The 72,089-nt window shown below is 36.1% G+C and overlaps 6 protein-coding genes across 6 annotated transcripts; 5 read left to right on the forward strand and 1 right to left on the reverse strand.

Moving 5' to 3' along the window:
* The first annotated feature begins 1,168 nt into the window (after positions 1-1,168).
* Positions 1,169-2,396, forward strand: LOC135123138 (uncharacterized). The gene is made up of 2 exons (XM_064047644.1): positions 1,169-2,185; positions 2,243-2,396. The coding sequence occupies exons 1-2, from the start codon at positions 1,867-1,869 to the stop codon at positions 2,284-2,286; spliced, it is 363 nt and encodes a 120-aa protein (XP_063903714.1). The 5' UTR covers positions 1,169-1,866; the 3' UTR covers positions 2,287-2,396.
* An 18,564-nt stretch (positions 2,397-20,960) lies between these two features.
* On the forward strand, positions 20,961-22,874 carry LOC135123850 (uncharacterized). Its single transcript, XM_064048726.1, has one exon. It carries the CDS (start codon positions 20,961-20,963, stop codon positions 22,872-22,874), a length of 1,914 nt encoding a protein of 637 aa, XP_063904796.1.
* Positions 22,875-27,963: 5,089 nt separating this feature from the next.
* On the forward strand, positions 27,964-28,865 carry LOC135123139 (uncharacterized). The gene has a single exon (XM_064047646.1). The coding sequence runs from the start codon at positions 28,103-28,105 to the stop codon at positions 28,841-28,843; it is 741 nt and encodes a 246-aa protein (XP_063903716.1). The 5' UTR covers positions 27,964-28,102; the 3' UTR covers positions 28,844-28,865.
* A 7-nt stretch (positions 28,866-28,872) lies between these two features.
* Positions 28,873-29,967, reverse strand: LOC135123851 (putative nuclease HARBI1). The gene has a single exon (XM_064048727.1). It carries the CDS (start codon positions 29,965-29,967, stop codon positions 28,873-28,875), a length of 1,095 nt encoding a protein of 364 aa, XP_063904797.1.
* Positions 29,968-51,531: 21,564 nt separating this feature from the next.
* Positions 51,532-52,250, forward strand: LOC135123852 (activity-regulated cytoskeleton associated protein 1-like). Its single transcript, XM_064048728.1, has 3 exons — positions 51,532-51,766; positions 51,804-52,100; positions 52,168-52,250. Exons 1-3 carry the CDS (start codon positions 51,532-51,534, stop codon positions 52,248-52,250), a joined length of 615 nt encoding a protein of 204 aa, XP_063904798.1.
* Positions 52,251-58,584: 6,334 nt separating this feature from the next.
* LOC135123853 (piggyBac transposable element-derived protein 4-like) lies at positions 58,585-60,412 on the forward strand. The gene is made up of 2 exons (XM_064048730.1): positions 58,585-58,658; positions 58,715-60,412. Exon 2 carries the CDS (start codon positions 58,715-58,717, stop codon positions 60,410-60,412), a length of 1,698 nt encoding a protein of 565 aa, XP_063904800.1. The 5' UTR covers positions 58,585-58,658.
* Positions 60,413-72,089: the final 11,677 nt, after the last annotated feature.

The raw sequence follows: 72,089 nt of genomic DNA on the forward strand, positions 1-72,089 counted from the left end.
AATAAAAACGAAGCTCTGTTCACTGTACACAAGTTGTGGTATGGTATATTCATCGTTGCGGAGGTAGGTAGAGCGAAAAACCTGGTCATCTTAGCAGCAAACACGGCTATAAACTAGTCCACGTGGACTGTTTGTTTCCTGTCATATTTCACTTTGCTTGAACCAAATGCGTTGCACCAAACGGTTATTACTAGAGAGCGGAAAATATGCAGCAAAATTTTGGGAAATATGATCATATGATATGCATCAAATTTATGCAAATATGCAGTAACTTTCTCAATATATGCAGAGATATGCAGTTGGATATGCTCCAAAAATTAAAAAAAAGCGTAATAACCGAACTAAATTTATTTACAAATTACAAAAACAGGTTTCGCAAGCTTAGGTTTTATTACAAAAAATACATAAATCACATTGCAAAGTGTTTAATCTCATTTCACTAACACAAAAATGACATTTTTAAGGATAATATCCTTATGCTAAAAAATAAATATAAATAGAACAAATTAAAAAATGGTAGTAATCGACTATTTAATTACTATTTTGGCAACAATTTATTTTTAAATATTTTTCGAAATATACTAACAAAAAAATTTTTTTTCGGGTGATTCTAAAGTATGTATTTGTTAACAGAAAAACTGGGTATTGGGTCCACAGATGTAAAAATACTTACCGGTTTAGGGCAGGCGCGAAAAAACACAGTTCCTTCTTGAAGAATAAGTTCAGGAAAAGGTTTAATCCATAAATTAATTTGAGTTATCTTCGACATTTTGACACACCTGGATCGCTTTAAATGCTTTTAATGCAAACTCACGATGAAAAATAATAGGATAACGTCCCTTCGACCACCATAAAACATACCATTAATACACTTAAGTAACGAACAAAGATATTGGGAATGAACAGTATTTCCAAGAGTAGCTAATTAGGGCCCGATTTTACCTCCAAACTATCATAAAACCCAAAACTTTCCTAGTTATTTGAAGCTCAGGACAATATTTGTAATAGAAAGATTAATGAAATTTCGTCTTTCTAGACAAATGCCGATAGAATGACAATCATTTTTTTTCAAATTAGCACAAAAATTGATAAAAATGCAAAATATGCACCTGTTACGCGAAATATGCAGCAGAAGGCAAATATATGCAAATATGCATTTTTTTTGTAGCTGTATTCTTTTTTAATTAGCATGATTCGTTTACATATTAAATATCAAGACTTATATGCAAAAAATAACGGATATGCAAATTTCATAAAATCCGCTCTCTAGTTATTACACTTGTTGAAATACATTTTCAAACTTCCATCTTTCTCTAGATCGTCGGTTTCGTAGCTGTGTTTGTTTGTTGTAGACAGAAAATAGTAAGATTACAGTGACCCTAAGATTTTGTGCAATCGGCCTTAAATACACCCCTTTGTGATGCGACGCGCGCCGTAGTGACAGAACTTGCATGCTGTCGTCGGCTCCGTTTGAGCCGGTTTTATTTTATTTTTATTCGCAAATTTCGACTCTATGGACGGCTACAATATCTATGCAGGCTACTATACCTATACTGAGTAAAGCGCGGGGTACTCTCGACGACTGATATCGTGCGATATTTGTATGCCTAGACTGTAATAAAGAAATGTAATTTTACCATCCATAAATGGAATAATTAACCATATTTGTGATTTTTCAATGACATATTCTCTCTTTCCATCAACTCCTCTGAACGTCATATCCCCCCCTACTTTGTCGAAAAGAAAAACCCTTGTTCTCCCCTTCCCTCGTGCGTTTTGATAAGCGGTATCTTGGGCAGGTATAAATTGTTCAGTGGGCCCTTTTCCATTCAGTGTGTATTTTGCGTTTGTGGTGACAATTTCGAAATGGCCAACTGCGAACACAAGAATTTCGAAATCGATGCATCTGTGGATAGGCAAATTCAAAATTGCTTTGAAGAGATGGTGGATTTTGAAATAGTGAAGCTAGATCCACATTTATCAGTGAAGGAAAGACGAAGCATCGTTGTTGGGATGGTACTCGTGAAAAAGGAACAACTCAAGTTAGCCAAGAAGAGGAAGGCAGCCGAAAAATCCACAAGAAAACCCTTGAGTTACCAGAGAAGGCGGCGGAGAACCTCAAAGAGTCTTCTAAAAAAGTGCCTGCTCAAGCAGCACTGGGAGAGAGAAGAACAAATTCAACTAAGTAATTGAAAATCAACTTTTGAAATAGTAATGGTTCTAATGATTTTTATCTTTTCAGAAAATGAAGAAGTGGTGGCCATCCACGAAGAAGCCAAACGTTGAATGGAGTGCCTCGAGAAAATCATCTCAGACAACTTTTAGATTTTTTATATTTTTGTTAAAGTATTATTTATTTTTGTTTACGTTATTAAAAATATAGTATATTGTGTGTATATAGTGTGTTTTGTATTACTCAAATACGATTTAATGTACCTATGACTTCCTGTGTGTGAAATTCAACACAATACTGTGCCAATAAAAGTTGAGCATATTATGTGGCTATTGAGAATAACATTCGCATTTTGCAGCTATAAATGCATATTTATAGGAAATGTGTAGGCACAGTTGTTTAACAAAGTAAAACAAGAATAAGTAAAAAAGAATACGAGCACATATAGAGCAAGTGTTAAAAACAATTGCTAACACATATGTATTAAAAATTTTACAATATTGTTAGCAAATAAATCCATACGCCGCCCCGGTACGACACCTATAATCCGCCGAGAGCTGTCTTGTCTGTACGCCGATGATGACTCATCGACAGTGAGCGGCGGATCGTTAAAAACAGCCTGGAAGCGTAAATCGCGAACGGCAATCCAGAAAGATCCCGATCACCGCACATCTAAAAGGAAGTGTGGGTTTAAATGGACTCCACGAGAACGAGGATATTCATTTAAGAAGAAGAGTCCAGTCAAGCTGCGCCGGAATTATTTTGTGTAATCACTGTAAGCTGAGTTCTGTGTTATCGAACGCCTTTCCAGGGCTAATAAAGTTTTCTTCATCTTCTTATTTGGGTTCTACAAACAATATAAAATAAGTGTTACCATAATTTTTAATTCAGTGCCTTTGTGACCAACAATAATATTTTATCACTGTCAAGGTTTTTCTTTTGCGTTGTGTAACCCCTCTATCATTTTATATTAGATTACATACAACTATTCACATAACAAATGTATAATGTTTGAATTTTTACATTCAGTATAAAAAAACTGTGGAAAATACTTTGTTGCCATGTATTGTTTTCGATTTCAATCTAACTACAAATTCCAACACGTGGTGATTATTTTTATTTTTAGTACAAATACTTTTTTTGTTGCTTAACGAAAAACAGTAGGAGTAATATTTTTTTAGGTAAAATTGAAATTTTGTAATATACCGGCTTGTTACCGGCTCAATCCTAGCGTCATAAATCAAGGATTTGTCTGAGTATCTTGCCACCTCAATATCTGTTGCTGGGTAGTCCGGTTAAATATTTTTGGTACATTAAACCAGCACAAACAATTTATAACTGTGGGTTTGCCTATTAGCTGCTCCATTGTCGTCTTCACAATACCCTAATTTTACAACAACCATATACCCTTGTGCTATCTGGGGTACTGTACCTTTTTACATATAAACAGCACAGTGAATGTCACTTGACCATTAGTGTTATCTTATGAGATTTTCAGTATCCTTTCGCTTGACTCATCTTCAACACGCTTTTGTCAGGTGTTTATTCATAAATAGAAGGTAAGTAAACATTAATTGACAGAAGCTCATACTTGTATGGTAATCAAGTGGCGGACATTAAACGTTAGGTCTGCCACTTGTATTTTCCACTACTGTAAAGAAAAATTGGAAAATGTATTCCTTTATGAAAAAATTGGTCTAAAGAGTTTAGACAGTACTTCCCTCGCTGTCGGAAACTTGACGACTGCATGCCTATTGTGTTTTTTTTCTCATTACATTTTTGTAGTGGGAATTAAAAAAAATTGCGATGACGTCATCAACATTTTTGCAAGGACACGTATATCAGTTGGGATAGATGCAGTGTAATACTAAGAATAAAATTATTGTATTCCCCAATTTTCGGGAAAATGAATTGGGTCGTTTTGAATATTGATTTGTTATAATTAGAGCTGTGCGGTCGAAATTTAAACGCTTCGAATCGACCCCTACTACGGCAGACCAGTGGCTCGCAGCCGATGTTACGTATCGCGAAGAAATTTATGCGAATAATAATGTTCACTGAAAATCAGTTGATGATTTTAAAATCCATATCCACGAAATAATAACAATAATCATTTTAATAATGTTCAAGTGTCGGTCTCGTTGACAATAAAACGATTGATGTGAATTATGAAAAATAATACACAATGAGAAGCGAGAAGCGAGGAAGGCAAGACTGCAGCCGCCGGCACTGCTGGCCTGATGGGACGGATAGTGGGGATACATAAATTTCGACCGCACAGCTCTAGTTATAATCAATAAAACAACGAAACAATTTACTCACGTATACGGCACCGGTGTGTAATATGAGAGGCAAATGAAAAAAAATCGTTTATGTATAAGCATTCTTAATTTAAGACGACAAGCGTAACATAGCATACGTGAGAGTCAAACAGAGAAACTGTAAACAAAACGACCATCGGTTTTATTGCTTCAACTTCCGCTTATTATATAAAACATTGGGTTTTATTTTAATTTTTGACGGTGCAATTCACAACTGGTTGATTATAAACATGTCTATTCCACATTCGCGGAACCTAGTCAGCGCACAAAACAAATGCACGTCTGTAATGTTAAAGTCGATGTAAATAAGCGTGCTACCCTTATGTTTCAACCGAGTTTTTACTTTAAAAAATTTTGTGTCTACCAAATTGGGTTGGTCCAATGTAATACTAGTAATAAGTGTTGCCTTTAATTTAATCAATAAAATAAATTGACTTCATTAATTTTTTTGAGCCACCTCTTAAGAAAATCTAAAAAATATTAATGGAATGATAAATCACAAGTACAAACTCATCATATTTTTTGCATTTTAGATAGGATTTATTCAGCAAAATTTAAGGGTGACGTCATCAATTTTTTTAGGAGGGATGAACAAATACATTTTGAACAAAAGTTTACCATGCTTATAATAACTTTAAAATGCCTCTAAGATTTCAAAGCCTTCGGTTTTGTAATTTCTGATTAAATCGATAAAATAAATTCACGCATTCATTAATTTTTTTGAGTCACCTGTATATGCAAATCCAAAAATATGAATGGAATGATAAATCACAAGTACAGACTCATCATATTTTGTACATTTTAGATAGGAATTATTCAGCAAAATTTTGGCGTGACGTCATCAATTTTTTAGGAGGGATGAGCAAATACATCTTGATAAAAAAATTACCATGCTTTTAATAACTTTAAAACATCTCCAAGATTTCAAAGCATTCGGTTCTGTAAATCCTGATTAAACCAATAAAATAAATTCATGCATTCATTAATTTTTTTGAGTCACCCTGTATATGCAAATAAAAAAAAGATGACATTTAATATTAAATACGTCTCTGTGCAACGCGTGCTCCGTTTGAACCGGTTTTATTTTGATTTTTATTCGCAAATTTCGACTCTATGGACGGCTACAATATCTATGCAAGCTGCTATATCATATACATTTTCGGTCAAAATTACTATATCTGCAAAATCGAAATTACCTTATAGTCAAACTTCCAAAGCTTTTTCAAATTGCTGTACATCACGAAACATTCACGGTATTAATGAAACCCTAATGCTTGCTGATTTTATGGAAAGATTTGAAGTCCAGAAATCTTGTATGGAAAAACAGGTAATAATAATTATGTTTGATTAAAAAGTATTGTAATGGTAATGTAATACTTTCAGCTACATAGTTCGTCGTCATGTTGAAGATCATACAGAACATAATACAATTATGGAAGTTTCTGATAACAATGTAATAGATGCTGTCAGTTCCACTATGTTGCCGCGATTGCACAAGAAAACGCTGAGCGTACAGCTGAAGCAAATGATGAAAATCTAACAATAAATAATTTTGAAATATCTATATTATTTAATGTTTATATTTTGTTCTTGCAGACCAGAAAATAATCCGAGTTCGAATGAAAGCTCCAGCTCCAGCTCCAGCTCAAATCCTACAACTGATTCGGGTTTCGCAGGGGAAGTTCATATAAACCAATAAAATATTATTATAAATAAAATTTAATAAAGAATATTTTGCTAATTTTCAGTGTTTTCAAAGGCGAATTCGCTTCGCTCATGAGGACTTTGTCCGAATTTTGACTTTTTTAAAAAAGGGTACGTTTGGAAAAACCGGTCAAATTCTTTAAAAAATGTTAATTTTTACCTTAAAAACGGGAGTCTTTTCACGATTTTTCTGCTTTTCTGTTAACCCTTGAAAATCGGGGTGTTTTCCTTAAAAAGTAGCTGTGTTCTCAAGGGGCCATATTAGTAGTGACTTATTAAAAGACGACATGCATAGAATCACACGTAACATAATCAAACGTTTATTTGAAGACTGATTTAACAAATCATTTAGAAAAATAAATAGAATCAAAAGTAATATTGACGGAAAAAACGAATAAGATATTTTACACCAATGGAAAAAGAAAAAGAAAAACAGCCACTTACATCCAGCAAAAGAGGAAACAATTACTGCCCCTATAATATATTTAAATTACAATAACTGCCTAATTAAACAATTACGTCTACTCTAGCAAATGACGTCTATCGCACTGTTAGCATAGTTCATTCATAATACTCATACATGAAAAATTAATTAGCATAATAATAAACATTACTCAGTCTACTGTTACATTTATTTACACCATCGGTGGCAGAAAAAATAAAAGATTACGTTGACCCGAATTGTTACTTAGGATATCTTGTTCAAATAGGAATAAAAAAAAAATGGTTGGAAGAGGTTTCAAAGATGAGAGAAATTTGCGCGATAGATGTATTCAATTTTTAGTCACTTTAATAAATGAACTTATAAATAGAGTGCTTTCAAATGTAGAAATTCTAGGACAAATATCCTTGTTCTCGGTACATAGTACATATATTAAAACATAATAAACCTGATAATTAGAGAGCGGATTTCTAGGTTTAATGCTTTTTGTGAAAAATGTAAGCACTTCAAAACTCTTTATATCTGTAACTATGATACAATTTGGAGTCATTTGACAATTTTTTTTTATGGTTATTTGCTTTTTTTTCAATTTTATGCATATTAAAACTTATATGCTTATTTAATGCTTTTTTCGACGAATATGAGTTTTAATGCATATTTTGTTCAAATGCCGGCCTTGTCGGGATGACAAATACTTGTTAGTTAGCCGTATCGTATCGTATGCATTTTACCTGGACTTGACCATTGAAGTACACTTACTCAAGACCTATTCTGTGAATAGGTTCCGGTTGTTTGGGTAATAAAATTTTATTATAGGATTGGAAAAATACTCCATAGATTTTATGACTTTAAATCCTTACTTCCGTTGATAATGAATTAAAGCTTTTAACCATATGTTCTTTTTCGGCATTTTGCGGCAAGACCGTTGAAGATTTTCTAGAAAAAAGGATTATTGTACCCAACTACCTACCTTAAAATTTTTCTAATGGAAACTTTTAAGTAAATGAACCGTTTATTTCATAACCATCAGTCTATCGCATCTGTCGTAGTACAGTGTTATACGTGGTTCTCCCTTGTTACATGTTGAGTTCTTTTTGGTAATATTACTAATATTTTAAAAGAATGCCGAAAGTAAAATCGACGCCGGATGAGTGGATAAGGGATTTTCCAGAATTAAAATTAGAAAACAACAAAATATTTTGCAGAGCTTGTGTGAAAACCGTAAGTCCACTAATTTTTTTTATCTATTTTCCTTTGTTAATCCTGTATATGTACGTTGTTTTAGATTCAAAGTGATAGAAAATATAACGGGACGCAACATGTCAGAACGACTCTTCATGTAGAAAGGAAGAAAATGTTTGAAGTTTCTAAAATTAAACAGCAGACCATACATGAATCTGTTGCATCTACTTCCACAAAAGCTGAGCAGTTTCAGTTTAATTTCGATTTATGTAAAATGATGATCCAGTCCAATATACCTTTAAAAAAATTGGAGAATTGTCCTCTTCAAGAATTTCTTGAAAAACACTGCAATCGACATATTCCGGTTGAAAGTACTCTCCGAAAAAAATATGTAGGCCCAGTGTTTCAGCAAGTTTACAACGAAATTAAACATCGCATTGGAGATAACTATTTATGGTTCGCTGTCGATGAAACAACCGATAGTTGTGGAAGATACGTGGCAAGTTTTATTGTTGGAATCTTAAATGAAAATTTCCCTAGTCGAGGGTATGTAGTAAGTTTGAAAATTTTAGATAAAACAAATGGCAGTACGATTACCAGATTTGTAAATGACAGTCTTCCCTTACTATTTTTGCCAAATGCCGTACCGGCGAATAAATTTTATTGATGATCTCGGATGCAGCTCGTTATATGTTGAAAGCAGGGAATAATCTAAAAATATTGTACCCCAATTTAATTCACTCTACTTGCATTGCCCACGGTTTAAACAGAGTGACTGAAGGAATACGTTTGTAGTTTCCTACTGTTAATAAATTAGTGGCAAATGGTAAAAAGATTTTTGTTAAAGCCCTACTAAGAGTGCAACATTTTAAGCAAAAATTTCCAAACATACCATTGCCCCCAGAGCCGATTATAACAAGGTGGGGAACATGCTTACAGGCCACATTTTATTATGACAAATATATCAAAGAATTTGAGGAAGTAGTTACGGAGTTTAGCGAAGATTCTTCTCAATCGATTAAAGATTGCATAAATATTTTGGAAAACAAAGATTTGCGACAAGATCTAGCTTTTCTAAGAAACAATTATCAATTCGTATGTGAGGTAATAGAAAAGTTAGAAAAACCCAACATGTTGTTGGTAGATGCCATAAACTTAGTGAAAGAATTTAAACAACAAGCAAACGCAGTAAGGGGTGATATTGGTACTAGAGTATCTCAAAAACTTGACGAAGTGTTAAATAAAAATGCAGGTTTCGGTGTTCTTTCCGACGTTGCTCGTGTTTTACAAGGCCAGAAGGTGGAAAATTTGGAGTTAGATTCAACATTAGTTGCAAAATTCAAATTTGTGCCAACGAGTGTGGATGTTGAACGCACATTCTCCAATTTTAAACACATTTTAAATGATCGGCGAAAAAATTTTACAGTGGACAACTTGGAACATATTACAATAATAAATTGTTTTAAAGAAAACTGAAATACGTGTGTAAAATATAAAGTCTAGGATTATTGTAATAATATTTTATCCAAAGTTCTAAGAAGGGTTCTTTGATTTGTAATATGATTATGTTTTTAATGCTTTTTTGCTTAAAATAAAACTTTTTTAATGAAAGTGTTATGCTCATTTAATGCTTTTTTGCTTAAGATAAAACTTTATTATTGAAAATGTTGTGCTTATTTAAGCGCTTATTCTTAATTTTTTTGTGCTTATAAATCCGCTCTCTACTGATAATAAAGCCAGTGCTTCAATTTTTCAAATACAAAGATGATAAAAGAGCTAAAATAGGGTGAATCAGTACTATAATATAAATCTAATTAAATGTAATACAGTTAGACATACCGATGATTTTTGGTGTAATAATTTGTACTTCTATTCGAAGTACCCCAGCGTCACATTTTTTTTTATCGCGGACATGGTAGCCAGCTGGCGGATTCTACCGTTTTTTTGTCGTGACTCTGCTGGGTGCAGATCTCAATTAGTTGGCGACACTGGTTGTGTTCATCAACGTCACTCTGGTGCTGTGCTCTGGTGCGACAGCAAAATTTTATTGCAAATATTAAACTATTAAGGCCTAAAAACCTTAAAGTACGATGAACTCCAAAATCGTAGACAAAATTTAACGACAAAGAAACATTTGCATAAAAATTTTCAGGAGTTTCGTATATTATACATCGACGTGGTTTCAGTCACAATTCAATGTGATAAAAATTTAGGGTAGTGACAAGTAGTCAAGTGAATGTTCATATCAAGGCCTCCTAGATAATCGAAGACTTCGTCAGGCCGCTTGCGTCACAATTTTTTTATTCTGTAGTTAACTTCGGACCATCCCCGTAAAGCGGCCTCATATATTGGATTTACAGATGAGGTAGGTACAACAATTTCATAGTAAGCTTTGGCGGTAATTTTTTAAATTGTACTTCACTAAAAAAAAAATGAGAAAAATAATTTCAGAATGTCTCCGAATAAAAGTGTTGTGTTAATGCATCCGATTCTTGGAAATTGCAAAACGTGAGTTTTCACAGTTTTCTAGCAAGTGCAGAATAAAATTCGCAATAGAAAAATGTGATAAATAACAATACTGGTGTAAAAGAAGCATTTGAGTGTTACAAATAATAAATTCATTCTTGTAGATATTGAGTCATTAAATCTGGTGAATATTACACAGTTTATTTCAAATTCTCTAGATGCTCGTGTTCAGGTTGATGTTGTGTACCTAGATTTGGCTAAAGCTTTCGATAGGGTGAAACATTATTTGTTAGTTGATAAATTGGAATATTTTGGATTTTCAGTTTCACTGGCCAAGTTATTGATGTCATATTTGTCCGGTAGAAAACTTAATGTAGTGGTATCATCGCAATATCTGCAAACTTCTGGTATACCACAGGGTTTCAACTTGGGTCCATTGTTGTTTCAATTATTTATCAATGATTTGCCGGATGCAATTAAAGTTGTTTACTGTTTGCGGATGATGTAAAGCTGTCTAATAGGGAGTCAACTCAGTAACTGATTGCATGGTACTGCAAATGAGCATGAAGGAAATGATGATATAGTGCTCGCTAAATGAAATGGAGCTTAATTATGAGAAATGTAGAATGATTTCGTATACTAGAAACAAAGATGGGATTGCTTTTAACTATGTACTGAGAGGTTATGACGTGAAAAGAGTCTTGTCAATCGCAGATATAGGTATCATATTTGATAGTCAATTGACATTTAATGAACATGTAAAATCTGCAGTAGCAGCGTCGAATAAGACAATGGGGTTTATAAGGCGAAACACCAAAATTTAAAATTAATAAAAATATGTTAAACGTCGAAGATGATATAAGTGACAGTTATAATTCGACTCTTCGTCTCTGACCGACTGAATTGTGACAAATGACATATGACAGTTGTCTGTGATTGACATTGGCAGCACAAAACACTAGTAACAGTGAGAACATCAACATCAACACATAAGACGACTAGGCTTAAATTTCATTGGTTGATTTAGCGGCAGCAAAAAATTTTTGCAGCCTAAGCAGAATCTTTTCTTCTGTCAAGGCAGTGAAGTGGGACTTTGTATTTATCAACTGAGGTATGCAATGACCCGTATTTCTGACGTTTGAAGAAAAAATATATTAGAGATTTTTATAATTTTGACAGGAAATGTCAAAACAGACTTGCTCCAGTTTTAACAGATTCCCATATTGCTCCATCCAATATGGCAAAAATGAAAGTTCACCTTGCCACACAATTTTTAAGTGAAACGGGGACTTTAGGTATGTACCCGTATGTAGCACTTGCTTAGATACAATTTCATTAAAAAAAAGGGGGCAAATGACAATGACATGAACGTCTTATTCTCATAGCTAGCATCCTGTTCATTTTTTTTTAATCAAATCCGGAGACTGTGGGGACGATTAAATTTATTAATGGTTTTGATAAACTTTTCGATATTTTAAATTCATCGAAAATAAACAAAATGATACCAGAAATATAATAGAGCATTTAAGGGAATGGAATATCAAATACATGTTTCAAACGAAACACTGGAATTTTTAGATTCTTTTGAAGTTTCTAATAAGGGGAACCACGTCGCAACGAAAAATATTAGGTTTATACGGTGTCTAAGGGTTTCTATCAATTATCCTTTACTTTAATGGGGACAAATAAAACATCTTGAATTTAACTACATATTAAGAAGACGCCTTTGCCAAGACGCACTAGAAAATTGTTTTTGGTGGATTATAAAACAAAAAAGAAATCCAATTAATGAGTTTCAAATGATCTTTCGAAAATTAATCATACACGATTATTTTGATGAGACAAACACAGGTAATCAAAATTGCAAGCCTGATATGGAAGACATTATAAAGTTAACTGTAGGTCTTCGATTTGATGAAGAAGAATCTGTCAAAATAAAAGCGGCAAAAATCGAATTCCAGGTTAGGATGGAGCAGAGCTGGTTCAGACCATCACAAAATCCCTATTCTCTCTACCAGGTAAAGAAGAAACAACCTGGTGAATGGCGCCCTTACGGGGAATATAGGCGCTTTAATAGTGTGACCGTGCCAAAGGACACCATTGTGGATTGTTTGAGTTCATCGCCATGACGTTCGGGTTCCGAAATGCTGCTCAAACGTCCCAGCGTTATTTAAATTCTGTTTTAAAATTAGAATTATGTATCTTAACGTTTTAATAACGGATCCATTTGTTAAAGAATTTATCGTAAAGGAAAGGTCAAAATGGATCTTTAAAATCTTATTCTCTATTGCACCCGTTGAGGAGAAACTTGTGAGTTAATTGGACTTTATATAACGGAACGAAGGAATGTTTCCATTACGACAGTATACGCTCTTAGCAAAGGAACGCTTGCGTTTACCATTGTGTCAACACAGATGGAATCTATTGTACATAATTTCAAATTTTCACAATAGTTGGTTTTGTACACATCTTCCGTCTTGCTGTAATTGAAAGTGTATTCCATGTTGTGGAGTTTGGAGGTACGCATAAGAACTGTGATTATACCAGCATAATAAACAGTACGCGGGATTTTATCTCACCGCTGCAATCCCCCAGTTGAAGTAAGGTGTGTTTTACGGCGAGTAGCGAGGACGCTTTGATCTGGTCCACAAGGTCGTAGCCAGTGCGTCGCTAGGAGTATTTACAGCTAGTAAAAAACTACTTCTATATTACTATATTACTTCAAATAATAATACTTGACGCCCTTTTTAATTTTTCAACCACAGGACCACAGATTTGTGATCTTGAAATGTTATGTTATGTTGATATAGTCCAAAAGAAAAATATATTTGTAAAAACTATCGCCGCGACAGCACTAGCGTATCAGATACAATTCCGCGCGTTGATAATAAATCACCAATCAATCATTATGTTGTAATTACGTAGAAAAAGAAATGGAAAATAAAGAAGGGAAAAGATATCCAAAAACCACAACTGAACAATTTTCACTCTATACATATCGAAAAACTTGAAAACGATGTTAACTTCCGGGAAAACGCCTTGCATCCTGCAGAAGACAATGATTATATTAAAAGTATTTGGGAAAATGTAACAGAACTGTTAAACAGCAGTGGCGGGCCAAAAAAGAATTACAAAGAGAGGCAAAAGGCAACTTGATTGCTTGTAATGTGATAAACTAATTAAAAATGAAATATATTAAGTACATATTTTTAGCAACTGGAAAACAACTGTCAAGGCAAAAGCTCGAGCAATTAAAGCTATCCAGAAAGAAGCTGGCAAGAAGGGTGAACCTAAAGGGCCACTTACAAAATTGGGGGTCTGGAGCACACCTGCTAACTGCGCGAACTGCGGCGGAGGTCACACCGCCAGCTACCAAGGGTGCCCTAAGTTCACGAAATCGAAAAAGGCGACGAAAAACCCCTCCTTTCCAAGTAAGAACGCCGCTCCCAAAAAGGGTGCGGCCCCCAAGAAAGGCAACAACACCATCCACCAGCAGCTCGATCTGGCATCACAACGGGCGCAGCCTTTCACCACTATCGCCGCCGCCAAGGACAGGAAGCCCATGCAAAGTCACTGATGGCGTTCATTCCACCTTTACTTAACTGATGGGTGATAACTCAGTCATCGCAAATTCCTTGCAGATTGCGTTTTGGAACGCAGGGTTTTCGGCCCGGGGCCCTCTCGAGCTGGAAGAATTCGCCGGGAAATACGAACTGGATCTCATTCTCGTGAGCGAGACATGGCTCCAACACAGGAACCCCCAAATTCAAGGCTTCACTATGTACCGATAGACCGTGCTGACGAACTCATAGGAGGCAAGGCAATCTACGTAAGAAAACAACTTAAATATTCTTCCGCGCATGTTCAAGATTTCCAACACCTGAAGGCGATGCTGATGTAACAGAAATCACGAGAAGGCCCCTGAGCTTAATCTCGTGCTATAACAACGGTAACAACACCTTAGATGCCCCAGACCCATAGAATACCTTCACTTGTAGGGTTTTCTATGGCCAGACCTGGACGTCCTTGTTGACGGCAACATTCCGCTAATCGCCGCGGGTGATTTCAACCGATTTACATAGCCACAACAACAGTACGAACGCGAACACTCTCCGCAGATTTCTCCATTGAAACTTCAACGTCGATGTCATGGAGACGGAAGAACCAGCTTACCACGACAGACGAACCCTGATCGGAGACGTTCTCGACATGGTACTTTAGAAACCATGTGGAACTAGCCGTGATGTTATGCTTAATTTTCAAAACATTTTACTAATGGGAAAATGCATTAAGATTATAAGTTTCTTGGTACAGAAACGATTATGAATTTTCTAAGTAGTTAGCAAACTGACAATTAAGTACCTACCTATTACAGAGAGTATCTACGGTAATGTTAAGGGATTAGTGAATTTGGATTTCTCCTGTGTTATTAGGAGGTTAATGTGCTCTATAAGTATGGGAATATTTGCACCTGTAAGTTTACTTTTTTACAAGTATTCCTTGTGTTTGTTTGTACGTGCTAATTTGTGAGTGACTTGTTGTGCATTGTCAAAATGTTTGACAAAAAATCTCGTCAGTTAATTCAAAATGTGGTCTAATTTATGTAGAACGAAAAAAACAATTTGGGTCCAGGAATACCCATAAAATATCAGAAAAGACCATCCGAAGTATGCTTAAAGAATTTGCAGGAGAAAAAGAACCCGACGCAAAATGAAGAAGAAGTCAGAAGATTTACCAACGGTTTTAAAGGTACAAGTTCGATATAACATCTATGAAATGGTCAAAGAAAAACAATACGTGACACTGGATAGTTTGTTAGTTAGGTTGCAGGAAAAGTACATTTACGACGAAGGTCGCGATTCCTTACATAAATTAGTTTTTTCGTTAGGTAACTATATCAACTGAAATTCATTTCACATAATATTTTAAAATAAATTGCAATTTAATTTCTTGATATTTATACAGGTTTTAATTACAAGAAAGATGACAATAGACGGGCGCTTTGTGAAAAAACAGATGTCGCCAGGAAAAGAATAGCTTTCTTAAGAAAATTTAGGGAGTTAAAAAGACAAAATATCTACAAATTTGTATACTTACGGGCCAATTTCAAGTTGGTTTGCAATTAATTGCAAGCGCCGTTGCTATGGTGATCTCGTAGAACTCTTAATACAAACCATTATATTTTTGCGAGGTTACCATAGCAAGGCAGCTTGCAATTAATTGCAAACCAACTTGAAATTGGCCCGTTAGATGAAAAATGGATATTTCAAAAAGGCAAAACGATTCCGCCGATTCTTGCAGAAAAACTGGAAAAGGAAACTGTTATGTGGTAGCGTGGAAGGATTTTTGTATGACGCAAATTTAATATTTGATTTGAATATTTGAAGCGGTTAAAGTGAATGTTTAATGAGCGGTCAGTTTAAGGTGAGAGCGGCGTATGCCGCGAGCGCCTTAAGACCGCGAGTTACACATTCATTTTAACCGCGAGTGTAATACAAAATTTTATTCAATTTTGACAACCCCAAGTCCCAAATTGTGAAAAAATTGGTGATTCAAAGTTCAGACTCGAGAAACGTCAGAATTGACAGCGACCAAATAAAAGTTTTATATGCGTAGAATTTAGTGTACAATATCAGGTGTGTGTGTGTAGTATGTGACTCTGGCGACGGTGTTTGTTTATTTTAAACAAACTAAAATTATCGAAAAATTGCAAAATCATGCAAGATTCTAACGACAAAACTTGCTCCCAGAAAAGACCAAATCAGAAAGTGTATCAAAAGTTCCTTAGATGGAAAGAGCAGCAAGACACTGGAGAAATTACAGAAATGGTAACCATGGTTTTAAAACAGCAAAATAAAAATTTTATTTCGCTAGCGGTTTAAAAATTTTATGGTGCTACCGGATAAACCAAAGCTTTAGTGGCCTACTGACGGCAAAATAAACGTTTGTTTACATGTCAAAATTGAATAAAAAAATTTATTTTCCAGAAACAGTGCACAAAGAACAGAACATTTTTGTCGTGGAGGAACACGGTCATCAAGTTCTGCGACTTCCACTATACCACTCTCACTACAACCCAGTAGAATTGATATGGTCTAGTGGAAAAAGTACTACGACAAAACATTCAAAGGAACGGGTTTGACGATGCAGCGGTGTTGGCGATGTGAGATGAAGCCTTGCAGACTGCGACACCTGAATTTTGTGAACAATTGGTGCAAAATGATTGGGAAAACAAAATATTTATCGACGACAATCAAGGAGAAATAATTGTTAATCTAAAAAATGAGTCTTCTAATGACGACGATAGATATTTGACTGTTTGTGTTAATTTTCGTCATGGCACCTATTGTAAACAAAACGTTTTTACGCGCAAGTGGATGGTGGAAATTGTTTATTCGATTTGGCATTTTTTATTTTCATGTTTTCAATGTTTTTACACATGTGATAAATGTGTTCTACTTATTTTAGAAACATTTTGCTCACCTTTTTTTTGTTTGTTGGTTTAAGTTTCATGTTGTGTCTACACATATTAAAACAAAAAGGCAATATGATTGAAATGTAGCAAAGGACCAGGAATGTTAGTACATAATAGAGGTGTTAAACATTCAGCGTAATGAAACAAATCTTCTAATTCCTTTATGATGTAAACTGCCAAGAAAGCGACGTAATCATTATGTTTTTGGAAAATGAATCTGCTTGTTCTTTTATAATAATGGGCAGAAAATGTGTAATTTGTGGAAACACAGCTAAACCGTTATTTCAGTTTCCCAACAGTGCCCCAAACCGACCAAAATGGTTTGAAGTTGTTGATAAATTTATTGCTAAATTATTTAATAATTAAAAAACTGTTCCGACATTATAAAACATTTATACATGTTTCTAAAATTAAAGACCACTGGTCTGTTAGTGAACGCTATTTCAACAAAAGCGATATTATTTTCGCCAAGACTTCGCTGCGTTTAGCCGATGACGCTATTCCCTTTCTAACAATCCTTGCTAGTAGAAAACAATTTATAATGTACTTTCTGATTATTTAGAAACCAGTTCGATATCTATTCAACTAAATACCGTATCGTTTAAAGAAATCACAGATCTTTGACATCACGTTAAAGTCCTTACATCACAGCTGAAACGAGCAATTGAAAAATACTCTAAATGTCATCAAAAATTGAAAAATTTACAGGAGAAAGTTGATAACAATGAAGAGAATTTGAAACTTATTAAAAAATTTCTGGCGATTCTGAAACTTCTGAAGAAAGGGCAGTAAGTATTTCTTGTGAACCTAATAATAAATTATAACAAGAAGGTAGCACGTGGACTCTACGCATTTTACACATGCATTAGATGTTGCTTGCGTCAACGCATGACTAGAATATAGGGAAGAAGCCACACGGATAAAAATACCCAAAAAGACACTACACAAAGTCTAATTTTATCACAAAACAACAACGCTCAACCGCAAAAGAGAACGGCCTTCGAGCGAGCCTTCACCTAGTGCGTCATCGACGCCCCCGCCTGTAAAATCTCGAAAAATGCAGGAAGTACGGCCAACAGTAGAGGTCTGCTTTCATGAGATAAACCTTGTCCATGAAGACAAAAAATTTGCTTCGAGATGTAAGCAGCCAAGGTGTAAGAGTACTTCCAAAATTATGTGCCAAAAATCTAATGTGCATTTGTGCCTAAACAAAAATTCAAATTGTTTTTTGAAATTTCATTCAAAATGACACTAGAAAATAAATATTTTATTTTTTCAAAATGCTTGCTCAGAAAAACTTGAGGGTCATTACAATATAGTACTGTTATAAATAGACGTTGTTTCAGCAATTGTTATACACGGTAGCTACTATATTACTACCGCCTCCAGAAAGAGCAAAACAATTACCTTATTAGATAAAAAAAAACTTTGCAATTATTCAACTGATTACTCTGTTTAAAATAACAATAGCTGTGATTTCTTGTTGCAATGCCGAAGATTTTTTATTCCTCCTCCATGTATTTTCAAAGGACAAACAAAAAAGCCTGTATTTGAAGATGGGATGCCACCAGACTATGTAGTTTATATGAATGAAAAATCAGGTTATATTAGGAGCGATATATTCTTACAATGGTTGGTTGAAGACTCAATTCTTACCTCGTAAAGTTGTTGGGAAACTGATTTTGGTTTTAGTTGTGCACTCAACGCATTGTACTTCTGTTGCAATGCTAAAATGTGCTGAAAAACATGAAATTATATTGTTGTGCCTGGGAAATGGTACAACGCAGTTTCTTCAATCCTTAGACATGGCATTTTTTAAAAGTTTAAAGTCCAGTTTTGCCAAAGTATGGAATAGATATGTTCAAATTCAAGAAAAAAATGTTTCCAAGTTTACAGTTTGGAAGTTTACTGACTCTCTGCTGGTGTGCAAAAAGCCATTTCTGTCTTTAGAGCAACCGGAATATGCCCGCTTAATATCCAACTGTAATTCCAGATTACGCCTTTTAATCTGACAAATCAGAACAAACTCAAACTGAAAATAGCGAAGTCCCACGTACTTTAGCATCAATTATTCAAACTAGGAAAAGAAGCAAATAAGTCGCAGTTGTTTTAACATCTCGTGAAAACACAGATAAATCACATATTGAATTTCTTTCTGCAAAAAAAATATCATTTGAGTTCATCTATTCCTTCTGAACCCTCTTCTGAAGTAAGTAGTGTATCTAACTCTGGTCAAGTTGTTAGATGCTATAACGAAACAAAGAGCTCAAGCAAGTAGCAAAGTGGCAAAATATAGACGAGTCAGATTCTGATGAATGAAATACAGAAGTATCTGTTACTTACAGTCGAAAAACAGACACTCGTAACCCTGTTTATGATAAAAAACATGTTTGTTACTTTTATTACAAATCTATCGGTAAAATAACTGCTCATAATAATTATGTACTCAAAAGAAATTCTCCGTCTTCTGCCATTAGACGAAAAATCAGTAGAACGAAAGGAAAGATTTCTAAGCATACTTAGAGCAGGTGATTATTATCACAATATTGAGGTGTTAACAAGTCGGAAAGGTAAGCTAATTTTAAGCAGACGTCCAAAAGACAAATGTAGGTTAATTTATACAAAAATATGGTCCTTGTCCGAATTGTTCGGATTTTTTTTTAATAAGTAATTTGTGGCATCATCTAAAATATAGTTGTCTAAAAAAGTGCGCATAAAACCACTAAACCTAAGGTAAAAGTGTTTCTACAAAAAAAATTGCATGCCAAAATAAATTAATAGGTAACTTGTATGATAGAAATGTTCGCAAAGACATTCGTGTTGACAATCTGAAGAAGAAAATTAAACATTTTTGAGCAAAGAATCTGTCAACACAATAAAACTCAATGCTATGGATTTTTGGAAAAATCAAGAACTCATTACTCCAATGTGGTGTAATATTAACAATTTGCCAATACCAAAGCAATATAGACAAGAGATAAGAAAGTTTGGCATTACTTTACATTTTTATTCGCCAAGGCTTATATTTTATTACAGAAAAGTTATAACAAACCTTGTTAAAACTCACGCGTTATGATATTCTTCTCTTGGCGGTTCTCCAGGGTTCACTAAGAAAATTTTTAATATGTTAACGCTAAAGTATGAACAGTTTTTATCGCAGAGGAAAGTATTCTCTACCCGAAATACCCAGTGATGAATCCTATAACCGACAGTATTCACAGCAACTCGGCAAGGAAGTCAGAGAGTGCGACTAGCAATTTAATGAGCGGCGAATCGCAGGTAAAAGCCGAGGAAAATCACATTTTGCCTATGCCGCAAAAAGACAAAGTCGGTTCAGTGAAAGGGTAGGCGAAGCTGTTATGTCTGACTTTGCAAAACAGTTGAATGGTAGGCTTCTCCCTGGGGTAAAAGACGCTCCTACTGCCCTGAAGCAACTCATACTCTAATAAGAGCGATAACGCTGTGTATTACGACCATGTCAATTGGCTTTTCTGCAGCAATAACGTTTACAGCATTATACTCATTTAATAATGGCCCAGTTGGTAGTAGTATTTATCAATTCTACCGTATTTATACTGCCATGTTAGAATGGAGAAATAAAATTTGAGTAGAAATCTGATTTCTCTTTTGTTATAATTAAAATTGTATGATGTGGAATTTTAGAGTTGATACTTTATTTTTTTTATTGATATGGTAATACATTCATATCCACGTTTTGATTTTCATGATTATTAACGATTTACATTTTTTCAATTGACAGGTGCATTAGGGGAAGCAGGGGTAATGGCGTTTACCGGGTAATGCCGCTCAGCCCAATAACTTGATAAATACGATGCGTAGAAACACGTCACTCGGGCTAAAGCGCGGGAAATGTGATGCGTAAACATGCAGCGCTAAGTAATCTCAGTTCCCTCGCAACACGAGAGAGTCAGGTGCATATGTTTGTTTGCGGCCACACTGATCTAATTTTTCGCCGGATGTTTTTGTCGGTAAGTCCAGAATTTTAGTACTTATGTATTATTGGTATTATTATTTTAGATACTAAAACATTCTGTTTAGCGATAACGTAAACACTTTTAAACAATTACTGCTGAATGTTTGAAAATGTCAACTTTTATACAAAACGATCGTTTGGGGTTATGCCACTCAAGTGAACGCCATTACCCCCAAATGATATAATATGTTTTTTTAACAGATATGCCCAGATATCGTCAAAGGACCACCGCCAAAGCGGCTTGGAGCGAAGAAGACCTGCTGCACGCTAATACTGCGATTGAAAGGGGAATGTCCAAAAGGCAAGCAGCGAAAACACACAACATCCCATTTACTACGTTGAGAGATAGACTAAAGAATGACAACATGAGCAGTCCACAACTGGGTCGTAAGCCAGTTTTTAATCAACAGCAAGAAAGTGAAATAGCCGAACAAGTTAAGTTTCTGGGATCGTTATACTATGGACTGAGCGTCGCAGATTTGCGTAAATTTGTTTATCAATATGCAGAGCTCAATAACATCAAAAACAATTTTGATAAAAGTAGCAAAACAGCAGGATATGACTGGGTACAAGGTTTTATGAGACGCAACCCTTCTGTTGCTGTACGCAAAGCTGAAGCAACGAGCTTAAATAGGGTGTCTGCCTTTAACAAAGAAGAAATAACTCATTTCTACAATATGCTTGGTGATCTGATGGAGAAGCATAGGTTCTCTCCCAATAACATGTACAATGCTGACGAAACAGGAATCACAACCGTCACAGATCCAGGAAAAGTGCTTGCAAAAAAAGGCCAACGTAGAGTAGGGGCAGTTACGAGCGGCGAACGAGGCACAAACATTACAGTTATGTGTGCCGTGAGTGCGTCTGGGAACTACATACCACCAATGTTCATATTTCCTAGACAGAGAATGACACCATTATTAGAAAAAGATGGACCACCTGGTGCATTGTACACCAACTCCAAGAACGGCTGGATAAATGAACAATTATTTGTCGACTGGCTTCAACATTTTGCAGCATATGTCAAGCCTACGCAAGAATCTCCTGTGCTGTTAATACTTGATAACCATAGCAGTCACATCTCGCTTCCAGCTTTTAACTATTGCAAAGAAAATCACATCGTAGTACTTTCGATCCCACCACACAGCTCTCACAGAACACAACCTCTTGATGTGTCTTTTTATGGACCCCTGAAAGCTGCTTATAGACACGAATGCAACAGGCACATGAAGACACACTTGATGGCTAAAATAACTCCATATGATGTTGCATGTTTATTCAACAAAGCATATGCACAAGTTGCAAATATAAGCAAGGGAGAAGCTGGATTCCGAGCCACGGGAATATACCCTTTGAATCCAAATATTTTTACCGAGCAAGACTTTTTAGCAGCATCGCTGATGGTTCAAGATTCAAACCAACCTACTCAAAACGAAGATGAAAATGTCGGCAATCTTGGAGGTGCACAGCCTCGTGACATGACTGCGAATCAAACAGCTACTTCCTCTCTGTCTGGTCCATTATTTAAGACGCCAAACGAAGAACTTGAAAATCCTGCACTTGGTTCTCAGTGCCCTGAATCTGAATCACCTGTTCCTGGCCCATCTAATCAGGCAATTTTCGACGAACAAAGACAAACTCCTGTGTCTTTTGCTGAAATAGCAACGACCCCAACTATTGCCCCATCTTCAAAGCCAGGTCGAAGGAACAGAAAACAACGTGCTACTATATTAACATCAACTCCATTGAAAAGTATTTTAGAAGAGAAAGAAAAGAAAAAGAAAGCAAAAAACAATAAGACTGAAAAAAATTACAAAACAAACACTAAAAAAGCAGCAAATAATAAGAATATAAAAGGAAAATCTTGCAAACGCAAAGTTCTGCAAGAAAGTTCTTCGGAGACCGAAGATGAAGAATATCAAAATTTTTGTAACGACGACAGTGATGATGAACTGGACGTGGACGGTGAAAACAACTATAACAAATGCAATATTTGCGAAGAATTTAGACGAAATAACGAGATGTGGTATCGCTGTACCATATGCGGACTATGGTCTCATGCCATGTGCTCTGGATGGGATTCTCCAAAAGGATACATCTGTGATTTATGTGCCTAAGACTAAAATCTGATGTTTACTCATAGTTATTATTTTTAATAAAATTTATGCAGTTAAGCAAAATTTGAGCGTCATTACCCCTTTACCTGAGTGGTATTACCCATAATCCAGGGCATTGGCGTTCAAACCTGTTTTTTTTTTGTAAGTGTTTCCACTGATTATCAGTGAAAGATAACTACGTTTTGTGTTAAAATGTTGATTACTAAATAGTTAAACCTTTGTTATTTTTTCATACTTTTATTATAAATCAAAATATAAAAAAAATAAAGCGTTTTTTCCTTAAGTGAACGGCATTCCCCCTGCTTACCCTATTTACATTCTCATTTGACATGACATTTTACTTGCCACCCATCAATAATTAAATTCCCCATGGTCTATCTTATAAATCGTCACAAACACTTTTTATTCCTGGTTTTTCTACGTTTATTATATACCCCTTTTCGGCCATTATTAATCTAGAAACTTTCATGAAGTTAGTTGTTCCCTTAAAATTTTGAGTCAAGATCCCTGATATAAGTAGCAGTTTAGGGGCAATTTCGGTCAAGAATCCGTGGTACTAAAATTTCGACTGACTACTTAGTGCTCGCTCGACGCTTTCGTCGGATCAAAACTTGCACTCAAAACTCCTCCAAATTGCAGCTTTCGACTCAGAGTCGGATTTATTCGTAAAGAGGACCAACTACCTTCTGCAGAGGCCGCCCTACAACAAAGGCCTTCTTCTTCTTTTCTTTCCGTATTCTCTTATCGTAATTCGTCACCTCGTCGCCACTGGGTATACTCATCCTAGTTATAGTAGCCTGCATAGATATTGTAGCCGTACATAGAGTCGAAATTTGCGATTAAAAATAAAATAAAACCGGTTCAAACGGAGTCGACGATGGCTTGCAAGTGCCTCACTATGGCACGCGTCGTGTCGCACAGGGGTGTATTTAAGGCCGTCTCCACAAAATTTTACGGTCACTGTAATCTTACTATTTTCAATCTACGACAAACGATTTGTCACTCAGCTACGAAACTGACGATCTAGAGAAAGATGAAAGTTTGAAAATGTATTTCAACAAGTATAATAACCGTTTGGTGCAACACAATTAATTGGTTGAGGCAAACTAAAATATGACAGGAAACAAACAGTCCACGTGGACCAAGTTATAGTCGTATAGCTAAGACAACTAGGTTTTTCGCTCCATCTACCTCTGCAACGATATACCACAACTTGTGTACAGTGAACAGAGCTTCGTTTTTAATCATTTTTTATATTTATTGATTAAAAAGAGTTTTCTTGTTTTTTCTTTGTGTTTGTGTAACATGTAAAATAACTTTGTCGCAAATACCTACAGTTTTTTTACTAACAGATTTTTTCTTTTTATTAAAAAAACTAACAACAATTTTTAGAAAATTACAAGTAATTTTCAAGTTCAAATTAAATCTTGATACAAATTTTTTAGTCGATCTTTCAATTAGTATTTAATTAGTTTAGAAAATAGTTTTACGCATAAATTTCGACCTTCCCGTTGTAAATCTAATCTATTCAATTTCTGGGTTCAGTTTCACCAATAACACTAAAAATGTTGCATTCATTGTATACATACATATACTTACAGTGGCGGCTGGTGACCTTTTGAAATGGGGGGACACAATTTGACTGATGAGTTAAATATGAAGATATAAAACAGGTTGTCATTACCAATTAATAGACGAAATTCTGGGACGGAAATAAATACAAAAATACATTCAATAAAAATAAAAAAGAATTTCTCCACATACCTTTTTGCCTTCGGTGTTCATGGCATCTAAAAGTTCATTTTGGACAGTTTTAGGCGTTCCTTTAAAAACCGTTGCTTCTTTCAAATGATCTGATAAAGTCGAATTCAGCCATAAAATCAATCAGATCTCGATCTGGATTTTGTGATTCCCTACTTTCGTCATGTCCACGTAAAGCAAATTCAAACACTCCACAAAATTTTATGCACATTATCAATCGGCGTAATATATGGCGATTTTTGTCGACCCTTGCGTTATGTGCCCGAATATTATTAATATAAGCGGTGTGTAGTTGTTTCCGAATGTCTGTATTACCGAGAAGATTATCCAAGAATATTTATCATACGTGTTTGCGCAGAAGGAAAATTAAAACCCGCGATAGTAACTCAATCCTCCAGAGCACGATCGCAACGGGCTCACAAGCCAGTTGTATCAAGCGCATATCAGGCGGTTACGACGTGTAGTTTCCATGGCAACGGTGTAAACAAAACATCTAAATCAGTCATGATTCGGTCCATTCTGTCTCTGTGCCGGGCTTTTATCAGCATTTCATCAGAAATAACATATCATATATCCAAGACACATCTTTAGATGCAAGTGGAAGTAAGTTTTGATACATTTTAGACAAGTGGAGCGAGATAAAAAAATTAGTTTTGATAATTATGATACAAATTTCCGGATAATTTTTTAAATATTGAAAATTACTATTTTGCTATGTCCAGTGTGTTTGTAGACGTTGTAATTTTGGGGGGCACGTGCTCTTGTGCCCCCCGGCACCAGCCGCCCCTGCTATACCTTGCAAACATAGATAGAGTATTCATACTATAAAAAGTGGTTCGCGCAGTTGCATCCAGTTTTCAGAAGCAGAGAAGTAAACTGAAATGCGTTTGCGTTTTATTCGATCAAGTGTGGTGTAGTGAGTGTTGTTATTTTTAAGTGCCGTGAATTTTATTATTTAGAAGTATTAGTTTTGTATGTATTAATTGTTGCGATAATTCCTGTTGAATTACTTTGTGGTTAAGTGTTGTTTTTTTTATCAGCATCAGGTGAAGATATTTGAAAAATAAAAATGTTTCGCCCTTGGGAAAACAAATTTGCAACACCAAGCACAAGCGGTAAAAACAAAAAAAATGACGATGAATGTGATAGTGGATATGTGTAGTGAGAGTGAAATTGACAATGATAAGTGTAGTGATAGTGATAATGACAGTGACTATGAAGACACAATTGACAGCACTGATCGAGGAAAGAAACGCCTGTACTTAAACGAACAGGCCAAACAGATTTGTTTAAATGTTTATAACAATCTATTAAAAGATAAACGGCCCGAATCTGAAGATGGAACCACAAGTGTGTTAAAATTAGCAGCACATTTAACTGGAATTCCCTATTCAACTATGACAAAACTAGTGAGAGAAGGAGCTGTCAAAAGAAAAAGACGGTGTGATGCTGGAAAAAGTAAGGAATCCAGGCACAGCAAAATTACTAAGAGATATAGTATATCAAAACTATAGCAAAAATGAAATCCCAACGATAGAGACCATCAGTAAACAATTATTGGAAATGGAGTTTTATATAAACGAAGATACATTAAGAAGATGGTTGAAAAAGCTGGGATTTAAGTTCCAGATAATTAATAAACGAACGGCAGTTATGGAAAGCCGAAGAATTGTTAATTAGCGACTGTCGTACTTAGAAAAAATACAGATATTTCGCTCTGAAAATCGACCAATTTATTATCTAGACGAAACTTGGTTTGATACTCATGATACAGCCAAAAAAGGGTGGTCAAATGGTTCAATTAGATGCCAAATCACTGCCATGCCCGTTGGAAAAGGAACCCGTTTAGTAATTTTGCATTGTGGGTCTAGCGATTGTTGGGTTCACAATGGATTAAAATTATGTGGAAAGAAAATGGAAGACTGCAATGTAGACTACCATAAAAACATGGATTCTGACGTTTTTGAAGAATGGTTTGAATTTAGTTTAATTCCCAATTTGAAAACCAACAGCATTATTGTTCTTGATAATGCTTCATATCATTCGAGACAGTTAAATAAAATTCCAAATGCCAACTCAAGGAAATTAGAGATACAGAATTTTTAATGCAACAGGATTTGTATTTTGATGAATCTTATACCAAGGCCCAACTTCTGGAAGTTCTACGCACAAGAACATTTGAAAAGGAATTTGTAATAGAAATGATAGCAAGAAATCATCACCATACGGTCCTGAGATTACCTCCACACTATTGTATTTTCAATCCAATTGAGCTTATGTGGACGCAGTTAAAGAAACGAATTCGACGAAAAAATATGAAGCCAAAATTTGATCGTGCTGTGATAGACTTGATTAAGGAAGAGTTTGCCAAGATTTCCGCAGAAGACTGGCAAAAAAAGATTTAAAAAACTATAGAATACGAAGATCATTACAGGTCATTGGGAAAGATGATCAAAAGCGGAAATGAGCAGTTCATCATAGACTTGCAAGAAGAATCGGATGAGGACGAAATGGAAGAATTATAAGTGGTTTTTGAATTACATTTTTATATGCATATTGGTAGTTATAGATTATTATTTTTTATTACAACATTTGAATGCCGTCTTTTTTTTTTAATTTTTGCAAGTAATGAATATTATTTATTAACGTAAAGCTTGAAAATGTTTTTTAATTTTGGCAAGGAATACATGTGGTTTTTCAAGAAAGTTTAAATTTTTTTTGCAGAATGTTTTCAACTTTTGGGAAAGAATGCATGTTTTGTTACCAGAAAAGCTTATTTTTTTTAGCAGAATGTTTTAGATATTTGGCAAGAAATGCATGTTTTTTTAACAGAAAGCTTACATTTTTTAACAGAATGTTTTTTTGGTTTTGGCAAGGAATGCTCATACCTTCCCGTGGTCCTTGCTGGGCAATACAACGAATACAACGCTATTACTGTTATTGGCGAGATTGAGCTCAGAAATTAAACAGATTATATTATAACGAAAAAGATATTTAATATTAAATACGTCTCTGTGCAACGCGTGCCACAGTGACGTCACAATTTGCAAGTCATGTTCGGCTCCGTTTGAACCGGTTTTATTTTATTTTTATTCGCAAATTTCGACTCGATGGACGGCTACAATATCTATGCAAGCTACTATAGTTGCCTCCATAGTCCAGCGTCCCGAGTTACCTCTAGCTCCCGACATCTGGAGAGTGATTGGCCATCGTTTCCAGATTGCAGACGTACACCCTGGGTGGCGATTCTAATTCATTTCGATAGAAGTTGAGTTGAAATCTTGTGACGTTAATTCGAGTCGAAATGCCAGCATTCAGATTATTTCGACTCGAGTCGATAATAAAGGAGTCTGTAGTATTCTGTCAATTTTTGTAAGGTTATGTAAGAAAGGCACCTAAAGGTGTTGTTTGTGGTTTATTTATATTCAGCTTAATACTTTTTACGTGCAGTTTGCGGTAAAACAGTAATGGCCAAAGATAGTTACGAGGGTAAAATTTCGTTAGATCAAAAAGAAATTTTAATTACTTTCATGGAAGAACACTCGGAATTTGCAAAAGGAAAGTTCATTGGAGCTGAGGGACGTAAAACTAGAAACGGCATGTGGGAGCAACTTACAGGCACGTTGAATTCTGTTAAAGGACCTCGGAAAACCTCAATTAAATGGCAGCGTGTGTGGATTGATTTAAAAAATAAAATTAAAAAGAAAGCCAGCGAAATCAAAAGACATCATGGAAAGACTGGCGGAGGACCAGCAACAAATATTAAGCTGAATGATTTGGAACAGCGTATACTAAATCTATTAACGGATGAAGCCGTTTACGGTTTAGACAAAACGGTTGATGTGCCTCTCGAAAGTGAAGAACCAGAAGTAAGAGAGATGGCAGAGACCGAATCAAGTGTGCCATCACCTGGATCATCTGCCACAGAAGAAATTCTTATTATTGGAGCACATGATTCGGACAGTGTCAGAAGTGAAGATGAGCCAACAGTGAATAACACATCCATAGCCTCACGTCGACGAACTAGCAGAACTACCGTTCAAGAAACGGCTAGTAATTTTATTACAATTGGGGAAACATTAAATCAGAAATTGGATAACGTTATCTCTGCTCTCGAGGATAATGTCAGAGAAAGGGGAACCACTAATAGTTTGCTTCATGAACTTATTAATGTTATGAAATCCAATGACAACACTTTAAAAATGTAACTTTATTAAATGAATAAAAAAGTAAAAATTTAAAAATTTGTAACAATATATTCTCTGCGTTGTTGTTGACCCAATCGCCTATATGCAATATCTAAATCGGCAATATACCGTGGCACAGGTAAGTCCTCTCTGTCGATGTCATCCCACATAGGAGCCGGATCATCAACTCTATAGAAGACTGCCATATTATGTAGGATAGTGCATGCCATTATTATTTTTGCAGCTTTCTGTGGTGTGTAATGTAATACACGATCCTTCAATAGGCAACGAAAACGCCCTTTTAAAACGCCAATACACCTTTCTACAGTACTCCGACATGATTTAAATCTATTATTATACCTTTCCTCTTGAGGTGTTGCAGGATGAGGTACTGGTATCAGCAGCCATGGTAAGCAGGGGTAACCTGAATCCCCCATTATTCGAGATTCAGTATCACCATTTTCATAATTTGCCCGCATAGCTTGTCCCACTCGACTTGATCTCCATATAAAAGCGTCATGGGTGCTGCCTGGCCATCTGGCTACAATACTAAGAATTCTTAATTCTGAATCACAAATAATTTGGCAGTTTAAACTGTGGTAATTTTTTCTGTTTACATATATGTGTTCATTCTCATTAGGTTTTTTTATAGCAATGTGTGTACCGTCAACAATGCCGATTATATTAGGCATTCGATGGCGTTGCATAAATCTGTGTTTTAGTTCATTCCTTTCCCTATCATTGCGAGGGAAATGCACCCAATCTTTGAGAAGATATCGCACAATTATAGTAGAAACTTCTTGGATATTTCTACTGACAACAGGTTGACTGCAACAAGAAAGTAGATTCGCTCCAACCGATCGTTGGTAACTTCCTGTTGCAAAGAAATTTAAAGCTGACAAGATCCTCAAAACTTTCGGAATTTTAGAGACATACGAATTGTTCACCATATGGGGTTCGATGTCTCTAATGATTTCTAGGGCAGCGTTTTTGTGGAAACGAAAGTGCCGCGTAAATTCGGCATCCGAGATGGCAAATGGGTTTTGAGTATCTCGCACCATACGTCTAAACACTCTGATTCCATTTTCTTGTTCTTCTCGTTCCATTTGCTCAAGTACTAGTAACTGGCCCCACAAGTGTGCCATAATGTGGCATGAGTTTCCTTTTTTGTTACAGTTACACGTTTAACCTCACATTTCACCCAACATTTCGACTGGAAACCACGATTTCAACCAGGCTGGAGATGTTGAAATAATTTCAACCTATCGAAATGTTATGACGTCATCGATGACGTTTACGTCAAACTTTGTTGTAGATCCGCTAGATGGCTACGAGCAAAACGTGTCGCATTTCGACATAACATTTCGACTTGAATAGCTTTTCGATATCGAAATCCAAATCAGAATCGCCCTCCTGGACACTGCACTCACCACAAGGATTGTCGCTCGACATATTACCCATTTATCAAATTTTCAACTAGTGAAACGAATCTTACTAACCCTACTTTTAAGCTTTCTTACTAATTACTTACCTTAATTAGGTACTACGTAAGTAGTTAATTCGCGATTTGGATACATAGACAGATAAGTTCATATATATAAATCTTCCTTGCAAACCTAACGGATAACTTCATATATAAACTTTGCTTGTAAACCTAACCTAAGAGTCAACGTATTGATTGGTATTATCATTTTTTCTTACTAATTGTTAATTACTCACGTCGAATGTAAACCGAGGCAGTATCTCCGTCATATATATACGTCTCTGGGTATCTTTACCGTGGTTATTTAAGAAAACAAAGCTTACAACGCCCACGTCTAAACAGCTGTTCACACGTGACCCGACATAACCTCAAACAACGGTCCAGCGTATCTTGATTGACTCTGAGGGAGCTTACTCGATATCACCTGCTAATGGGTATCATATAAAGTTTCTTGTTTCTTTGCTATCAATATTATAAACTTCTCAACAACTTATAAATGTGAAATAACCATGTCAATAAATTTTAATTAATTGTTCTATTAGCTAATTTACGTCTTAGCTTACGATATAACCCACCCCATTTGCACTGAAGCTAGTCGCGGTCAAGACAGACGTAACATTGTTATAAAATCGACCTTTCAGAAGATTATTTGACAACCTTGTTTTTGTTGAATTTAATCGCTTCCAAATTTTTGGGGCACACTCTATAGCAATGGTGCAAAATACACACGGATTATGAATATCGACAAAAAGGACAAAAAAACTGTGTACCAAATTCTATGGACAGTCCACACAGGTTTGTCCATAGGTGGATACAAAATGTGTACCTCCTCATATGGCCTCTCCCCACGAGCTGGTCGTTGCAAAAAGTCCAGAAGCAATGGGTGTTAAGCAATTAAACTATGGTGTCTATATGTGTAAAAATAAAGAGCTGCAGTTCAAGCCGTCCGACGACGAGGACGTAGAAACAAATCAAACACTACTAAATGTTAGCTCCTTTTAAAAATCTGTTTCAGCAATGTTGTAATCAACTATGCGTGTTTCCAAATTATAATATATTCATTGATTCGTTGGCAACTGAAATCATCAGTAACGTGGTAACGATCAGCATTTTGATGAAATTGTGCTGGACGTCATTATAGAATGCTATGAAAGTAATTCTATTCTATAAGATATTTTTGAAGATGCCTCAAACGTTAAGGGGGAACGCTAGACGACAGATAAGTCTGAATTAGGCGCCATTTGTTGACTTAAACGCAAACAGCAATCTTTCCTGTAATCTTCCTGCCGCGTCGAGATAGACAGGTCATAAAAACATCCTAAGCCGATATAGAAGAATAATGATAAATTATGACAAGCTGTCGACAACAGACCTTCAGCACAGAATAATTCTTTTGAAATATTCATTTTAATGCTCAAGTTAATTATTATACTCAAACACGATTCGAACACTGTAGCATATCAAGCCCGTCCATTAATTTATTCGCCTAAACGTATTATTAATGCCGTTTTCTTCTTATTCAGATAAGGACTTGATACGATCGGTAATATGCAGAATGAAATGGTATTAGGGTTTTGAATTTTGATTAAGCTTAGATGGTGCGCAGTACACCCCTGCACAACAGCGATACTACCCCACCACCCACCCTTCGACGGCACCGGGGTGGTACGGAACTGGACCAAGACAGAACGTATCTCGCAGTACACGCGATCGGTCGAGTTAACTTGTACATACACATTACATACTGTTAATATATGGTCACCAAGCAGTACTCTTTTTTCTTTCCATGTTCGTACCGTGTTAAACGGTCCTTCCATTAGCCTGCGGCGCAACGCCACAGATGGTTATATATTATAACTGTGCAGGGTGATTTAAAAACGTTGGGTAAAAATCTTACAGCGTACTCTACAAAAAAATATTGTTTTCACGGGTACGTCATAATTAATAAATATTGCACAATTTGCGACAGATCAATAAATGACAATTTAAAAATAAATTGCATGTTTTAAAAATTATAAAGACACTTCTACCGCCATGGAAGCAGAAGTTATTTTAGAACAGTTTAGGAAATTAGTTGATACTTATGTATGACCTAATTTATGGCAAAATAATAACCGACGGAGACAGTAGTTATTACAATAAATTACTGTCATCATCTCTGTATGGTCCACAATTTCATATTCAAAATATTGAATGTAAGAATCATATTGGCCATTACGTATCCAAATTAACGGAACTAAAGAATAATACCAAATGTTTGAAAAAGCAACGAAACATTTTAAGCGTTAAAATTAACATAGAAAAGCTGCGCGTAGGGGTGAACTCATCTATTTCATTTTGGATAGAAAATAAAAATCATTTATTGGAAGAGAGAGTTACAAAACGAAATCGAAAATCGTTCCAGGCAAACCTTTGGAGATCACACGTTTTGTAATATTAGTGAACATTCTTTTTGTACTGAAGAATCTGTAAAAAAAAAAGTGGAGGCTGGAGAGCAAAACCCCACTGTTGACTGATAATGGATTTGTTGATGAAGTTTTGTTTTGAGATAAAATGGTGCCAGATAATGCGTCAGTTTATTACAGAATGTTACTAACAACTTATCAGAATGTTATATTCTGTAATCAGTAAGTTTGTTAGCGGCAAAAGGGTTAATTTTTCTTTAGAGGGTGGACCAGGGGCCCGTTTCATAAACATTACAAGTTGACAACCGACAAGTGACAAGTTAGAAGACAACTACTTGTAGTTTGCAAAAATTATAAAGTTGAATTGAAAACAACACGGAAACATAAAATCACAGGTTTTAACCTAATTTTCTTAAAGATCAAAAAGAAAAACGCAGTGATTCAGCTTGTCAACTTGTTATGCTCTATATATATTTAAAAAGGTTGACTGGAGTACTATGATAAAAAATGTCCTTCAGCCAAGAAATACATATATTACCAAATTAGCAAATCAAAATTTCAAAAAGAAAATTCCGAATTACGACATTAAGCAAATTGGCGTAAGTAAGCGAGGCATATATTTTTTTGTCTACTCGCCGGATGGTATAATTTTTCGTGATAATAAGCCAGAAAGAGTGCTGGAAATAAAATCTCCTTACTTAGGCGAGAATCTATGTAGTTATAAGGCAATAACATATTTAATTACTAATGATGAACTAATTTTAGGCAAAATCAAATCAGCTGAAGAAGTTCTACCAACACTACCATACTTAAAAAAGGACTTCAGTCTAAAAGAAAAACATGCCTACTATGGGCAGATTCGGATGCGGATGGTTCTTTTAAATGTAGTGTTGCTATGATTAACTTAGTATCTAGGAAAATATTCTGTAAACAGGCCCCTAGAGGTGCAAATGACATGTTAAGTAGACACAAAATCTAGGGAAACTAAAAAAACGTTAGTTTCAAACGCTGATGGAGTGGGACTAATAAAAATAAAATTGAAAATACCCATACTGATCTTTTCCTAGTATCAAATTTGTGTTACATTTTTCAATTTATTTTATAGCGATAACTTGATTTGCGTATGTTGAACTTCATTTTGGTTGGTGTTGTTTTTATAGAAAAAAGAAGATAATTATTATTATCTACTTTCAGTTTCAGTCAATAAAGATACCAGGAAAATAGAAGTTTTTGACTTTTCACAAAATCTCCTTTCATTTTCCATGAATATTAATAATGAATTCAATGAAGAGCAGCTGTACACTCCAGAGTTACATACACCAGGATTCCACAAATAATAAAAAAAAGATTCAAAATTGATTTACCGTAGAATGAGGTGTCTTCGGACAGCACGTGTGACTTCGGACGTGACCTTGGCATGTTTAAAATGCGCCATTACCAATGACATGCGCAAATAAATACAAAGTTTGATGTAGTCCATTTGTTACCTTTTAGTGTTCATTTGACATCTGCATTACCTACTTCAGCTCAAGTTGCGGAGCCCGACCCCGAGCCAAGTACTAGCACTACTATTATTACTAGCAGTCTTTTCACTTCAACATTTATTAATGATGGTCCTGATGAGGATGCTCCATGTGAAGCAACAAATAAATCTTTTATTAAAATGGAAGTTTCACCTAAAGATGGACTTCTCACTGCTGTCAATGAAAATAAAAAATCTTTATTTTTCACTGATAACAGCGACTCTGGATTATCTTCAGCAGAATCGTTTTGTTATAAATGGTAAGACGAGCTCCAGTACTTCCAGTAGGCTTCGAGTTTCAAAGTCTAAGAAGCTGAAAAAAAATTAAACAATTTTGTTGATGCGTTAAGAATAGATGATGAAATCGAAATAAACACTGCTTTAGCCGTTTTTATATTTGGATGCAACATTCCGTTTCAAACGATGAATCGGCTTATTTGAAAAACTTTATGAAAAAACTGAGACCAGCATATTCAACTAAAATTCCTACAAAAATATGCTACATATTACTTGTATAGCATATGCACTCCATCGTGTTTGTGAATTTATCAGAGACCACTTTTTGGATGTCGAGTCATTAATTAAAAGATATTCTTAAAGACCCCACAAAGAGTGAACTTATATAAACAAATGTGCCCAGATCTTCCTTTGTCGCCCTCAACAGTCATCACGCGATGGGGCACATGGTTAGAAGCCAGTTTATTTTATGCTGACAATATTGAACCACTTCAAACAGTGGTTTTTGTTTTAAATGATGATGCTCGTCGTAGCATTATACAATGCGAAAGTGTACTCAAAAAACCTAGTTGCAAAGAACAACTATAGTATATTAAAACACATTTCAAAGAGATACCGGCTACGATAACATATTTTGAAACCCCAAATCTATCTTTAATCGAAGCGGTAACAAACTTAGACGATATTTTAAGTACGTTGAAGAACATTCCTGACCATTTTGGTGTCCAACTAACACGGAAAATCGAAGCAACACTTATAAAAAAAAATCAGATTTTCCTATACTACAACAATTTGTTTCTAAAGGCCGTGTGACACGATGCTAAATTTATGACAAATTTTTGTACGAAATTTAGTTCGAAAAAATGTAACTAAATTTACAACTAAACAATATATCTCCTGTATGCCACCTTACTAAATTCTCTTGTAAATTTACCATTCGCGCATGCGTAGTGAGTGAAAATTTTCGTGAATTTAAGAAATAGTGTTGGTAATGGTGATTGGTAAGGTGCGTTTTTCAACATAACCTCTGTGACATAACCTACAATTTGTTTGTTTATTATTTACTTATTAATCATTTATAATGAATTGTGAGGAAATACTTGTTTATACAACTATTGCTGCTTCGAGTATTGTTCTAAGCTGCTATGCCAATAAAACAAATCGGAAAATTCAAAGAAGAAAACGACGTTCACTATGGAGCAGACCTTGGTTAACAAGGCGACAAGAAGGACGAGATATTTTAAACATGTTAAATACCGAGTTGTTGCCAGAAGATCCAATTGCATATCAAAATTTTTTGAGATTAACGGGTGCTCAATTTGTGGGAAAAAGAACTGTTTGGTTATGTTGATTTCATCATGGCGTCGTACCGGTTGCGCCTTATCGTACTGCGCAGTTTTCGTAACAAATTTAGTCAGTATTTAGAACGTGTCCTAAATAATTTCTCACCAAAATTTGCACACAAATTTAGCATGTAAATTGTGTATGACACGGTACAATTTTTTGCACAAAATTTATCTCGCTAAAATTTGTCATAAATTTAGCATCGTGTCACACGGCCTTAAAAAAGAAAATGCCATAGATATACGTTATCAACCGCTTATAAAATATTTCGATCATCCGCCTATTACTAGTGTAGACATAGAAAGGTCATTTTTTTATTGAACGATTTGTTAACGTCAAAAGAACTTCACTAACAAATACAAATTCACAAAAAAAATTCTTTACATTACATCTCCTTAAAGTTAGTTCTTTTCAGGACTATTGACAAACTCTGACAAGAACCCTTTCTAAAAGTATAAGGAGTGTTCATTTTACTAAACGGACACAAAAAAATTATTGAACCGTCAGTTTTTATTAAAAAAATTTCTTGAACTGAATATTATATATATGTAGTGACCCTACTGAATACATTTCCATAACAAGAACTATTACTTTAACTAAGAACGATAAAATTTCCGAACTTTACTTTTAATGCTTTCCATAAGTCTTCGCACACCATTTTCTGTTACTTTTCGGGCAGCAGTCATCCAGATTTTTCTAAATTCTTCCAGTGTTTTAGCTTCTCTACCATCCTTTTTCAAATGTTTTTTTTACTAAAGCCCAGTAACGTTCCACAGGGCGAAGTTAGGGGCAGTTGGGTGGATTATTTTCTTTCACCACAAATTTGATATTTTTTCTTGTCAGAAATTCCAATGTAGCATTAGCATAATGAGCGGAAGCTAGGTCGGGCCAAAACAATGGAGGAATGTTATGTTTACGATAAAGAGGGAGTAAACGCTTTTGTATGCATTCTTTCCTGTAATCTTCTCCTTTAATAGTGCCAAAAGTGAAAAATGAGGAGCTTTTTAAGCCGCATGAGCAAATAGCTTGCCACACAAGTACTTTCTTTCCAAATTTATCTACTTGAATTTTCTTCATTTTATCATTTACCACTTGTCCTTTAATGACATTATAAAACTGTGGTCCAGGAAGAGTGCTCGTATTCATTTTGACATAGGTTTCATCATCCATTAAAATGCAGCGATTCTTTTCTTCATTTAAAAGTTTGTAAAGTTTTCCGCTCCTCTTTTTGGCCCTTATTTGTTGTTCTTCACTCCTTTTTGGAATTCTTTGTTTCTTATAAGTCTTTATACTGTTCCTTTTTTTTATATTTTGCACTGTTCCTACACTGATATCAAATTTTTTAGCAATTTCACGCACTGACATATAGCAGTAAAAAGATTGCTTTACAGTCCCACACGTGTAGATGGTACACTATGAATACCACCTCCTAATCAGAAAAAACAAAATGTTTTTTAAGAAAAAATATTTTTTTTATGTTTACTACACCTGTGTAACTATAGTAAGCACATTTTTATAAAAATTCAAAGCAAATAATTTGGCTGCTCCACTCCGTGTTTTATTTTCCTGAAATTTCTGCGCCTCAAAGAGTTAAACCCAGTCGTAAGTCTATTACAATTATTGTTGCTGTCAAGTCAAGAAAGCCATTATTAATTAACAGATTAATGTACCTAACCTCAAAACTTGATTTTCTGCAGATGCCTCGTAGGTGTTGCGTTCCAGCCTTCAAATCTAATTATGACAGTGAAATTAAAAAAACCAACACTACTGTGACAACATTTTCCTTTCCGTAAGATCCTGCCCGGAAAAATGTGTGGATACGAGCAATACCACGTAAAGATTGGACCCCTTCTGCTACTTCAGCAGTTTGTATTAATCATTTTAACGATCGACATGTTATTAAATATCAAGTCTGTGTGAAGCCAAATGGGGAAAGGCAGCAAGTCTTGTTGAAATATCCAAAACTTACAAAGGATGCTGTACCCCAAATCTTCAAAAATTTACCAGGATATCTCTCAGTGGATTTAGTGACAGAGCGAAAAGATCCAGAACAAAGAAGAATTCAGTTGGAGAAACAGCATGCTGCAAAAATTGAACAATTTTTGTTAAGTGACAATATCAATGGCTACGATAATTTTGTAAATAACTTTAAAAATCATCTATAAAATCTATCAGAGTGGAGTTTTAAAGTGGTAGAAGATGGTGTGTGGTGTTATGTGCTGAACATTGATCATCAAACTGACTGTGAAATTCAAGAACTTACAGTCGTTTGTAGTGTTAATATAAGGAACGATTTAGGAGTAAATCTGTGCCTGCATACAATATTTTGAGAGACTACTTTTTTTCTGCCACATAAACGATATTTGCAGCAATTGTCTTCAGGTTTCAATGTTTCAACAAATGATTCTACCAGTACAACACATTATATTGAACATTTAGCTAGCCATTTAACTGAAAGAGAAAAATATGTGGCCCTATTGATTGATGAGATTTATGTTCATAGTCATATAAGTTTCAAAAATAATAACATTGTTGGTATGGCAGAAAACCATCCTACACAGGCGGCAAAAACTGTTGTAACATTCATGATCACTGCAGTTTTTGGAAATTTTAAAGAAGTGGTTCGTCTGTATCCTGTAAATAATCTCACTGGGGAAGAATTAAAACATGCTGCATTGGAAACAATAAATGTGGTTCAGAAATGTGACTTTAAAGTAATACTTATTATTACAGATAACAATCGATTGAACCAAAATTTTTTTCAGATGATACATTTTGTAATCCGTTACACAGTAATATGCCTATATTTTTAACGTATGATTTTGTGCATTTATTCAAAAATATTTATAATAATTGGTTAAATAGAAAAGATAATTTGAAAACATTCACTTACCCAGATTTTAATAATTTCGAACATGTTAAGCAGGCACGTTTAGAACATATTAGGATATTTTATAATCAAGAAAAATAATTAATGGTTAAGAAAGCTTTCAAATTGAATAGGAAAACCTTATATCCCAATAACTTTGAGAGGCAAAATGTTAAGTTGTCGGATAATGTATTTCACGACACCACTATCGCAGCATTAAAAACAATTCCAGCCTATCATGAAACTGCTGATTTTTTGCAAATAATCAGAAATTGGTGGAATATTGTAAACACCAAGAATATTGTAAAAGGAATTGCTAAACGCAACAGATTTTCAGGACCTATTCACAGCATGGACGATGAAAAAATTCAGTTTTTAAAAAAAATTTTGCTCTGGTTAGAAAAGTGGTCAGCCTTAAATAAAGACGGATTATCGAAGGATACGGCTTCAGCATTATTTCGAAGTACTTCCATTTTGTTAAAGTTTGCCGAATATTCTCTAACGACTTTGAAAGTGAATTATATTTTACCATGAAAATGCGAAACAGACAATCTGGAAGAACGGTTTGAGCTGTATCGCAGATTATCTGGGAGCAATTACCATGTTTCTGTCCGGCAGATTCTAGAGTCTGAAAAAAAGTGTAGACTAAGAAAACTCTTCCAGTCAGTAGATGCTGGTACAATTTCTTTGAAGGACGCATTAAGTTACGATGTATCTGAAGTTAGCGATGAAGATATTTCTGATTTTGCCGTTATTTTAGAGGACAGTTTTCATCTAGAGGAAGTTGTACCTGATGAAGCTGTTCAGAATTATATTTGCGGATATGTTTCACATTCAGTATTAAAATTGCTGTCATGCTCTTTATGTGAACAATTATTGAGAGTAGGAAAAGGTTGTGGTACTGGAGATGTATATTTTGATCACCTACATAGAGGAGGGCTGTCTGTTCCTTCACACGAAATCAAATATGTTTTTAATCAAATGGCCAGCATTTTTCAATTTATCATTACATCAGAAGATTATGAAAAAAAATTCTTTCAATACTCCAACCACAAAAACATTATTACTAAATTAACCATGCGTCGATTACAGGAGAATGATTTTTTTTTTAATGTTGACGATGGTTGTGCTTGTGGGACAAATCTTCAAGATATTTTCAAAAAAGTATGTTCTATAATGGCCAATATTATATTAAACAATTATTCTAAAATTTGTAACGATTTTGTGTATTCCAGTAAGAATAAAAGGAAGTTGGATACTCTGCAAAAATAAGTCTTAATATTATGGTCTTAATTAAGTTTCATTTATATTATAACTATTATAGATATGTAGGCGTTATGTGTTACCGACCAATTTTATGTATTTGTGTACTGAATATCATTTATCTTGTTGAATATAAACTGATTATTAATTTTTTTTTTGCGGTATTTAATTTCATTGTTGTGTCGTAAAATTAACATTCACAAACAATATTATAGCAAAGGCATTTTAAAGATATCAACCGTCAGTTGAAATGATTATTTTTTTATTCGTTGTAATATTTTTCTTGCTGTAAACTTTTTCGGCATTGGAGATTAAATATTGAGCGATTATGCGCGCACTGCAGATACACGCGACCAAGCGACATTTAGCGCGGAGGACTACCTAAACAGCCTACTGCAGCGTTGCCAAATGTAACATCGTGGCTTGTAAGTTTAGAAGGCATTGACCCCAGCCATCACCTCCAGGCCAAGATCACTCAGGACGCACAGGTCGGTAAGTCCATCTTATCTCTCTGTGGTAAGCTACAACAATAATGAACACAAGAACATCTTTGCCCTTCAATTTGGTGGGGATGACAGAAGATGAATTTTTTGAAGAAGTGGAATCTATGTAGTTATATCGAATGTAGTTCTATTCCCTCCGATATTGATTCAGATAACGATAGTGATGCGGAAGAAGAAATCGATGAAGTTATAGCTGACAATAATGAATATGTGTTGTCTGCTACAGATGATGAAGATGATAATTGGGATGAAGAGGATTTAATTCCCCTATCTAGGTTTGCTAATTCAACAAATTTAACATACATTTCTTGGGGGAAAAATTTAACCAATATTCAACCACCACCTCCATTTACTGAACCTTGCCGTCTACCACAATTTATTCTTGATGTGGCTGAACCAACACCATTTGATTTTTTTAATTTATTAGTAACTGACGATATTCTTGGTCACCTCGTATTTCAAACTAGTTTATACGCAGAACAAGAGTTCCAATCTACCGGAAAGACATGTTAAAAACTGATATAAATGAAATTAAAATATTTTTGGGAATTAATCTTCTGATGGGCATCAAAAAATATTCGAGTTATAGAGATCACTGGAGTACATTACCAGATCTTCATGATCCCTACATCAGTAAACTAATGCCATTGCACAAGTTTGGTTGGATTCTATCCCACCTTCATTTAAATGATAATTCTGTAATACCAAGGCGAAATACTGACAATTTTGATAAGCTGTACAAAGTACGACCATTTTTGGAGTCTCTAAAGGTTAATTTTAAGATATGTCTGCACCTTCATCAAAATGTAGCTGTCGACGAAGGCATGATTAAGTTCAAAGGGAGAAGTTCTATTAAACAGTATATGCCTAAAAAGCCAGTAAAGAGGGGCTACAAGGTTTGGATGTTAGCGGACCAAACAGGCTATTGTTGGAATTTTGAAATTTACACAGGCAAAAGTGGAAACGATGTGGAAAAAAATTTAGGTGCTCGCGTAATTAAATCATTATTATGCTCTGAAATTACAAACAAAAATCATAACCTGTTTTTTGACAATTATTTCTCTTCGGTTCCACTGATGCAGGATTTGCGGAATCTTCACATATATGCTTGTGCTACGGTAAATTGCATCAGAAAATATTTACCTACATTTAAATGTGACAAAGAGTTACGTCGTGGAGATTATCAATGGTTTACTAGTAACACGAATTTAGCTGCAGTGAAATGGCGAGATAAAAGATCAGTACATTTACTGTCTAATTATCATAATCCTGAAGTTAGTACTGAAGTCAAAAGAAAAGAAAAAGATGGGCGCTTCGTACAAGTTCCCTGTCCTGTAATGTTGACAGATTCCAATAAAAACATGAATTTTATAGACAAATTTGACCAAATGCGTACTTGCTATGGTATTAATCGAAAAAGTCACAAATGGTGGCACAGGATTTTTTTCTTCTTTATCGACGCGGCAGTAGTAAATGCTTTTATACTGTTCAAATTGCGAGGTATTGACACAAAGATGACTATGAAAAATTTTAGAAGAAAGATTATTGAAGGTCTCGTAGCCAACACTCTTGTAAAAAAGGTGTCTTTGCCGGTAGAGCTGTCCATTCCAATAAAAAAACATAAACCCCTTATTTCTGAGAATATAAGACTAACGGAAAGCACTCACCAACCAACACGTACTACAAGAAGACGATGTGCATTCTGCAGTACGAAAGTTAAAGATACAAGAACTAACTGGAAATGCAGTGTTTGTAACGTACCACTATGTCTGGGAAAATCCAAGCATTGTTTCCAATCATATCACAGAAAATAATGTTATAGTCATAAGCGTATGGTGGTACAAAAGTGATACCACCCTATAACGTCTTTACCATTAGGGCAGTAACCAAAAAAAAGTGTTTTTATCCTATAGTTTGTGTATTAATAAAATGAACATTCCTTACGTTACATCACTGGTCCAAAACGACCTATTTCTAGTTGTCAGATCCGAATGACTCAGTGTGTTGTTCTAAAAGTGAGTCTGCTCTACCTTGAGTAAAAGCAAAGAAAACTGAAGCGCTAGAGCTGTTAGTCCAAGAAATCGATTGGACAAAACTCGCGGCCTATACCGTTCCTACAATTTTTAATATCCCAAAGGTTGTCAGCAGTGTACAGAAAAATACGAACAACAATGTGGATTTAGATGTCAGTATTTAATAATTATCTCAAAGCAATACTTGACATAATAATTTTTAGGAATAATTTTACTTGCGACTAGGCCATGCGATATTCCATTCGAAGCTGCACAACTATGGTACGTGCAGAAAATGAACAATTGTCAGGTGAGACTGAAAAACTGAAACAAGATCTGTGGGTAGCATTGAATGTTTTTGTAAACCGAACAGAAATTGTTTTGAAGTTGAAAGTGGGGTAAATATAAATGTTTTGCGGGTATATCATTTGGCAAAAAAATGACGAAATGTTATTGCAAAACATGGCAATATAATAATTTTGCCCCAAACGACCACTACTAAAGAAAATTTAATATTAGATGTCATGAAAAGATGATCACTTAAAAAATATATTTGATACGCGAAAATCAGAGAAGTGTAACAGTACTGTATTCCCAAAATTTTCTGGGAAAATGGAGTGAGGCATTCCTGATTTAATCAATAAAATAAACTGACCCATTTATTAATTTTTTGAGCCACTTGTTTAAGCAAAAAACTCATTAATTTTGCACATTTTGGGCGGAATAAACATATTTTGATTAAAAAGTTACAATGCTTACAGCAACTCCCAAACGTCTGCAAAACCAAAGTTTGAAGTTGAAAGTAAGAAGTGAGCACAAATTTTACTAGTCCTAGTTTGAACTAGGTGTTGTCAAAATGGATTTGGTTTCCATGCAGAGTGAACGTGAAAAATCATTAATCGTGCACAACGATTAGAAATATTATAAATATCGAACAATAAAAACTATAGGTGAAGCAAGCTGCAAGCATTTACACTATTGGTGAAATCGGTAGTTTAATGTTTTCAAAAATGTGCGATACACACGAACATGCTGGTGTCGAAAATCGTATTTATATAGCGAACAACTAAACAACTCGGTTAAAAGAAAAGCAGCAGAGAATATTTCAGAGAAGCCTTTGAAAATGATTCAGCGGGAAGTATCGGAAAACACCGAGTGTTTTGACACACTAACATCACGAGACGTCACATACATATATTAAACATGCATGGGCATGGCCATAGAAAGAGCATGTCGCCAATCGCTACAGAAACCGAGCAAGGCTAGTACTGAAAAATGCGACACCAGTACAATCCCGCAGACGCTGTTTCGTCTTTGTAAAAAGCAGGGACAGAAAGTCAAAAATATTTTGCATTTCCTGCAAAAGATTTGCTTGCCGAGAACATTCAACTCCTACTGTTGAATATCAGGAATGCTTGAACAAAAAACTGTAACGAGAAATGCTTATTTTGTTATGTATTTTTTTTAATTTGGTTGTGTTTAAAATTAATAAATAATTTGGATTAGCCAAAATTTTTTGATTAATTCTTTAATTTTGGCTAGATAAGGTCATGCACCCAAAACGATGTGAAATTTTTCCCACCCGGTATTTTGAAGGTTAAGTTTATTGTCGGACCGGACGGGAATTAATGTGCGCCCGAATTATTAATTCTTGCTCCATTCTAAAGCCAATAACGAAAAACAATAAGGAGCGGAAATATTCATTAAAAAAATCATTAATATTATACAACACACAAATGTTGGAAACCGTTAAATACGCAGCAGAATGTCTTGCCTTGGAAAATGTCTTTTCACAAGTACGCAAAAGATCAGCCCACTGCACTTACTGCAGAGCTATCAGTAAGGGCTATTTCACTCTCTCAATTTATGACTGATCTACAACACACTAATTACACTGGGTAACAGTCATTTTGTGCCGGAAGTGTAAATAATCAAATCTTACTAATTTACGTATACTCAATACAAAATTGATAATAGAAAGTCTCCTTTGGTTATAGTTTTTCAATAACATATATACACACATATTTTCACAAAATGTTTAATTGCTACGGTCTTTTTAATGAATCCAGTTACCATAGTAAACAAATAACTGACATCAACTGTCAAAGAAACTTTCTAGAAAAGTTGCCATTCTGATAAAACAAATTAGTTTTAAATTTTGTGTTAGTTTAAAAATATATATAGGGCATTTTTGTATAAAAAAAATGCCGCGAAATTGTAAAAATAGTAGTGACAGTTTTTGCCACATTTGCGGTGAAGGCATATTTATAGGTCCTCAAATTAGAGAACTCATCAAAGATAAAGATTTTGAGAACATCATTACTGGCAACGAAAAAACTGCATGGACTGCCTTTAAAGAAGTTGCAACGAATTTTCTTGGAAACCATCGAGCCGAGAATTATAAAGACATAGTGCAAAATTTGTTAACTGCTTATAAAAATCTAGGTTGCAATATGTCTTTAAAAGTTCACTTTCTACATTCGCACCTAGATTTGACAATTAAAGAGCAAGATGTGAAGTTTAAGCGCCAAAGTCGAAAAAGAAAAATTACATAAATGTTAAAAAACGTTCAATTTTTATATACTTATATTATTCAATAAACATTTTTATTTTTCAAAAACTATTACCAATTGTGCATTTTTATTACTATAGACGTGTTTAGCAACCCCATATTAAGTAAAAATGATTGCAATTATGCATGGCACAATTTTTTTTTTTTTTAATATTGTTGCCCAGTGTTATATGGCAGATATTGATCACGCTTTATTAAATTTCAAAGACTGCTGCCCCTTAATAAAACGCAGACGAATGGAGCCCAACTTGATGAGACTCATGAAGCATAGCCTGAAATGTAGTTTCAACAGATGAGGCGGTGGAGCTCACTGCTGCTAATTATTACAAGCTGTATTATTTAGGAGGAATTATACATTAAAAAAGAAGATAAGTCCAACTTGTAAACATTTTTTAAAAAGTGGGGAGGACTGTGGCGAGAAATACCATTATTTAACAATATATAGAGATTTTGGAAATAATTTAGTTTATATAAAGATATCAAAACTGTATGGGTCATTCTGTTTCGGAGAGGTCACACTTTGAAGTTTTTCTTTCATTGACGTTCATTCTGAAGCATGCTGAAGTCACTTTAACGAGAGATTTGTTACAAAGTTACATCTTTTGCAAACGTCAGTTGGTATGCGGATGTCCTCACTTAAAAAGACACTGTTCGTTCCGTTTTAAAATCGCAGTCTTTACAGAAATAAGTTTCAATGTTGGCGTTGCCACAAGTAAATTGTTTCAGGGGAAACCGGTGTCGTCCCACGTGGTTCGTCATAAGAAAAAGAGAAGTTCTAGAATAGAGGCACAATTTACAGTTGTGCACGTTTTTCCAAAACCTGTCATGTTTCGAGGTTGCTTCACAGTATTCCAAAGTTACAACAGTTAAAGATACTTTGGCTACCTAATCCTCGTTGGAACACAGTTAAAACCGGAAAGGATTGGAAATTTCTTCACACACGAGCTACTGGGACACACCTAACCCCACAAAATACAACCGCCAATGCCAATGACCAGATAACACTAAAAGATTTGGTGGAAAAAGTTTTAAGCAAGAATATTGACAAATCACTGATATGTTGTTAGATTTACTGAAACTTTGAAGGTCCATCAAGTATAGGGTAATTTTTATGTACCGGGAATATTGTTAATGAAGTCATTAAGTTGTTTTTGTAAATTGGGCGATAAGTGCACTCATTTTAAATTAAGGTGTCTGGAGTATCGTTTACGAAAATAAAGTTGATAATAAATCGGTCTTATTCTGTTATTTATGGTTATGTGTCCCTACTTTAATCTATCTATAAAAAATAACATCACAGTGAACACAACACTGCATATTTTCTATTAAAGCCTCAGTTCCCTGTAAAATACCTTCAGTTCCCTGGTGACCACTTTTCGAAAATTGCTTATAAAATCATAAATTTGATATTATATCAAGTATTAAAAAACTAAAAATAATACGACGGCTGGGGTTGATCAAATTCCAAGCTTTCTTGTTAAGGATTGCTCCAGGATGTTGGTGAAGCCCCTGTTACACACGTTTCAGTTAGCATTACGTAACACATGCCTACCTGCTGTATGGAAAACAGCTAAAACATACCTACGTTTAAAAAAGGAGACACTGCTGATATTCGTAATTAGACAGATTTCCTTGCTCTGTAATTTCTCAAAAATGTTAGAATCCATCATTTACGAGCAGCTATACTTTCAGATCAAGAGCAAATTATCTCCAATCTAGCACGGCCTCACACCTCGTGGGTCCATTTGCACCAATTTAGTGTGCATGTCACAAAATATTGCTGAGGCATTTGAGGACAAAGGTCAGCTCGATGTAATATATATGGATATAAGCAAGGCATTTGATAAAATTGATCATCAAATTCTGTTTAAAAAGTTATCTAATTTTGGACTGAGTAATTCATTGATAAAATTCTTCATTGCCGAAAAAATTTCGTATATTATAATGGATATATATCAGACGTTTATGTGGCGACTTCTGGGATCCCTCAGGGCTCAATATTAGGACCTCTACTGTTCGCATTATATATCAATGATGCATGAGATGTATTCAAGCATTCTCAACCATTCATGTTTGCAGACGATATAAAAATATCTCGTAAAATTTCAGATAGGAATGATTGTTTTTTATTGCACGAGGATAGGCATACATTGTTTTTATAATTGATGTGGACGCAAATTGATTACAGCTGAATATAGATAAGTGCTTTGTTATGTCATATAATCGTATTGTGAAGACTGGTGCTGCATTAACCAGATACTCAATTTTATAACAGAAACAGACCAAGTACGACATTTTCTTAATTAAAACAATAAAGGAAGCTGTTGTTGTAAACAGTCTTTTTCATCATTTGATTATAAGTTTGGCAGTTAATAAAGGTTTTCACGAGAAAACAATGCCGTTAACCCTTACAAACGTCTCTCAAATTGTCGCTCTGTTTCTGTTGTTTTGTTAAATAAAATTTAATTCTGCGCTTGTCTTCTTTTTTTTTGCTAATTTATACATCATGCGTCAATAGTGAATGGTTCTTTAATAAAATAGCGATCACTAAATTAATAATTTTTAAAGTTTGGTTTCGCGGAATTTTTCAGGGTGGCCGGTTTTTTTTTGTCGGTCAGTATATATGAAAATATCTGCTAAAAACGAATTGTTTGGTTTAAATGTAACTGTTAGAATCAATAAGTTTATCAGGGTTTATGTATGAATTATTCTAAATTGTGAATGAAGATTATTTAAAATATTGTTTGTTGTAATATTCATAAAATATGGACCTCTCAAAAAAGAAAAAAAAAACAAATTGTTCTAAACAAAAATATTTAAATAAAAAAAGTTTTTTGTACTTACGGAAGACAAAATTACGGCAGCCCCCTTTTCAAAATTATTAAATTCACAAAAAGTCAAAATTTATTTAAAACACCATAATATCACACGTGCACTCGTGACAAAGACCGAACAGTAACTGACAGTACAGTAACTAAAGCAAAATTTCGGTAAACTCTCCTTCCCTTTAAAATTTGCTGTAAGGGAGCTGGTAACTGTAGCAATAGTTTGATAGCGTTTAAAGCCCGCTACTGTGTAGAGTAGCAACCAAAATGAAAGGTCTCATGGGCGGAGCTTCAGATGCGCGGCTATCCATTTGCAGTGGCGTAACTGACTTATCATAAAAGGTCATTAAAAAATAAATGCTCTGAGGACCTTATTGAACAAAGTTCTTAATACTAATATATACAAAGTAGTAAAATAAATAATAATAACTTAAAAGAAACAGAGACACAAGATGTTGACACCAGACACACGAAGACAGTACAAAAAACAAATTAACGGCGCTAGTGCGTTATGTTTCCATCCCCCGAGAGCTATGAATAGACTATACCAACGTAACTTGCTATACTGAGAAACCCATGTGATGGCCCTTTTCGTTCTGATTGTCACTTTAACAAGTTTCAACCAATTTCCAGTTGTACATTCATATCATGACGTCAGAGCAATAGAAGAGTGGCAGCGCTGGTAATTATCGGTAACAATTACCGCGGGCTAACTTTTCAACAACCAAAGTCAATGCAGTATTGTTACTGATGAGTAAAAGACAATGGAAAACTAATTGATGTCTGCATATTTTTGCAAGCATTCTTTCACTTTGTATATGTCGTTTATGCGTGCAAGTTTGTATTTCCTGTTCCCTCGTAGTGCAAAAGTGTTGCTAAATTTTAAACAAATGTAAGTAAATATTTAGAACCTCTGCCAAATAAATTATTCAATGTAATGGTTTTAGAAGCATGAATTTTACTTTGTTTACAACAATTATTTGTACGATATGTACGAGGTTGGGTTAATTAAAATAGTATTTGTTATTTAGTATTTTGGCTCAGGGTTTAAAGTATTCGATATAATATTTTAGAACACTGATAATAACCTATAACTGCACTCAGGTGGTTAAATGCGGCAGATGCAACTATCCAAATAGATCGACAGAAAATTGAAGATATGGTAGTTAATGCGGCATACGAGTTGCTAAATTCACAAGCTTCGGCTGAACAAATACAGGACACGTCACGTGATGCTCAAGACGTCTTGATAAACCTGTGAACTGTTAAGTAATACAATAGCCAGTTTGACTTAAGGGGTGTTTTGGCTTAAGCCGCATAAAGTTTTAACAGGTGTATGAGGTTACTTTACATACCATCCAAACCAAACAGATTATCAGGTCTATTATGGTGAACCTTAGTTCTTTTCCAACGTTGGATATTGGTTATCGCTTAAAGACAATATCCAATAGTGAAGTCTATTACGGTGCACACCTTGTTAACCCTCGGATGCCCAAGCCTGGGTCAAATTTGACCCACGAACCACTTTTTTGTGATTCTTTTCTTCAATCTCTTAAATTTTTTGTACTGGATTTTATTTTTTGCCTGTTTTGGTGTTGTCAACAATTTGTGAATACTTGCCGCCACTTGATTTTAGTTACATGATAGTTATCACATATTTGTTGCAGTGGGTCAATTTTGACCGACTTTGGGTCTTCAACTTATAGATGTTTTAACAAGAAGTTAAATGAGTAGGCATGTAATAGATAAACAATAGGATGGCCTTTTGTTCAGTTTATGAATTTCCTAAACCTTTTGGCCATAAATGCATACATTATATATATATAAAATGTAAAACTCAGTTTACGGACCAAGTGTTTCTTGAAGAAGACGATTATTTCTCAAAGAGCTCGGTCTTCATCTAGTGAAGCCTCACATTCAAAGACGGGTGGATAATGGATTTAATTGTGTTCCTCGAGGTGTATAAATGGTAATTGGCACTGTAGTTGATACAAAAATAGTAACCAGGATAGGGAATCCAGAAACGAAAAAAGAGAAAAATGTGGGCTTTGTGTCGGTAATGCTAACAAATACTCTGATAAATGCGGACAATGCGGCATTTTTTGTTGCAAGGCACAAGTAACAATAGACGTGTTAAAAATCTACCAAAACTGTACACAATAAAACGATCGAATTTTAAGTATTTTATTGGTATGTTATCTTAAATCTTAACTGTTGTTTTCTTATAAACAAATACTTCTTTTATAGATATTAATGACAAAAATTTTTGTTTTGTGACCTTTTTTTCATTAATACATGATAAATAGGCAATTGGAACTTGAAATAATAAAATCTAAAGCAAAATTAGGATGGGTCAAATTTGACCCAGCTTGGGTGTCTATGTAAAAAAAAATAGCTTGGGCATCCGAGTGTTAACTAAAACCAATATTGGATTTTAAACAATGTTGGAAACATAAACCGTCTGAAGTTGGCTGTCAGCAAGTGTCCCATCCTTCTACAAATCATTAAAATAGCCGGCAAAATGCTGACTAATGTCAAAAAATTGGTCTAAACAGTTTAGACAGTACTTCCCTCGCTGTCGGAAACGTGACGATATTTTTGATTACCTGTGACAAATGTAGAATAAAATATTACACTTCTCCCATTCTCAACAGTCCAATTATTATATAGTCTTTACACGTTCCTTTTTTGTAGATAACGAGCATGTTTGTCAGGAACAATATGAATTATATTTAAGTTATTTACAAGAAAAGTCACAAAATTTCGAACAGTTATGTGAAAATTTAAATCGAATGCGAGGAGCAAAAAAAAAAGTAGCACAATGACAGAAGGTGAGATAGTGCTATCTTTATTATATTTTGTAACGGTCCCAATAAATGCCCCGGGCGCCCACCAGAATAGCGCTCCGATCGCCACCCCCGTACAGACTCAAGCCTTATCATATCCCCCCTAAGCTTTACCGGCGCACAGGAATGCTCAATAAAGGGAGCTGCATCAAAGTTTTTCCCCAGAGTTGGATTCCCACTCTCAGCTAAAAAACACCAAGCCCTTGCAGCGAGTTGGATACCCACTCCTAGGTCTTGTGTTTTTTTTTCTGCGATTGATACTCGAAGTCTTAGCCCAGTTACTTCCCACCGGGTTGATCCGCCGACTCACTTCTCCTAAAGAGAGGGGTAATTGGCTGGACTGTTACGAGTACGGAGTCTACGTGTACGAGTACGGAGTTTACGTGTGCAAGTACGAACATTACCCGTAGTATAGTTTCGCGACGGACCCATACCTGTGCGTGACGGACTGTTAACTGTGCGCGACGGACTTTTACCTGTGCGTGACGGACTCATATCCGTGCGCGACGGACTGTTACCTGTGCGTGACGGACTCATATCCGTGCGCGACGGACTCCTACCCGTGTGCGACGGACTCTTACCTGTGCGCGACGGACTCTACCTGGGCGGTTAAATTAAGTGTCTCTGTCTGGACTATATATATATTCTTGTACTAGTAGGCTTATTATACCACCATCTGTCTATATATTAGTAATAATAAACATTTGTTACAACCGTTACAAGTGTCGCCCAACGTTCAGCTCGAAACTACGACCGCGAACCGCAAAGTGAACCCGGCATATGGTATTAAAAAAGCCACTAGTGACCAGCTCCATACAGACAAGAAGTATGGCCATTACAGCAGACCAGCTACAACAGCTGATTGAGAGATTGAAGCCAGCAGAGACAATTAAGCATTTTACTCACTGTCCGGCACGTTTCGATGGCACACGCACTAAGCAGGCGGTAGAGGATTTTTTGGCAACCGCCAATTTCTACAAAGTTACTGAAAAGATAACGGACGAACGCACTCCTTGGAATTCCATTACTCCTCCAAGGTACGGCGTATACCTGGTGGACAGGAGTAAAAGCCGGCATAAATACGTGGGATGATGCGGTAGGGGCGCTGCGTCAAGAATTCGCGCCCACCCCGCCGGCGTATCAAATTTATTTGGATGTCTTCGCTACAAAGCAGGACCAGAGGACTTCCACGGGACTGTTTGTTAGCCAGAAACGGGCCCTGCTCGCACAAGTGGAGCCCGCCGACACCGAGAGCCGCCAACTCGACATGGTGTATGGACTCCTAAAGTGGAACATACGTAGCAGGGTCCCACGGAAAATGCTGCACAAATTCACACAGCTCCTCGCCGCAGCTAACGAAATCGAGATGCAGGCACAAATCCGGAACATTGAACGAGGTGCCGTCCCAACTACAGCGCCGGCACCACCTCGCAACGATAAGCGTGCTCGTTGTGAATTCTGCAGACACGTCGGCCACGAAACTTCCGCCTGTAGGAAAAGACAGAGGCATCTTTCTGCAAAGGCACCATCCCAAAATAACCCGGTAACGTGTTATGGGTGTGGCAAACCGGGCGTTTTTCGTAGAAATTGCCCGGAATGCAACAAAGAAAACACCAACGCTTCCACACTCAACGTCCAGTTCTGCGCTCTGGACGCCCGCAAATTCGAACGACCCGCCGTACATATAAACATTGACGGGATGTCGGGAACGGCATTCCTGAACAGCGGAGCAAGGACCAGCCTTGCCAGCTCTCAATTGTACGGTCTCCTTAAGAAAAAGGGCCACAACTTCGAAGACGCTACGGTCCGGTTGACGCAAGCGGACGGGAATACCAAAATCAGCCGCATAAAAACCTGCACGTTGCCGATCACACTTAAAGGACGCACGACAGCGACTCAGTTTATTGCTATCCCGGAAGCACTGAATTCAAAAACCCTCCTTAGGGCCGATTTCTTACAGAAATCAAGGATGGTCGTCGATTATGGAAGCCAAAGGTGGCATTATGCAGGAAATCGTCACGAGTGTTACGGGTTTATCTCGAAGGAGGAATCACCAGGTCCTGTCGAGATCGCTTTCCACGAGTTAAGAACACCTCCACCCAACGCCAACATATTAAAGGAGAAGTTCATAGGGAACCGCCCTCAAGAAGTCGCCAGTTCCATGGATACGTCCGAAACCGTGGAAATCAGCGACATCATCTCCGACTTGACCGGGGGATATGGGCCGATTTTAACACCGTTACCAGCCACGCCTGTTACCGCCAGACCACGGAACCCGCCGCATTATCATTTCGGTGTCGAGACTTCGCGATCGGCTTATATGATGAGCGACGCCGCCTTCGCCGTCGAGCGAGAATGGAGTAACGCTTTAAACCCAAATGACCTCCAACTCCTTGCCGAAATACGGATGGCCACCCTTGACGTGCACGACGTTATCTTACGAGCTGAAGACGAAGCCGTGACATTGGACACCCAACAAAAAATGAACTAAACGCCCTTCTCGTGCAAAATAAAGATTTGTTCGAACCGCACGGGCCGTCCACAGAGCAGACTCAACACCACATAGACACTTACAACCACGTCCCCATCGCGCTACCTCCTTATCGCCTGGGTCCAGCTCGTCTCCAGCTCCTGAGAGACGAAGTGGACGCACTTCTAGAACAGGACATCATCGAGGAATGTGAAAGTGCATGGGCGTCACCGGTGGTGTTAGTTCCGAAGCCTAATGGAAAGGTGCGATTGTGCGTAGATTATCGCCGCCTAAACGCCATAACAAAACCAGATGCACTCCACCGGAAATGCCCACTACATCTCGATGATGGATCTAAGGTTTGGATATTATCAGGGGTGGGATTTTGTTTCTTGATCGAAGTGATAAATTATCACTTGCGATAAATGTCATTGCGGGGCTTTTAAATGCAAAATTTGCATTTATTCTTTGCATATAAGCTTATTAAATGCTCAAAAGTTTACAATTACCTTAATTTTAAGAACTTATAACTCAGAATTACGATTTTGAATTTCTATTTTGACATAAATTTCGAGGTTATGTCTCCAAAATTTATCACTTCATTCAGAGCTATCGAGAAAATATCACTCCATGAAGACTTGATTTCGTGACAGAATCGAGAAATGTGATAGAAATGTCTCACCAACTCAGCCTCTCAACCAATCAGCAAACGAGATTTTATCGCTTTCGAGTTTTTTTCAATCGAGAAACAAAATCGCACCAGGGGTGCGATTTTGTTTCTCGATCGAAGCGATAAATTAAATGTCATTACGTAGGTTTTAAATGCAAAAGTTTGCATTTCTTCTTTGCATATAAGCTTATTAAATGCTCAAAAGTTTACAATTACCTTAATTTTAAGAATTTATCACTCAGAATTACGATTTTGAACTTCTATTTTGACATAAATTTCGAGGTTATGTCTCCAAAATTTATCACTTTACTCAGAGCTATCGAGAAAAGATCGTTCCATGAGGACTTGATTTCGTGACAGAATCGAGAAATGTGACAGAAATGTAGCATCTCAACCAATCAGCAAACGAGATTTTATCGCTAACGGGTTTTTTTCGATGGAGAAACAAAATCGCACCCCCGATCACGATGTTCCCGGATGATTGTGATAAAACGGCTTTCATCACCCCGTTCAGGGTATACCGATTCAAGAGGATGCCGTTCGGTCTGCGGAACGCTCCTGCCACGTTTCAACGCTTAATGGATAGTTTTAAGGTCCGATTAAGTGGGTTGAAATTGCTAGTGTACCTGGACGATTTAATTCTACTGTCCGAAACTTACGAAGCACACCTCAACGAACTGCAGGCTTACTTCAACCAACTGCGAATTTTGAAGTTAAGGATGAACCGACCAAAGTGCTCCTTCGGGTGTCAGCGTGTCAGATATCTGGGGCACGTTATCTCTCCCGAAGGGATTGAAACAAATCCCGAGAAAGTCGCCGCTATCAGTCGCATGGAACCACCGATTAACGTGAAACAACTTCTGACCTTTTTGCAAACGTGTAATTGGTACCGACGCACACAGGTCCCAAGTTGGGAAAACTCGGTCAAAATAGGAAACACCGAACAAGCGATTCTAAGAATTTGTACTAAAGAGTCATATAGAAGGATGTTTAGGCTACCTCATAACAATAGGCAAATCGTTTAATAATCATTTATTACCCTCAAAATTGTAGTTGTCGTTTAGCGTTGCTCCAGAGTGTTCGTGAGCAGAAATTTGTGCATTGTGACTTTGTTCTCATAAAAGGTGTTCTAATTTGGAGTTAAGTAGTTTGATACTATTTTGGCGTTATGGAACCAACTCCATCAGGTATGTAGATTATTTTTTATATATTTTAAAGTTCTAAGAATGAGCCATCAGAAAGAATTATTTAAATGAAATTGGTGGTGCAACAATTGCGCATTTTTTTATTAATTTATTAATTCATCGAGTCGAAAAGTAGCATATACCACCATATACCATAAAGATTGAATTCGGAGGTAAAAGATTAGCTTATTATCTTTCAAATGTGGTAAGATTTGGCTGCAACTAGCTGCTCCTTCAAGAACAGTAAACCAAAAAGTGATTGAATGTATTGGCAAAAAATAAGGAAAATTAAACATAATTATTTATTAATTAGTTGTATTATTTGACGTTTTCATAAAATGTTATTTATAAATATGCCTACTTATATCTTTGTTTTAGGGTCTTCTTGCCAAGAAGTGGTTTATAGTAGGAAAGAGATTTATTTTATTTTAAAAAATCATTTAAGAGACGAGTTTTCTGATCTGCTAGATCATCTTAAATTGATGGTATCAGAACGTAGTGGAAAATCGGTGGAAATTCGTAAAGACATGAAAGCATCATTTTCTACGCTATTTTCTAAAATGAGACAAAAGTTGCAAACTGTCAGTAGAAACGAGGAAAAGTTTCTTCAAAAATACAGTGATTGGCTAAATAAACCCGTTACGTTTTCAATCTTAGAGAATGCAGTAGCAACGACATCATCAGCTAGAGGCAGACCAACAAAGGAATTTCAGTCATCCAGCGAAAGATCTAAACGCAGGAAAACTAAAGAACTCCGTAGTTCTTTTAGTCCACAAGAACTAGCATATGCAACACAATCAAGTCTGCGTTCTACGGGTCAATTAGATGCGTGCAAACTTGTCAAAGAAGCTGCCCTTACTACTCCTACGAGGGCATCAAAGTACCGCAAGAGCTTTAAGACACCTCCTGAAACTCCTTTTACCAATGACAGTGCTCTTTCAATATTAATTGAGTTGAAGCTTTCGAAAAGCCAGTATCAAGGTCTACGACTAACAAGTTTGGAACAAAATTGCAGGCTCTATCCTTCTTATAAGAAGGTACTGGAAGCGAAAAATCTGTGTTACCCTCCGCGAACTGCTATAAAAATTTCTGAAAACAGTGTTGAAGTCGACCTCCAGCAATTGTTAGATCATACAGCTCAGCGTATAATACAAAGTCAAGAAACAGTTATTGACACCTTGAGTACTGAGGATTTACAGAACTTAAAGCTTTTTTTAAAATGGGGATGTGATGGAAGTTCTGGCCATAGTGAGTACAAACAAACCTTTGAAGGAGAAGATAATTCTGATACCAGCATATTTTTGACATCAGTAGTTCCTTTACAATTAGTATATACAGACGATAAGCTAGATAAGGAAATAATAATTTGGAAGAATCCTAGAACATCATCTCCACGTTTTTGTAGACCATTACGAATGCAATTTCTTCAAGAAACTACAGAATCCACTCGAACTGAGATAAATTACGTCGAAAACCAAATAAATAACCTTTTACCTTTTGAAAGTACCTTTAACGAAATCAACTTTAAAATATCTTATATTATGAATCTAACAATGATTGATGGAAAAGTATGCAGTGCTATTACAGGAACAAAGTCATCGCAGCGTTGTTATTTATGTGGAGCAACTAGTAAAGATTTTAATGACCTTGATAAGATTTAAAAAAAACCTATTTTGAAAGAAAATCTTAGATTTGGATTATCCACTCTACACGCATGGATCAGGTTCTTCGAATGTATCTTGCATTTATCATACAAAATTTCTATTAAAAAATGGCAAGCACGCAATGCTGAAGAGAAAAAGGCAGTAAGCGAGAGAAAAAGGGAGCTTCAACGTGAATTTCGCCTGCAGTTGGGATTAATAGTTGACACGCCAAAGCCTGGGTTTGGAAGTTCCAATGACGGCAACACTGCTCGACGCTTTTTTGCGAATTTTCAAGTTTCGGCGAAAATAACAGGCATTGACGAGACATTAATTAAACGTTTTTATGTCATTCTACAGGTAATCTCTAGTGGTTACGACATTAATTTGGAACTTTTCGAAAAATTTTGTATTAACACAGCAAAACTATTCGTTAATTTATATCCATGGTACTACATGCCCACTTCGGTACATAAAGTGTTAATACACGCAAAAGAAGTTATTGAAAAAGCAATATTACCTATTGGACAGTTATCCGAGGAAGCTCAAGAGGCAAGGAACAAGGACATTAAAAAGTATCGTTCGGATTTTTCTCGAAAATTTTCCAGAGTGAAAACAATGGAAGATGTATTTAACAGACTACTTGTTTCTTCTGACCCTTATATTTCGAGCCTCAGAAAGCTTCCAAAGAAAAAATTAAAACAATTTTTACCGGAAGCATTAGAACTGCTTATAGCCAGCAGTTCTCAAAATAAATTAGGAATTGTCTCGAAAGTAGATAGTGACTCTGAAATAGATTCTGAGTTACCTGATAGTGATTCAGAATAATTTGTATATATGTTTAGTTTTTCTCGTTTTTTTGTAATAAATATAATTTTCTTCTCAATTTTTTAATCAAAATGACTTTCATTTATTATCCCACTCATTTTTTACATTTGAGAAGTCGACATAAATGGTCATTGTGTATTATTTATCAAAATCTCACGTGTTTTTTTTTTTTCAATTTCTGCCATATTGCAGCCGCCATTTTGTAAATGATATTTTTATTAGCATATTCATAATTACCGGCCATAAAAACCCTTGTATACGAATTTTGATGCAAATTCAACTATGTTGGGATTTTTGGCCGCAAATTTTAATTTTGGGACCAGTGTGCGACGGTTCATCCCAAATTTTGCTGGAAAAGCGCGGCCGCTGACGTGTTTAACAAAGAAAGACGCCGCCTGGGAATGGGGACCGGCGCAAAGCGCCGCCTTCGACGGCTTGAAGAAGGCGCTCACAACGCACAGTGGTCGATTTGTTAAATGTAGGTGGACAAAAATAGAAAATTTTTATTTTTCAAATTCAACCATTTAATGCCGATGGGACGACAAATGTTTATGAATAATAAATCCAAAGCAATAAAACTGTTTCCTTTCCCGGTTTCATTGTTATGAAGCAGGTAAAACCACCCCGACACAGCTCTAGTTCACGCGTCAGTCAGTACGAACGTACGAAAGTATCACGTCATTTGAAGAATGTTTGTGAAAACAGTGTTTTGAAGGTTATACATTATTATGGATACTCCTATCGAAGGTATGTAATTAATTTTACTACAAGACCGTACGCCTAAATTAGTTAAAAACACCATATTATTCAAATGCAGGAAATCGTAAAAAAGCCCAACTTTAAGTAATGTTTTAATAATGTTGGCATCAGTTGGCACTGACGGAATAAATGTCGGCATATTCCGCGTTTGATTCTTTATAAGACAAAAAAAAAAAACATACTGCCCCAATTTGCCCCTTTATTAACCCTGGAATGCTTAGTGGGGTTTCCAGTAACCCCAGCCAAAATTAGAAACTTGGTAACTTTTTTGCGTTGAGGTTTGCATCTCTGCGGGACCAGCTATGTTCGTTTGAGGTTATGTTTTAAGTTACACGCGCGTTTAATCTTTGTATACTTGCTTTGTTTTTGTATTATAAAGTAATTGGGGTGACGTGTAACCCCAGGTAAGCATTGATGCATAAATCATTTTCCACATTCTTTCAATTTTATTTGAATTTAGATGGCAGTAAGACCGGGTGATTCTCATTTTGAAGAGACCGTTTTACGCTGGTTCGATGAAGCTGACTCAGAATATGATTCTCATGGAAGTGACCAAGAATTTGAGGACCATATGTCGGAACACTCACATGTTGGAAGTGGGATGTCATCTTCTGATAATGAAGATGAGAATGAAGACACCACTGTTCAAGAATCAGGTGTGTCTATCAAGGGTAAGAATGGTCATCGTTGGAGCTCTGTGCCCCCTTCTCGTACTCGGACACTTCAACGAAATTTGGTTTTACGCATTCCAGGACCAAAAGGTGCAGCAAAAAGTATTTCCACAGAATTGGAAGGTTGGAAATTGCTTGTTTCTGATGGAATTATAAACAAGATTGTTCTGCACACAAATTCAGAAATTGGCAGAAAAAAAATGAACTATACTGAAAATTGTGGTTATGTTGGTGAAACGGATACAACTGAATTACTTGCTCTTTTTGGTCTTCTTTATATATCAGGATGCAGAAAAGATAATCACCTAACAACAGCTGAAATGTGGTCAAAGTATGGACCTGAAATATATCGCAGTATTATGAGTGAAACACGTTTTCGTTTTTTGATATCGTGTATAAGATTTGATGATAAAACTGCGAGAAATCGCGAAGATAAATTTTCTCCCATTCGGGAGATATGGGAAGAGTTTGAATCAAATTGTACAAAATATTATACTCCTCATGAATATGTGACAATTGATGAGCAGCTCCTGGGTTTTCGTGGAAATTGTCCTTTTAGAGTTTATATTGCATCAAAGCCAGACAAATATGGATTGAAAATAGTAACCATGTGCGATTCACGCACTTTTTACATGGTAAGTGCCATCCCATATATTGGAAAAGAAGTAAGAGCAAATGCAGAACCCTTACCACATTATTACGTAAAAAAGCTCTCTGAATCTATTCATGGAACAGGACGTAACATAACGATGGATAATTGGTTTACCAGTATTCCACTGGCAGATAATATGGTGAACAATTACAATCTAACTATTGTCGGAACACTACGTAAAAATAAAAAAGAAGTTCCTTCGTCATTCCTGGCAAACAAAAATAAAGAAGCGCTAACTTCGCAATTTGCCTTTGACCAGAAAAAAACGTTAGTGTCATTTACGCCAAAAAAATCTAAGTGTGTTCTATTACTGTCTACAATGCATAAAACAAAAACTGTAGATCCAAATAAAAAGCCAGAAATAATTAATTTCTATAATTCAACTAAAGGAGGTGTAGACACGTTTGACCAGATGGTTCACACATATTCAGTCTCGCGGAAGACCAGAAGGTGGCCCTTACGATACTTTTATGGCATACTGGATCAAGCTGGTGTAAATTCAGGAGTATTGTTTCAGATGGTAAAACGCAATAGAGAAAAATGTATTCGTCGGCATTATCTATTTGAGCTCGGAATGCAGCTTGCAAGACCGCACATGGAACGCCGCTTAACAAAAAATTTGACCAAAAAATTGTCTTCATCTATAAGAACTATTCTAGGAATGGAGGAGGAAAATATAGCTGCAGTTCCACCTCCACCAAAACTTGCAAAACAAACTCGATGTGCATTGTGTCCAAGAATCAAAGACATTAAAACTAAAACAGCTTGTTCAAAATGTCATAAACCTGTTTGTAACACTCATCGTGTTGAAATATGTTCAGAATGCAATCAATAAGTTTCTAATTATTTTATCTTAAGCTTAGAATGTTATAAATAAAGCGTTTATTGTTTTGTCTTGTGTTTTTTATTTGTTTAGTTGTTTTTATCAACTGGGGTTACGAGTAACCCCACATAAGCAACTATTGGTGCAATTTTCACCTAAGCAGTCCAGGGTTAATTATGAATTTTTTTAGAGAATGCCACCGCCGGCGCCGTATCTAGACGTGTGTTATTCGACATATGGCGCCGCGCTACAACTCCCGCGCAAAAGAAAACGGAGGTATACAACTTTATTGTAAAGCATCTGAATCTTACGGACATCAGTGAGTCTATTAAAACTACTATTTCGGAAAGAGTAAGGTATTTTTGCCGTCACGCAGAAAATAAATGGAAAAGTAGTAATAGAATGGAGAGTAGGTTTCTTCTTGCAAATGCAAAATGGCTGGATGTTGCACTCACATTTAAAGCCGAAATAGCAGAAGCAAATAAAACTAACCTGCCAGGAACTAGTTCTGGTAGTCGTGGTCGTCCTAAGAAGCTATTTCCTGAATCTAGTTCAAAAACAAAAAAGCGAAAAGTCGAGCTTCTGTTAAATATTACACCTGAACGCCTTAATTTTGCTACAGAGATGACTTTACGCAAAGGTGGTCGGAGAGATGCGGCACGAATTGTAAAAGAAATCACGGAATCCTCTCCACAAAGGGCCACAAAACTTAAGAAAGCGTTTCACAGACCTGCAAAAGACTTAACAAAAAAATTAAGCTCTGAAGAAGCTTTGGCATTGTTTGTTGATACTAAATTAACGAAACATCAATATACCGTGATTAGAAAAGTTTCAATTAAACAAAACGCAAATATATACCCAGGTTATGACCAACTTTTGGACGCAAAGAAAGCTTGCTACCCAAAAAGCATAAAGATTTCCGAGATTTCCGCCGAAGTAAACCTACAAGCGTTGTTGAATCACACGGTTCAACGTTTGATAATGTCGATAGAAGAACGTCTGCTTAATGAATTAACCACTAATGAAAAAAAAAACATCAAAATGATATATAAGTGGGGATGTGATGGTGCTTCTGGGCAGGGACATTATAAGCAAAAATTTACAAATCAACCACAGGCAGATGATTCATTCTTATTTGTGATTTCCATGGTACCATTACAAATGACTTGCAATGGAAAGGTCTTATGGCAAAATCCAAAACCATCATCGACAAGCTATTGCCGTCCCATAAAATTAATTTTTAAAAAGGAAACAGCTGAGATGACAAAAAAAGAAGTTGCTGAAATAGAACAACAAATTAGTGGACTAAGTTGTACAGAATTACTACATCAAAACCATAGAGTGATGGTATCACACCAACTTGTGATGACAATGGTTAATGGCAAAGTTTGCAATGCTGTGATGGGACAATCATCGCAGAAATGTTATATATGTGGAGCTACTCCAACACAAATGAATAACCTGAAAAGTCACCAAACTAGAACAGTCAATCCATTGGCTTTGACGTTTGGTATTTCCAATTTGCATGCCTGGATTAGATGTTTTGAATGTCTGTTGCACATTGCGTATCGTGTTAACACAAAAACCTGGCAGATAAAAAAGCATGACAAGGAGGCAGTAGAATTACGGAAGAAACTAATACAAGATAAATTTAAGGAAGAAACTGGATTACTAGTGGATGTACCAAAGCCTGGTAGTGGAACCACCAATGACGGTAATACCGCTCGACGATTTTTTAAAAATCCTGAAATATCGTCTAGAATAACAGGTATCAACCAAGAACTTATTAAACGTTTTGGTGTAATTTTAGAGGCTATTTCGACAGGACATAAAGTAAATCTAGATGCGTTTAATAAATACACATTTGCCACTGCCGAAATGTATGTAAAAGAATACGGTTGGTACTACATGCCAGCAAGTGTACATAAACTGTTAATACATGGAGGTGACATAATTTCGTCAGCAATCTTGCCTATTGGGCAATTATCGGAAGAAGCCCAAGAAGCGAGAAATAAAGATTGTAAAGGATTTAGAGAACGTCACAGCAGAAAATTTTCGCGACAAGAAACAATGGAAGATTTGATGCATATGCTCTTAATTACATCAGATCCTCTAATAACCAGCCTAAGGACCCATCAACAGAAAAAAAGCAGCACTTTATCACCAGACGTATTATCGTTGCTTCAGACAATACCTGAAGCCTCGACCGAAATCGAACTTAATACTATGGATACAGACACAGAAGAAGATTCGCCTTATGAACTCTCTACTTCAGACTCTGATGAATAAGTTATTTGTTTTAATGTGATATCCAGTTTAGTGTTTTTAACAGTAATTAATAAATAAGCAATAAGTTGTTAGTTAATAGTCGTTGATGCATTTAAATTTGTTTTCATTAGTATTAATCATTTTATAGGTACATAGTATTATTATTTCATTATTCTTATTATTATTATTATATTTATTGGTATTATATAGTTAATATTCTATAAAATAATCTATATTATAGCGCAACACTTTCAAATAGGAAATAATTCTAACAAGTAGATACGAACGTATTAATATTTTTTTTTTTGCAGTTTCTCGAAAACCAGACAATTTAGCCCATTTGTTTATAGGAACTTTTTGTTTTAGAATTAAATTTTATTTCTGAAAATGACTTTGTTTTATTTTTGTCCATCTAGGTTTGAGAAATCGACCACTGTGCAACGGCGCCGGTACTCCGACAAGCTTCACCCACCGAGTGCTACACCTTGCTCCAACTCATACGCACTGGGGGCTGCTTTAATTCAGGGGGAGGGAATAAACGAGCAGCCTATAGAATACGCGAGCCGCCTCCTCACGGCCCCTGAAAGGAATTACTCAACCACCGAAAGAGAAGCCCTGGCCCTTGTCTGGGCAGTAAATAAGTTTCGCGGATATCTGGAAGAAGCGCCCGCCATAGTTTGTTACCGATCATCAGCCGTTGCGTTGGCTAATGAGCCTAAAGTCTCCGAGTGGACGACTGGCTCGATGGTCCCTCAACTCCAGCCGTACAACTTAACGATCGAATACTCACCAGGGAAAGCCAACGTAGTCGCCGACACCCAGTCACGGCCACCAGGAGTTCAGTCGACCGAAGAGTGCCACGTCGGGCTGATTTCGATCGAAATGCCGCGAGAAAAACCCGAAATTCTCCGACAGAAACAACTCGAAGACCCGGAGGTAAAGAAAATTATTGATGCCTACGAACACGGGACCCCAGAAGAAACCGAACGATAGTCGGCTCGCGGATATTTGCTGACCCAAGGAATTCTGTATCGCTGCGCATCCGACGACGATAACGAAGAAGCACAGCTCGTAGTACCCGCTAATGAGCGCAAGAACATTTTGCAAGAATATCACGATTCACCAACGGCAGGTCATTATGAGGTAGGCCACACCCATCATAAGATTTCCCGGAAATTTTATTGGCCAGGATTAAAACGAGATATTCGGGAGTACATCCAACACTGTGGTGCCTGTCAACGCTATAAAGCCAGTAATCAACGACCCGCTGGCTTACTTCAAACTCCGATAATGCGACAACGTTTTGAAGTTATCTCCACGGATTTGTTTGGGCCCCTTCCCCGTGGCCCACAGGAAGAGAAATGGATACTCATCGTGGAAGATTGCGCGTCTAGATGGGTTGAATTATTTCCACTACAGCACGCCACTTTGGAAGCTTGCGCCTGGATTTTAGTGAATGAAGTGTGCTTACGCTATGGGCTTCCGCGGAAAATCATTTCTGATAATGGTACCCAGTTTGTGAGTGCCGTGATGCACAAAATATGCCACTGTTTTGACATCGAACAAAGCTGACGCCCGTATATCACCCAGCTGCTAATATGGTTGAGAGAAAGAATCGGGATTTAAAAACCCAACTAGCAATCCTCGTGGGAATCCACCACGACCAATAGCCCGTAAAATTGCCCGCAATTCGATTCGCATTAAACACCACCCGTTGCCAAACTACCAGTCACACCGCCGCATATTTAACTTTCGGTCGAGAATTGAGAACCCCATACGAAGTCACCACTGATATGCGAGCCATAATTCAAAATGAAAACTTCGTGCCAGAGGTAACACCCCGCCTACTTCAACTCGCCGACACCCTCCACGAAGTACGAGACCTACAAGAACAAAGACAGGATCAGCGCAAGGACTACGCCGATGCCAAACGCCGCCCTGCCCCCGTGTATCAACCAGGTGATCTAGTACTCATCGATACCCATCCCATAAGCAAGGGATCAAAAAGATGGACCGCAAAATTTGCCCCCAAACGAGATGGACCCTACGTCATCCTCACGGGAAGAGGCCCCTGCAGCTATGAAGTCGCTGCCAGCAATAAACCCAACCAACCCCTGGGTGTCTACCACGTTCCAGCGCTCCGCCCCGCAAAGCCTATGGAAGACACCGACCTCGTAGTGCCGATCCGCCGACGACGACGTCCACGTAAGAAACCTGCCGCTCCAACATCAGAACCTACGTCGAGGCGCCGAAGAGGTTCTGAAGGGGGAGAATTGTAACGGTCCCAATAAATGCCCCGGGCGCCCACCAGAATAGCGCTCCGATCGCCACCCCCGTACAGACTCAAGCCTTATCATATCCCCCCTAAGCTTTACCGGCGCACAGGAATGGTCAGTGCAAACCCACCCCAATAAAGGGAGCTGCATCAAAGTTTTTCGCCAGAGTTGCATTCCCACTCTCAGCTAAAAAACACTAAACCCTTGCAGCGAGTTGGATACCCACTCCTAGGTCTTGTGGACTCACTTCTCCTAAAGAGAGGGGTAATTGGCTGGACTGTTACGAGTACGGAGTCTACGTGTACGAGTACGGAGTTTATGTGTGCAAGTACGAACATTACCCGTAGTATAGTTTCGCGACGGACTCATACCTGTGCGTGACGGACTGTTAACTGTGCGCGACAGACTTTCACCTGTGCGTGACGGACTCATATCCGTGCGCGACGGACTGTTACCTGTGCGCGACAAACTTTTACCTGTGTGCGACGGACTCTTACCTGTGCGCGACGGACTCTACCTGGGCGGTTAAATTAAGTGTCTCTGCCTGGACTATATATATATTCTTGTACTAGTAGGCTTATTATACCACCATCTGTATACATATTAGTAATAATAAACATTTGTTACAACCGTTACAATATTAATTTTTAGTATGATATTTATTATGTAGACATTTTGGAATTGGATTATTATGTAAAAAACAAAGCAAGGCAACTTTTCATTTATCGTTACGTAACGGGTGGTGGGACAGCAATTTTTATTGTATTGACTCATTTGGAGGAGAGATTGCTCCAAATTTTGGGACAAGCAACGATAGTAGGGCTGCAGAGAATAAAAGAATTGGGACTTGAGTTGCGTCCTTCTCAAAAAAGGTATGTGTTAAATTTTACATTCAGAATATTTAATACAGTTTTCAAAAAATCATCACAGAAGACAAGAACCCATATTACTTTCTCGACTAAAAGTAGAAGATTTTAAAAGTAACTTCCGAAGATGTTATTGCACTTCAAATATGTCTTGATGCTTTTGTAACATTGTATAAATCTATTATAAGATTAATAAAATTATTTGAATTAAAAAAATACTGAGTGATAATCCTTTCTCTTGTCCTTTGACCTTCATTATAAAAATGGTTGTGATTTAGCACTTCTGCTTCATTTCCTTCGTGATCATTTTGATTTTCAGTTTCTTCTTCGGCATATAAGTATGTCCCCTCGAGCCATACAAAAGTTATGCAAAATAGCACAGGCATTTATAATTCTGGCTGCTTTATCTGGAGCGTAATGAAGTGATCTTTCGGCAAAGCAGCATCTAAATCTTGATTTTAGCACTCCATTCAATCTTTCAATAACGTTGCGGATATGTTTATGTGTATTGTTGTATCGCCTTTCTTGCTCATTGTGACTTCGGCCTGGCACTGGTGTCATGAGCCAGGGTTCAAGTGGATACCCTGAGTCCCCAATGAGCCAACTATTTCTGTCACCATTTTCAAATCCTGCGAACAAATGGTTTCGTATAGCACTTGTCGTCCAAACTGCAGAGTCATGAACTGACCCTGGATATCTTGCATTTATGGCCAGAAGTCTTAAATCTGCAGCAACTATACATTGAGTGTTTATACTATGGTATCCCTTGCGGTTTAAAAATAGGATCCCTGGGTTCTCATCATTTATGGAGGAAAGATTTTAATTTGGGTACAATCAATGGCACCTATTATTCCCGGAAATCCATTCAGTATATTGAAGAGCTTTGCTTTTTCATCATTTTCTGCTGCTTTCACAAAGTGGGTAAAATGTTCATTGAGTACATTTGTCACTGCTGTAATACAATTACTGACAGAAGATTGACTCATCGGAAAACTAAAATCTTGAGCGACCGATTTTTGGTAACTGCCTTGTGCAAAAAAATGTAGGGCGCAAAAGAACAATCAAAGGGTCTGGTAGTGCAATATCCTCCCGAACTCGTGGAGGTAAATACGGGCTAACGAGCTGTATAAGTTCATTAGCATTTTCTCGTGAAAATCTGTACACAGACTTGAAAATTCTTTCAGGAAGCGTTAAGGGATTAGAAGCATCCCTCAAAGTTTTTTTTTGACCAATTATGGCGTGGTCTAGAAAATTCTAATATTTAAAAAAACAAACGTAAACATTTTTCAAATCACCTTTCTTCTTCATTTCTCATTGCTTGCACAATGAAAATCAAATTAAGATCCATTTTTATTATATTTGTAACGTAATTTTCTAATAACCAACTGCGTTCAGACGTCTGTAACCTCTTCTTAATTAATCAGACAACCAATGTTGGTTTCTTACCGGTCAAATGTCACTGTAATAGATCGAACCTGTTATTTTCCAATAATCTGAACATTTCCAATATTGATTCAAGGCAACACATCCAATGATGTACCGTAATGTACCTGATGGTATTAAAATATTTGCTTTGGTTGATTCTGCCACGTCATATGCTCTAAATCTTGAAGTTTACGTTGGACTCCACGGCCATATGAAAAACCAAATAATCCATACAACATAGTTCTAAGGCTTATAGAACCCATATCAGGAACAAACAGGAATCTTACTTGTGACAATTGGTTTAAAAGTATCGATCTAGTCAATAAATTGCTCCAAGATCATAAAATAACGTACGTACGAAGTATAAAAAAAATAAACGAGAACTACCCCATGAATTTTCCGTTACAAGAAATCGACCCCTATACTCTCCTCAGTATTTGGATTCCAAGAGAAAATTACTATTTTGTCCTATGTACCAAAGAAGTACCGAAATATGATTCTCATTTCAAGCCTCCACCATGATGATTGATCCGACCACAGAAAAGAAAAACAGGCCCGAGATCATCATATATTATAACCAGTGCGTGGAAATTTATCTTACGGCTGCAATTACCCAGTTGAAGTAAGGTGTGTTTTACGGCGAGTAGCGGGGACGCTTTGATCTGGTCCACAAGGTTGTAGCCAGTGCGTCTCTAGGAGTGTTTACAGCTAGTAAAAAAACTACTTCTTATATTACTTCAAATAATAATACTCGGTGCCCTCATTAATTTTTCAACCACAGGACCACGGATTTGTTACCTTGAAATGTTATATTATGTTGACATAATCCAAAAGAAAAATATATTTGTAATCAAAGTATCGACGCGGCAGCACTGGATCGAGCGTGAGTTATAATTCCGCTCGTTGATTATAACCATACTAAAGGAGGTGTTGACAATTTGGACAAACCTAATGCTACATACGATGTTTCTCGAAACATCAGACGGTGGCCGATGGTTATATTTTCTGCAATGATGAATATGGCGGTATTAATTCACAATCATTTATGCTTCCAACAATAGAAATTATAAGATAGAAAGAAGACTATATTTGAGACATCTTGTTTTAGCGCTTACTCAAGAGCATTTGTTCTAAATGCTCTTGAGTAAGCAAGTAAAAGTAAGTAAAAATGTACCGCCTGCCGTAAGAGAAAGAAGACAAGAAGCTGCTGGGACACAGAATGAACAATTAAATGAAGAAATAGCACTTGACACTAGAAAACGGTGTGCCCTTTGCAAAAAGGACTCGAAAACTCGATATTATTGTAAAAAATGCAAAAAATTTCATGCTGTAATTTGGTGTCCCACATGTTCATATCCCGATGAAAGTGCATAAAACCGTTAATTCATACCCTTTTCTATATTTTCGTATAAAAATTATATTATTATGTTGTTTTCAGAATTTTTTTGCTAATTTAGAAATGTGTTACGTTCCAAGTACTAGTCTTAGCAATATATTATTTTCAGAGTTCGTCATTTGCAACAACAAGTGGACTTGTCATATGGCACTTGCCGAACAATATTGAAAAAAGACTTCGGATTATTTGCTTATCGATTACAATGTGTGCAAGAATTACATCACGGGGATTTTCCAATCAGACGTGATTACTGTGAGTGGTTTTTGAACACATTTGATGATGAACTGCTAGAGAAGACATTTTTTACGGATGAAGCTTGGTTCCACTTGAGTGGTTATGTTAATTCCCAAAATATGCGAATGTGGAGCCAAGAGAAACCACCTTTTTATGTTGAGACTCCACTTCGTGCACAAAAAATTGGTGTTTGGACTGCAAGTAGCCGAAGATGCATCATAGGCCCACTCTTTTTTAATGGTAAGAAAATGAAAACTAAAGTTTTAACTTTCTTCCTCAACTTGTTATTTTTTAGGCGATTTGACTGCTATTCGATATCTGGAAGAAATTTTGGGGCCATTCATAAGAGAACTCCATGATGATGAATTAGATTTTGGTTTTTTCCAACAAGATAGCACATACCGCTCAAATAACAATGGCTACATTACGAGAGTTTTTTACCAAAGAGTTATTAGTCGAAATACTGAACATATCTGGCCTCCAAGATCATGTGATCTTACACCTGCCTATTTTATTCTCTGGCCGCATTTAAAGAACACAATTTATTGTACTCCTGTTAATGATTTGGAGTTGAGGAATTGTTTGATGCTTTCAATGAAAACCGATTGAGAACGCCAGATGGAAAAAAATTGAAGTGTTACATTACCAAAACCTCTCACCATGCTGCATACTGGAAAAAAGCTTTTAGATTGGTCAGTAATTACAATGGATAGATGGATGAATAATCTAAGAGCAATACAAAACATTATTTTACATTATTAATTATTTACACGACCAAAAAGGATTTGCATCATTGCGGCCACGTTCTCCCAAACAAGAAGCTTTAGAAAATATCTTTTGTGCTGTGCGCGCTGGGTGAGGCTGCAATGACAATCCAACAGTTGGCCGCCAGTTTGTAGCAAGCTTAAAAACAAAAATACTGAATGCTCTGACGAATCAGCGTGGTTTTTGGCACAAATTGTGAAAACGATGACCATCAAATATTAACTAACTTAAAATTTTTTTTAAATGTCGACGAAACGCTGAAGACGGAATCAGGAATAAGTCCCGCGCCCGTTCACAATGAAGATGGATATGGTGGAATTAGTAAATCTGTGGGACAAAATTTAAAAGAAATGCTCTTTTGGAATAACCTATCATGCATTACCCACCGTTCTTTTATGCAAATCTCCATCATTAAAGCAATTTGTAGCATTGGACTATCTTGGTGGTGTCAAAGACAAGTGCGCGAACGACGTCGGCATCGTCGCAATAAAAAATTGCCAGTTTCTAAAAAAATGAAGAAGATGGATCATTTGTAAATCACCTTTTAATTTAATTAAAGATGTTTTATTTTAATAAAGTTTTGTATCCAAATTTGTGAAACATGTATACTTTTCGTTGATATTATCTTCCATTTGGTTTTATTTTTAGTGCTTCGTTATCGGATTGTGGACAGTTATGGGTAATATAACAATTAATTTAATACTCTGTCCACAAGCGCGATAATTTGATAATAAAAAAAAACACTGGGACAGTGTTACGACGGAGGGAGTGTGATGATTGGGCATTTAAATGGCCTTCAAAAAAAGATTAAACATAAAGGCCCTCAAGCACTCTTTGTTTAGCTCACAGACTTAATCTTGTTCTGCAACAGAGTTTTACCAATATTTCAAAATATCGCATGTTTTTCTGTGGCATCGGAGGTATTCTTCAGTTTTTCTACAAATCCGTAAAACGTACACAGGCACTGAATTTATCTTCTGCGAGCGGATACCAACTACAGCATAAACGCGTTGGTCGTCAAATTCTAAATTACTTAAGAGTAATTGTTGAACATTGGGAAAAACTGAAATCAGTTTTCCATGAAATAATTGATGATAAAACATCGGACAGTCATTCGATGCAACAAGCTAGAGGATATTTGCGTGATATGAATAGTTTTGAGTATACTTGAGTAATTCATTACAATTACCCACTGCTTCAACAATGATTGCATTGCAGTGATGAATTACTTGTAATTGAATTACTTTCGACCACTGGTTGGACGGACACGTTATAATGTGCCACATCACCGGCATAACTAAGGTTTTTGAGGTTATGTACAGAGTCATCCAACATTTATTTCGTTCTTATCCAAATACAGCGAATTAAACTCGTAATTAACTAATTAAACAGTTACTCACCTAATGTAAATCCATAATTAAGTTCTTTCGAAGACATTTTCACAAACTGCAGAAAGTAATCCGATTTAGATGAAACGTTGCAATTATATGTAGTTAGAATGTACATGCACTTGTAACTATAGAAACATCAACGAACTCAATAACATCGTTTTATAAATTTCAACGAAGTCACTACAATTTTTCACATGATTTCAAAAAACAAAAATTACACCGTTGAAACGAAATCAAAACCGAGACGGTCAACGCGAAAGCAAACTAAGGGTGCGTTTATGTTGGAGCAGCGATAAACGATACGAGCAGAGATACTAGCAGAGCGGCGATTATGAATGCATGCAGTGTTACCAACCTTCGTAATGTCGAATTCCCTACATGGACGATAAAAAATCCCTTTTCAGCCTCAAAATTCTCTTTTGCATATAGGTACCTACCTATTACTACCATTACAAATTGATACGATTTCTCTCGGATCAAGAAAACACTTAATCTACTAATTTCCTCCCCAAAAACAACGCTCCTTTCTTTTTAACTTCTTTTAAAATAATAATATAGTAAACAAACATTATAATTTCAAAATTGACAAGACAAGGTAACAAAAATATAGTTCTATAATTACAGTACAAATAAAAGACAAAAATCTAGCCTTTTTATCAGTGTTTAAATGAATACATTGCAACATTATGTAACTGCATGGCCTTGTGTTATTGGATACTTAACAACATCTAGTTCTGTTGCTTCTAAAAAGCTCCTAAAAACAGCAACAGCGTTTAAAGAACTCTCCCCAATCCTGTTTCTTCTTTTGGTCTTGTCAATGACAAGTTGACCTACGTTTTACATTTAGTACATTTTGTCTACTCTTGACTCAACACACAACCAAGACCTACCAAACTATGTTGCTCTTTTCTAAGCTGAAAAAATTATGATTTATAGTATTTCCACCGATAGATTAGCTGACAGAAAAGTCACCAAATAGACCGCTATAAAAAGTAGTGCCAAAGGCGCTTTATTTGAAATATAAGGAGATTTGAAAATAATGTTGAACTACGTAAAATTACTTTTCAT

Source organism: Zophobas morio, unplaced genomic scaffold (genome assembly GCF_036711695.1).
Source record: "Zophobas morio isolate AGI-343-1 ecotype UQ-CSIRO unplaced genomic scaffold, CSIRO_AGI_Zmor_V1 ptg000006l, whole genome shotgun sequence".
In the NCBI taxonomy this organism is placed as follows: Eukaryota; Metazoa; Arthropoda; class Insecta; order Coleoptera; family Tenebrionidae; genus Zophobas; species Zophobas morio.

Excerpts from the sequence above, each read along its gene's own strand:
- LOC135123139 (XM_064047646.1), top strand. The coding sequence starts at position 28,103 with ATGGCCAAAGATAGTTACGAGGGTAAAATTTCGTTAGATCAAAAAGAA.
- LOC135123850 (XM_064048726.1), top strand. The coding sequence starts at position 20,961 with ATGCCCAGATATCGTCAAAGGACCACCGCCAAAGCGGCTTGGAGCGAA.
- LOC135123852 (XM_064048728.1), top strand. The coding sequence starts at position 51,532 with ATGGCCATTACAGCAGACCAGCTACAACAGCTGATTGAGAGATTGAAG. Across the intron at positions 51,767-51,803 it reads CGTATACCTGGTGGACAGGA|GGGCGCTGCGTCAAGAATTC; the intron begins GTAAAAGCCGGC and ends ATGATGCGGTAG. Across the intron at positions 52,101-52,167 it reads AATCCGGAACATTGAACGAG|ACACGTCGGCCACGAAACTT; the intron begins GTGCCGTCCCAA and ends TGAATTCTGCAG.
- LOC135123853 (XM_064048730.1), top strand. The coding sequence starts at position 58,715 with ATGGCAGTAAGACCGGGTGATTCTCATTTTGAAGAGACCGTTTTACGC.
- LOC135123851 (XM_064048727.1), bottom strand. The coding sequence starts at position 29,967 with ATGGCACACTTGTGGGGCCAGTTACTAGTACTTGAGCAAATGGAACGA.
- LOC135123138 (XM_064047644.1), top strand. The coding sequence starts at position 1,867 with ATGGCCAACTGCGAACACAAGAATTTCGAAATCGATGCATCTGTGGAT. Across the intron at positions 2,186-2,242 it reads AGAAGAACAAATTCAACTAA|AAAATGAAGAAGTGGTGGCC; the intron begins GTAATTGAAAAT and ends TTATCTTTTCAG.